At 43.5% G+C, this 72,089-nt stretch overlaps 2 protein-coding genes and 2 long non-coding RNA genes across 8 annotated transcripts in view; 3 read left to right on the top strand and 1 right to left on the bottom strand.

Annotated features, from left to right (window-relative positions):
• Positions 1-3,005, top strand: part of LOC111852128 (uncharacterized) — a 6,517-nt gene extending 3,512 nt beyond the window's left edge. The window contains exons 3-5 of the long non-coding RNA XR_002840164.2: positions 14-154; positions 2,357-2,400; positions 2,690-3,005. This is a non-coding gene — a long non-coding RNA (uncharacterized lncRNA). The remainder of the gene's footprint in view (positions 1-13; positions 155-2,356; positions 2,401-2,689) is intronic.
• Positions 3,006-25,480: 22,475 nt separating this feature from the next.
• LOC111852164 (cholecystokinin-like) lies at positions 25,481-29,961 on the top strand. The gene is made up of 3 exons (XM_023827738.2): positions 25,481-25,624; positions 26,498-26,755; positions 29,693-29,961. The coding sequence occupies exons 2-3, from the start codon at positions 26,503-26,505 to the stop codon at positions 29,812-29,814; spliced, it is 375 nt and encodes a 124-aa protein (XP_023683506.2). The 5' UTR covers positions 25,481-25,624; positions 26,498-26,502; the 3' UTR covers positions 29,815-29,961.
• A 3,644-nt stretch (positions 29,962-33,605) lies between these two features.
• Positions 33,606-51,378, bottom strand: LOC111852422 (trafficking kinesin-binding protein 1-like). Of its 2 annotated transcripts, XM_072705460.1 has the most exons (16): positions 51,225-51,378; positions 49,758-49,952; positions 47,052-47,128; positions 46,515-46,631; positions 46,162-46,262; positions 45,605-45,713; positions 45,438-45,516; positions 43,788-43,918; positions 43,538-43,612; positions 43,128-43,265; positions 42,623-42,699; positions 42,052-42,231; positions 41,550-41,848; positions 40,436-40,699; positions 36,833-36,938; positions 33,612-36,089 (listed from the first exon to the last, which is right to left on the bottom strand). In XM_072705460.1, the coding sequence occupies exons 3-16, from the start codon at positions 47,100-47,102 to the stop codon at positions 35,396-35,398; spliced, it is 2,421 nt and encodes an 806-aa protein (XP_072561561.1). In that variant the 5' UTR covers positions 47,103-47,128; positions 49,758-49,952; positions 51,225-51,378; the 3' UTR covers positions 33,612-35,395. The 2 variants fall into 2 exon arrangements, with proteins under 2 accessions (XP_023684093.2, XP_072561561.1); XM_023828325.2 differs by lacking the exons at positions 46,515-46,631; positions 47,052-47,128; positions 49,758-49,952; positions 51,225-51,378 and having other exon boundaries at positions 33,606-36,089; positions 45,605-45,763; positions 46,162-46,264.
• A 2,155-nt stretch (positions 51,379-53,533) lies between these two features.
• Positions 53,534-61,164, top strand: LOC111849980 (uncharacterized). Of its 4 annotated transcripts, XR_011984896.1 has the most exons (10): positions 53,543-53,870; positions 54,176-54,270; positions 54,599-54,685; positions 54,955-55,089; positions 55,220-55,274; positions 57,823-57,990; positions 58,110-59,077; positions 59,165-59,332; positions 60,173-60,268; positions 60,373-61,164. It is a non-coding gene; the product is annotated as an uncharacterized lncRNA (long non-coding RNA). The 4 variants fall into 4 exon arrangements; XR_011984895.1 differs by having other exon boundaries at positions 53,534-53,943; positions 55,220-57,990; XR_011984894.1 differs by having other exon boundaries at positions 53,535-53,870; positions 55,220-57,990.
• The last annotated feature ends 10,925 nt before the right edge of the window (positions 61,165-72,089 follow it).

Genomic DNA, 72,089 nt, shown 5'->3' with positions numbered 1-72,089 from the left:
TATGTCTCCACAGCTGCACCTGAAGGTGCATTCAAGCCAAGTATCACGGCTTCTAATCACGCTACAGTTGTCTCTCCACAATTTTTTCACTCAACAGTCAAAGGCTCTGTGACCTGCACTGTTACCACAAAAGAAGACAAGAAGCCTGCTGATGGTAAAGTTCTAATTAATTTAATTAATTAGTTCCCAAAAAGCAAGAGCAGTGTGCATTATTTTCTGAATTATGGTTTTATACGAAGTGTGTAGTCATTTACTGAATTGCAGTTTCTCGATTGCTTTTTCACGTTCATGTTTCATGAACATATTTTATACATAACATGACTATTAGTGCATTTCTCCAAATCCATACAGGATCTTAAGATTTAAGGGTTTCTAGTAAAAATTCTTTTTCTACTTGTTCTGAATCGATAAGGTGCATTTGGGTGGATGGATATATTTGGATGGAACGTGTGACTCGTCTCTGAAATTCAGTGCACCCTCATGTATTTTTGTGTTGTGGTTTCCCCAGTTTTACGATTAAAACCAAAGAAGGGGAAACGTGTGCGTGCTGCTTTATTGTCGGCTATCTGTCAGAATTTAACCAAGGATGCGAGTGCGAGAGCGAAATACAGCAAAATAGTGTGGTTAAGCTGAAAAAGGCAATAGTCACTCAACACAATAGCCCCGTGTCTCCCAAGCAAATCGCTCGGTGATGATCAGTGAATTAGTCAGTGCCACCAAAATGAAAAGTACATTGATCATCATTTTGCAGAGAGTCAAAATGTTCAGCTATATTGTTAAAATGTTCTATAATTCTGAATGATTGTTGTTTCCCATTCACTCACTGTTACTGACAAAACCCAGAGGACCAACTCTCTTTTTTCTGGAAATCAGACATGGAACGTTATAAAAGAACCTCATTACCATGTGCCTGTATTATGGTGCAACACACCCCAGCAATCTGCCAGAGGTGCATACCTGTCTATCCAAGAAATGGCTGTGGCCCTTAATACATATACATTAATACATTTGTCACATCTCATGGAGATGTGACAAAGGCTGACAGGAGGACTGTTCCTGTGTAGCAGTGACTGTTTAGTTCAGTAAATTTACTAAAGATAGCTGCTAAGACTCTACCACGGATCCCAAAATCTGTTGGAACACTGGACATTCATATTCAGTGTAGGTTACGTGTTTTGAATGCCAGTCCAGTTTTCTAGTTCTTGCAGATTGGAGGATTATTTTGAATTCAACTTCTGTGAATTCTGCGTCATATCTGGTGACGAGAAATGTCAATCTGTAGTTAATAACCAAGAAGATCAGCGTTATTAAAGTGAAATAAGGGTTTTGTTTCTTTAATTACCAAAATAGGCTATTTTTCGTAAAAAACAGACAATGATTTGCACAGTACTAATTTGGAAGGATCAACTTAACATTTCGACTCCCAAATAGGTTTAACTCAGGTTTGATCTATCATACACATCATCAATTAAAGCATGGTGTGGAAAGTAAATATTTTGCTGGGGTGCCGGTTTTCATTTTTTATATCCTGTAAAACTTGTGGACTGTGAAGAGAAAAGAGAACATGCGCGGCAGACAGCCGCATTTTTACCATTGAATATAACTTTTCACAATCAAATGTCTGATTTCTTTTTTAATTCAATTACATAATCAAATTTAGAATCTTCGTTTACAGCAGTATATCTTTGCACTATTGTTTTTGCACAGCTGCAGTGTCCCATGGGAGGATGAACTGTTCTCTGTATCTCCAGCGTGGAGTCCCATCCCTTTTACCCATAACACACTGTATCTAGTGTTTTGCTAAAGGTCTATTGCATTGGAGACTGCTGTATATCCCATGAGAATATTGTTAATTGTTGTGCAGAAATATTTGTGGTTTTGCTTATATGGTGTTTAGAATCACCTACATACACTGTTGGCTTGATCAGCACATTTAAGCATCTGAGAAAAACTGTACATCGAGCAACTGATACTTGTGCGAAATGAGGACAATTTGCATTGATGTACTAAAACATTTTCAATTTGTGGGCAAATTATGAGAAATTATGTGTCAAAGCAATCGAGAAAAACTGTAAAACAGTCATGATGTAAACATTTAAATTTTGAATACATTTTCACACACGGTACTCCTTTCCACTGGTCACATCACTGATGTATAAAAAATATCCAGTAATTGTAAATATCTGAATATCAACCACTCACTTCCTCTCATTCTCTATTAAGATAAAGGCCGATTCCCATATGCTTCATTGTTCACGTTTCACTGACCAGTGACTTGGGAATTAATGTTTTCTTGATCTTTCACATCAAATTCTTGCTCTTTCATTTCTAACACAATCTTTGCTTCTATCAACAGCCAACCCAGGACAAGCTCAGTCTGCTGAGCAGGACGATAAAATGGTGAGCGGCCAACAAAAACCTGTCAGTGAATCAGAGAAATGCATTCTAAACATCCTAATATTATGAGAAATTTCTCTGAATTCCTATTTTATATCTCAAATTAATAAGGTTTGGTACAGTTTTGGAAAAAATGCAGATTCACCCACTAAAATTTGAGTTTGAGTCAGAATCTAATGCATATCACAGATTTTATATATATGCTTTTTAACATGTTATGCAAATAGATTATGTATCTAACATCATTTATACAAAACATATTTTTAATTTATATTTTGTCTTTTTTTCACAGGAACATTAAAAAAATGATGCCTTCAGAACAACAACAATGTATTTCCCCAGATGGTCTGCCCCCCCCCCCCCCCCCCCCATATAATCCATACTCCTCCCACTCCCCACCTTTCCAAAAAAGTTTTATCAAAAGCATAACTTTGTGTGACGTGTCTCTATATCATCATATTCACCAGCTTCGGGTCTGCGGCTGTCCTTTGTTTTGTCACCACTGAGTCACACTGCTTCACTTTTTTCAAATGCCGGATAAAAGCACCACAAAGGAAAATTCCTTGTATGGAAACATACTTGGCTAATAAAGAGGATTCTGATTCTGATTCGGATTCTGATTCGGATTCTTTTGGTGTGATTTATTTCAAATTGATCATCACCTGTACCAATGGTTCTTATCGATATGATTAAACTTCTCCATGATAATATTTGCAGATAAATTTTGCTGACCATGTACAGGACTGCGTCTGATAAAATCTCCCAAACAAGGGGGGGTGGCTACAAAAATATATATAAATACAGCTCTGGGAAAATATTGAGAGCACAGCAACATTTTTAGTTTCACTCATTTCTCAATTTATGGGTGTGTGTCTGTGAATAATATATATTTTTTGCAAACCCCAGTCTAGCTCTTCCCTGCTTCTCACTGATGAAGGGCTTCTTCCTTGCTTTATGGAACTTCAGTCCTGCTTCTAGGAGCCTGATACACACTGTCTTAGCAGTGCACTTCACACCTGCACGTCACACCTACACGATTCTTGAGAAAATTCCAGATGAGTTAACAGTCATCTCTGGCATTAGAACATCGCTTCCACCCTCTACCTGGCTGGTTTTTGGTCATTGCCAGTGTCTCCTGCTTCACCTTATTCTTGTGTACTGCTGTCTTAGAAACTGAATAAGGAAGCAACCTGCTGCTCAGTGTAGCCTTCTGCCAGCAGAACCAGGATTAAACCAGGATTTGAAAATGCAGATTTTTTAAAAATAGAGTGATCTCTTAATATTTTCCAGAGCTGTGTGTGTTTATGTAAACATACACACACACATACACAGTTTGTTGCAACTTTCAAATATTTCTTATGCAGAATTTGGTTGTTGATCTACAGTGAGTTTTTGTCCATGGGAAAAAGTGGGTAATTCGAGTGAGTATGTTGCGGAATTTGTGTATTTATCTCATCTGCAAAACAAATAAATGTACGTAGATAAGTAGGTCAGTAAATTATCAATCCCTTAAGGGGAAATGCGATGTTACAGCAGGCAATACAGTAAGTAAAAATGAGGCACTGGAGTAGTCAATAAATGCAGTGTGCATACAAACACAGATATAAGGAGCATGTGCTCATGTGTTGCCGCACCCACCACACGACAAACCACCTCAGGGATGAGAACCTGAGTGCAGCCGTGTGGCAGGCGACACCTCAGCACCACACTAGTCCAAATGGACCAGTATGAGGTTTTCTTCCAGTGATTGGAGTGTCAATCCTGCCACCAGGCCCCAAGTTTTTCCCTATAAGTCGGAGGACCTCCTTATAAGGCTGGATGTAGATTAACGTCATACCCAAGCCAAAGCAATTGCAGGTTAAGGGCCTTACTCAAGGGTCCAGTGGAGGAGGATCACTTCTTTCATTTCAACCCGTGATCTTCTGATTAATAGTGTAGAACCTTTGCCTCCGAGCTACCAGTCCACCCTTGGCCTACAAATGTAAAGATGTAAAATATATGCTCCGGGGTGTAGCTGGCTGACGTGCTGATGAACCCTAGAGCATTGATAGTTACTCACCTGGCTCTTTCCTGGCCAGTGGTCTCACTGGAATGTTTTAAATACCATTCGGGGAGGACTGTGGGGGTGGGGGTGATGGTTATGGGCTGTGGATTGTGTAGCAGCTGCGGCTTACCTCGCTTCTGCGGCTTACCTCGCTTCTGCACGTTTTTCATGGCGACGGTCTGTGGGGCCGGAGACGCTGAAGGTGACGTCAGACTACGGGAGACCTTCCAACCTGCGAAAGCTAAAATTAACCGTTTGAGAGAATCAGAACCTGAAGAGTTTCTGATGACAACACGCACAGAAACACAGCTGTTTCACAGTCCAGATATTTTCTATGAACAGGTCTATGCTGCTCAGCCCAAATGGCAGTGGTCACCAAAGACCTCCTTTTGACCGCGATGTCACCCCGCGGCCAGACCACGCCGCTGCTGAAAATGCTGTCCATGCAGAATTTGTAATGTACACAGGTCACTGCCCCTAAAGGTGAAGTTCATTATACTTATGTGGCTGGACAGGGAACTTGATGTGTAAATAGTTGACTTGCTTTTACGACACAGAACTATGGTGGCTTATGTGTCTGACTGGCTAAAGAGAAATTTCTGGAAGCAAAGCAGGAAGTTTACAAAACAGTTTAGTTGTAGAATCCATGTGAACAATACCCCTATGAACAATACCCAAGTATCTCTTCAGCCCTTCCTTCCTTCTTTCCTTTCTCTTTCTCTTGCAGTGTGCTTCCTACGAAACAGACTGAATATAACACAGAAAATCTGACGCTGCACTGGTCCACGCCTGCAGGGGGCACCATTAAGCTGATTTGGTATTTTTCATCCCCAGTAGATTTACTTGTCAATGTGAAGATATGGAAAGTTGAAATCTCTGCCTGTTTAGGTTTTAGTCAGGTTGAAGTCTCTTTTTTTTTTAATCTCGACCATCATTACTGGTTTTTAAAAAGAGTTTTTGAAGCTTTCTTAATAGCATTTTGCCCACTGGGTCACGCGTGGACCGGAATTCTTTTGGGCTGCTGGACGAGATGAAAAGAGGATAAAACGAAGCAAACATATGCTGGCCAGAGTTTTCCCATTAGAAATAAATTGCATTTCGCTGAATGACGCCTCTTGAGTTTCCAGGGGGGCGGGCTCTCATTATGTCTGTCCGAGAGGTTCAGCATCACGGAGGATTACTGACCCCGCATCTCTGCTGCTCATCCATATTTAAGATGCGGAGAAGTAATTCCCAAAAGCTGACCAGCACTGATGAGCTTTGGTCCACCGGGGCTGTTTAAATCTCAGATTTTATGGATCAACTTCCAGTGGTTATACAGCTGATATACTGATATACTGATATACTGCTGCTTACAAAACAATACTACTATACAAAAATGATGATGATAAATTTTATTCTATTTGTACATATTTTAATTTCTATTTCTATTTTTTCATTCTTAACTCTCTTTATATTCTGTATTTTATTTTTATTATATATATATATATATATATATATATATATATATATATATCTTTACATTTTATTTTACTACATTTCATTCTTATCTTTTATTTTTTTATTATTATTATTATTACTACTATTATTATTAAGGGGTGACATGGTGGTTAGTACTGTTGCCTCACACCTCTGGGACCTGGGTTCAAGTCTCTGCCTGCATTACATGTGTGTGGAGTTTGCATGTTCTCCCCATGTCGTCGTGGGGTTTCCTCTGGGTACTCCAGTTTCCCCCCCCCACAGTCCAAAAACATTCTGCGGCTAATTGGAGTTACTAAATTGCCCATAGGTGTGAATGGTGTGTGAGTGTGCCCTGCAATGGGTTGGCCCCCTGTCCAGGGTTGTTCCCTGCCTTGTGCCCATTGCTTCCACAATAGGTTCTGGACCCCCCCCCCCATGATCCAGTTGGATGATGGATGGATTATTATTTGTATTCTATTTAATTCTTAGTAGGTCAGGCACTGCAAATACACTGCATGTCGTACTATGTATGATTGTGTATGTGACCAATAAAAATTGAATTTGAAATGTATTGTTGCAGTTGCTAATATTTTACTCTGCTTGTATCCTGTTTTATTTTGCTCTGCTTGTATTTAAGTTTTTTCCTAGTATGAGCCTCTGTGTTTGGTCAAGTTTCCTGTGTTTGTTAACTGTAATGTATTCCACCTATTTCTTGCTGTCATGTGCCTGTACTGGGGTGGCTTTCCCGAAAGCAATTGATCTTAACGACTAACGAACAAGCTAAAGAATGACGTATAGGTAAAGAACGAGTTAGCTCTACATGCGTTTCCGAAACGCTTCATTATTTCAGAATTAACGATGGAACTCTAAGTAGTAGTGCGTGAGAAAAGCGCAGACTGTCCATGACAGGAACATCGATTCCATGTACAGTGGTACCTCAGAACTCGAATTTAATCCGTTCAGAACTCCGGATCGAATCCTAAAAAGTTCGAGTTGCATACACACCTGCATACACACCGGCCCTTTGTGCATAAGATTGGCCACCGCTGCCTTAAAACAACTTATTGAGGTGTTCAAAATCATGTATCATATAAAAATCATATATTTTAATAAAATAATTTTTACATTTGAACTAAAAGTTAAAATAAAGAACAATGTAGAAAATAATGAGTGGGTCGGAGCACTTGTACATCTACGAACAAGATAACAAGCTACTTCAGTTACAAAGCTTTCAGGAAAGCCACTCCTGATTGGTTAATTGAGTCATGGCCTGTTAGTCTTTTGTATTTAAGCACCTGCCTTTGTTCATTTGGACGTTCTGTCCCCTTGCCTGTTCTTAGTTTTTGGTTAGTGTGTTCTGTTCCCTTAATCAACCCCTTTGTCTAAGAGCTGTAATCGTATCGTCGCCTTCTTCATGCACCATGCCATGCCGTAACAAACCAGCTGATTTAACTTTGCTCACCAGAGTTGATCAGTTTTTCAGTGTCAGCCTGGCTCTGCATTTCTTGCTCATCATTACAGTGAAATGTGGGAATTACAAATGGGTTAAAGGAACCTAATACAAATAGGCTATTTATATCGCTTTTTGTGATTTTATACTACTTTTTTACTTTTTCACTTGTATTTTTTGGATATATTATTGTATGCTTTCTGGTGAAGTATGTTTGTAGATAACTGTGGACCCCCCCCACCAAAGAATACGAATGAGAAATCTAACAGACAGTTTTCTTCCTCCTCTGTGATTTTAGGAATGACCGCTCGGGCCCCTAGCTCTACCCTTTCGCAGTGGGAGTGCACCCTCAGCTCCAGATTCATCAGCACCCTGTACGTCATGTCACTGACATTACTTCCAGATGGCCCCCCGCAAAAAAGCAGGATGGCTGTAAGTTCAACGCCCACTGTCAGAAAAAAAGAATCAGAATTTGTACCTTTGAGGGTACAATTACTTGGCACTGGGGCTGCCAGTGGTACCCCAGCTATAGGTAAATGTGCATTTTGGTCTAATTTAAGATACAGAAATGGACTCTGAGAAACTGAGAGGGAGGAGATAAGAAGACAGGCCGGGGTGACTAAACGCGGACTGGACAGAAATCTCTTCATTTGGAGAGAGGAGTACACGTTAGGCAGATGCAGTGCACTCTGGCCAATCCAGTGCCTGGGAGAAACAAAAAAGATGCAGTATTGCATGTGCAATAAATTAATATATGTCAACTTTATAACGGTGCTGTTGTCTTTCTGTGATATGGTTCTCAAACTGGCTGATGTTCAGTACAGATCACAGCCAAACTGCTGACAGGCGAGACTGCAATCAGCTGCCAATCATTGACCTTCCCTGAGATCGATAAAGGATCCCATTGCCGTAAACATGGCAGTGAAGGAGAACACATTGTAAGCTTCTTAGCCTCATTTGTTTCATCTGTAGACCTACCTCTCAGCACAGTGCCATCTGCCTGATTATTTGCCAAAACATATCTACATCAATTCACAAAACAAACATTCTTAAGGTGCCGACTGCTGTTCAACACAACACAGAACACCAGTCATTGTCCATGCACATCTTCCATGCATAATTTTGATGTTTCCTTTCTCTTTCTCTTGCAGTGTGCTTCCTACGAAACAGACTGAATATAACACAGTGCATCATTCATATCTGCTGTCGTTTAAGAGGTTCCTGTATGACAGGTTCATGTTTGCAGACTATCATTATTTTTGAGCCAGGTCAACCATGGTGCGTATGGTCATTAACACCTCGCTTGTGTGCAGGTGTACCAGCCATTACTGCGTGGACTATTCTGTGTGTTTACGTCTGACCAGCAGGTTTCCCTGTGGTTGGTGCAACTAGCACCGCAGAGAATTTAATCTCAAACATTTGGGCAGGTTACTCAGTGCCAGTTAACCTATTAAACCACATTGGTGGCCACCTAAGACAATATTTCCCAACCCAGTTCCTGGGGACCACCAGACAGTCCACATTTTTGCTCCCTCCCAGCTCCTGGTAGGGAGCAAAAATACATATACCATCTAGCAGGGAGCTGAGAGGGAGCAAAAACATGGAGCGTTTGGGGGTAACGCTGATCTATGGTACCATCTGAGGGAATATCGACACAGTAAACCCATTTCACTTTTTTTTCGGTTGGGAGCTGGGGTGGGGGGGGGGGGCAGTGAAGCTAGCCAAAGGGACCACTTGGGCCTTGACCTGCCTTGGCTACCAGTAAATCAGAAACAGCAGAATGACATAAAAGCTTCAAAATGTCCTTAGGAAGCACACAAACCCTCTGCTACACCAGAAAATGGCAAAATAAATGGAAAAATAACGTGTGCAAATTAAATATTAATAAAACACTGGCTGCCCTGTAATAAACAATAACTTATTAAACGGCAAGTTCCCATTGAGGAAAACATTATTCCACTCCTGTTCCTCGTGTTAGTGAGATTGTCCTAATGGGTATAAATGAGCCAAATATTAGATCTTGGTACCCGATAATAAAGTCGTACTGTATCTTTTTCTCCACTTTTAAAGTGTACTTGTAAAACAGAACTGCACATCCTGGTCTCGGGCCACCTAAACTTCATGAATTTATTGAACAGTTTGGTTTAAGAAAGACATCTTGAAACTGAACGCAATGCTCACTTCATCCCAGTATGTTCTTGCTGGGATTGTGCTGCGATGGTCATAGCCGACGCCCCTGAATCCAGCCAACCGGAGATTAGGGAGTCACAGGTGAGGGCGGAGCCTGGCTGAGCTGCCCTCGTGCAGAAGCACTTCGGATAAATGACACAATAAAACAGCGGCGTTATCCTTGTAATTACTGTGGCTGTCATTGCTGTGGCTAAATGAATATCCCTTGTAGTGCTATAGCCATCCGTTGACCTTTCAAGGATAACAAACCCTGTTTATAATTAGTCATACGTGGTTATTTATTCAGACAATAAGCCTATTAGTCCATCAGTCGGCCTGTACCACTGAAGAAGGCTATTTTAATAACAAACTGCAGTACGGTCAAGCTCTTCAAGACTCTAAGCAGCTGTGTTCAGGTGTGTGATCAGGGCAGATGCTCAGAGACAGTTTATTGGTTTATTGGGAGGGGGTCCCATAGAGTATAGCCAGAGGGTTCTTCTTGATTAGAGGATTCCCCAATGAAGGACAGAAGTTTGGGCTCTTCTACAGACCTGTACATCTCCACCATTTTGTGCAATGGCTTTATTTCCCCTGTGTTTCAGCCTGAACATAAATCTAAAAAGCAGCTTGCAACTTCCTAGAGATGTGAGAGCATCCAGTTGGACATTATGAAGGAGATGGTGAAGCGCTGCATGCAGGGGGACAGTGCAGTGGAGGGCTCACGTCTCACTGCAATCTTTAATGTCTCCGACACCAGTAATCCGCTGTAATGAAAATATGTGAAATCAGCAACTAAGTCAGCTGGACCTTCTTAAATCCCTAGGAGGCCGAGTCCTGAATCCACCGCTGCCTGGGTGACGTCTGTTTTCTTCACTTGACTTCCAGCAGCCGGGACATTTGGAGAAACAGATACAGCAGCGATGAAGCAGCTTAACCAGTGACCTGTGATGACAAGGTCATGTTTAATAATACATGTCAAATACAAATAGCATTTAGCTTAAGCCTAATAATTACTCAGAAATATGACTTACCAGTATTTTTTCTTTCGGCTTTATTAAATCATTCCAACAGATATTTAAATATTCTATTTACTCATGTTTAGCACATTAAATATAATGAGATACTGGCCTCTGAATTATTCATCCGTAATTTCTCACTTTTCAAAGTGATGTGTCAGATTGAGGTAGGGATGCTTTGAAAGACCAAACAGCGCAGCAGCTTAATGCCCCAAAGCGATGCCAATGACCTTGGGCGAAAAGTGCTCTGCCTCCTACCGGATAAACATGTCGTGAGAAATCAGAAGCGAGGGGAAGGCGCTGTTCTCATTTCCTCATTGCGATCCAGTTTCTGGAATGATTTATCATTTTGCTTCCATCACAAACAGACCCACTCAGCCTTTCCCAATACCCAGAACAAAGGCAATCCAGTTCTAGCACTGAGGTTTAACTGTAACAGTGGCCAAGGTATGGTGAAACCCTGGTTCTCTTCCGATCCAAATCAGGAAATGGAACTGGAGTTGGGATTAGAAAAAAAATCTATGGGAAACGGAATTGGAATTGAATTTGAATTTCAGGGAGATTTAAATTCCAACTCCAGTTTCATTTCCTGATTTGGATTGGAACTGATGAATGCATTCCGGAATGGCCCCAACCCTGAAATGTGATTCCTCCTGCCTTTTACCCAGTATCCCCATTCCCCATGTCTCTCAGGAATCTGGAGTGAATAAGTCACATGTTCATTTAGGCGCTGAAATCTTCAGCCCTAGCGGCCTGCGCTGATTTTAGTGTGACCACAAGTACCGTCACTCAGATGAGCTTCGATCTTTCTACTGAATACCCAGACCAAGAATATACTGGGATGCTAACAGATTTATGTTGGGTTAGTCTACACGCAATAACAATGGAAAACTTATAAGATCCAGACTTTTGAAATGGAATGACAGTTTAATGTTAAAAGAGCACAGGGTTTATTCTCCCGTTTACAAAGATAGATCTTAAATCACAAGTGAAACGATAGCTGACTAGAACCAAGCATTCTCACAGGCTGGAGCAGCTGATGCTGTTGAAGATAAACCCCAGAAAACTAGCATAAAAACAACGAGACCAAAGGAACGGGATGGAGGCCCTGTCACGAGGAAAGTCTGCCCCCGGCCCTGTGACAAGAAAGCAAGGACCATTCATAATGTCAGATGACGTCAAGGCCCCAAGAGCTTTTCCAGTTAAAATGCTTCCGAGGGCTGAGTTGCTCAGTTCTTCAGGGGAGAAGGGGTGATGATTGGAAATAAAATAATACAAAAAAACATTTAGTTTCCTCTTAAAATATTGGGACACTTGAAACGTAGGAATTCAATTTGCAGTTACGTTCCATCCTAAATAAGCTGCAGCTGTTATTGTAACTGATAAACATGACCAAAAAAATGATACCCCCCCCCCTCCATACTGAATATTACCTCCATTACTATCCACAGCCTACAACCCCCCATCAATGACCTCGGCCTATACACCTACAGCCTCGCAACACTGCCAGCTGTAGCATTTCCTCATGTTCCTAGATGGGCTCCACATTACCCAGAGTGGGAGGTGCGATTGCGGGACGACTGGGCAGAGATCCGTGTGGATGTGCGGGTAGGAGGCCTCAGAGGACGGAGGCGGCAGCTTGATCTATGCTTGACGGGAGCTAGAGGATGACAAGAAGGGTCACAAGGCAGCAGATTTACCCCCCACTCTCTGTCCCACCCACACCCATACAGCACCGTGTGGCACTCCGTGATCCCCCTTTTACATCTGACCCTTTCATCAGAGTTTTCACAAACAACTCTTAACATGCCAGGCCCCTATGATGTTTCAGATCCTAAACAGAAATCAGGCCTAACGTGCCGATTACACAAGTCAGCACAAAAGGGCGTAGGTCCGGAACGGCTTTCATATTACAGCTTTCTGCATTTCTGAATGAACCACTATTGTGTTTCCTTCTTTAAATGAAGCAGCGTGTGTTTGCTTTCCATAATCTGTACAATATAGTAACCAGTGCAATAGTACTGTGTAATATAATATAATTACCTTGTGCAATTTCAGTCACTAAGGCTCCTCACTCAAAAATACTGGAGTGTTGTGTACTGTTCTGTCCTTTTATTGTTCCGTATATTCATTGTGAATTGTGCACTGTAATGTGATCGCACCCTTTGCACTTCATTGTGTTGCCTGTTTGCACCTTTTTGCCCTGTTGTATGTGATGTTCAGTGTTACTAGATGTTGCACCGGGGCCATGGGGAAACGTCGTCTCATCACACTTTGTACATGTATAAAGCCGTTGATGACAATAAAGTGACCTTAAGCTTATAATAGCAGGGAGGTCAAGTCGTGCCCAGCCTGGCTGCCCAGAGCAGCATCATTACAGCAGGCAGAAGGAAGCATTTAAAGGACCATCAGGGTTTTTCAAAATGTGTCTTATCTTATTTCAAACAAAACTTTCACTGCATTTTCAAGTATCACCACCATTACGCATTATGTGGCTTTAACAAGAATAGCACCTTAGACTGTGATATGACTGGCACCCCTTCCAGGGTGTCTCCTGTACCCCTGACCAAGATAAGCAGCTAGAAGATTAATGGACATTCCCGATTATTAAGGGTAATCGCCTATTGTGGAGTTCAGGACACACGCATTGCAAAAGTGCGTGAATAACTAACTCAAGTTATTAAATTAAAACGCAAATTGCTGCGCCTTTTTGGCATTTCAAAGTTCAGAGGTCACCCAACAAACACAAACCCAGGACCTGACCATCAGCTGGCATTACGAAAGACCCTTTATGGTTGCAGCCGCGTGAAATCTGCACGCTTGAACTTACAGAACAGCTGACAATAGAATTCAAACTCATGCCGGACAGACGGTTAACAGCGGCGAAAGGTTCTGACAAGTCACAAACCTGTTGGCTAATTATTTAGTTTACGCACATTTCTTGACGGGGGGAAGGTATTCTGAAAAGCAGGGCGTGTTTAAAATGTTAAAGCAGATCTGCCTTCACAGAGAACTGGGACACTTTCATCCGAAACAGAAATCACTAATTATGACCTGGGGGAGTCCAGCTAACAGCTAAGAGAGGCCCCAAAGCTGGCAAAACAAATATATATATATATATTGTTTCACTAAGAAGTAAGAATATTAATGCAATTAATATACATAATCTCAAACAATATCAAACAGGACATAAGTCTGCATTTTAATGGATGGAGGTGAATAGGAACCATTTTTCCCATTAAAAATGAAAATAAATTCACTCGTGGGGGAGTCACCATGGTAACGTAATCAAAGGGGATTATTTTGAAGTTGGAATGTGGCTCAGAGGAGATACAAGCTTCAGTGTTCCATCTTCGCACATACTTTTCTGCGGGGGGGGGTAGGGGGGGGCGTTGTCTGTAACGCTAAGAAAGGCTTGTTTCGGACTAAAAACACTGACAAAGATTGATTGTGCGTAAATAGACGTTTACGCACTGCATCCTGTTACACGCTAGACCATTAAAAGTTATTATGCTGTATTTACATGCAAATTTCCTGAGGAATTATTTGCATTATTTGACATTTTCACAACCAGCTGAACAATCTGCCAGTATAACGGACTCGTGAATGTTAAAATTGTTGCCCACCCCCCCACACGAGAGGAAACTCACCTGCCCCCGCCAACCCCAGTACCCTTTACCTTCCTAAATGACATGCACCATTCGCCTTGCGGTCAAAATCAAATTCCACGCTTGGCTTTTAACAGGCCCTGAAGATGACCTATACCGTAAAGACGTTTTTTAGAAAGGACACCCCATTTAATTGTCCATTAAACGGCCCCCTGTCAAAACATTTCACAAGATCATATGTTATTAAATAAATGTCCATTTCAGGCAGCCCAAAAAGACCGAGAGGCATCTGGCGCTGAGATTATGCTGGACAAAAGAGCCACAACCAGCTGAACCACAGCGCTGAAAAATACAGAAGAGAAATATGTATGTGTGTTCAAAGGCTCTGTTGAAGGATGCATGGCCAAGCTCCAGTGAAGCATCTGGCTTTAGAAATGGGCAAGGCTGTGTGATTTGCAGTGGGATTTCCAGTGTGATTTATGTTGTAACAGGAGACAAACATCTGGGGGGTTAAAGGTGAGGAGACAGTTTGATGTTTTTGTTCTCCATTTTAAATGTAACCCCCCCCCCCCAAAAAAAAAAATAAAACGAAACCCAGATGAAAGTGTGAAAACTAGCATGGAGCCTCAGATTGTGCCTGATCCGTTTCCAGAGGCTCAGAACCTGCTCAAGGGACGTTAAAAGAGCCAAACCTGCATGTGTTTCATGAGCCACCTGCCGGGAGCAGACAGCACTCACCTTTACCTGCGGATTTACCTGCTGTCACTCGTTTAACGTTTCCTACTTCGTCAGGTTTACTTGTGCCCGGTTCCTCATCTGAGCAGCTGGAGCATGTGGTAGGTACAGGAAGGAAGGATGTGACTTAGTGAAGTACAGCTCACAGGTGACTGACAGGACACACAACCAGACGGGGGGGATCATGTACCACAATATTAAATGTGTCTTCATTTGTGCCCCCCCCCCCCCCCCCAAAGAAAATAGACCTTTGCATTTTAATTATTAAGTTATCAAACTGTCTCCTGCAGTCTTGTCTGGGCTGTCTCAGTCGTGTCTTTTTCCGTTCGACTTTCCCCATTTCTCTGATTTGTTGTGTTCTTCCATCAGCCAGATGTTAACAGAATAAACATTACCAGTATCATTACAAACGTATATTTGTCTTGCAAACCTGATCCCAAAACAAGCTAACCAACAGTTAACTTGCAATTCTTCCCTCTTCATTATTACTGTTATATCTGAATTATACAGTTGAATTTCAGTTGTTAATTTCTTTGGGGGGTTCCATTTTATTTCCTGTTTTATCTGAGCAGTGGCTGGTTTTAAATGTGTTAAATAATTATATCAACCCACCCAGTCATGAATAATTGTCATAAGGTCCTATTTTGGTCTTAATTTGCATGATCTCCACCCATATTTTGTGGTCTGGTAATGCATATTCATTTTAATAAATTCCATATGCATGAGAGGAATTGGACAATAGATATATAGAATATCATGGATCTTGTTCATAGTCATCAAAATCCTTTATAGGAATTGCTGCTAAATCTGGGTTTTCCAGTAAAACCGGCATGACTAGCTGTCATGTGACTGGACAGATGGAGGAGTTAGTCCAGAACTCCTGCTAGTTCATCTCACGTATCGACTCTGCTTAGCTTCAAAACATGAAAACCCATAAATGAGCACTGCTGTTGTGTCCCTGTTTCTAATGTGCTGAGTCTCTGAAGACTTTGAGGAACAAGCTTATATGCTGAGGTTCTGGCTCTGCTCCATCTCTGAGGGATTGAGGCGTGAGTTGACCCCGTCCATCTCACGCAGCAAGCATGGCTAATGAAGCTAACATGGCTAATATGGCTAACACAGTTAACATGGTTAACACAGCTAACATGGCTAACACACCTAACTCGGCTAACACAGAACATCTCTTCACAGAATGACTTCCTATCCTGGACACGCCAAACCCTGTACACTGAGTTACTCGGGTCAAGGACTACTGTGACCAGGACTAGTTAGCTGACTATAATGACAAACGATTGCTAACTAATAATTACATAACTGCTTCAACCATATTACACGGTGATAGCAACATTTCCAATCAAAGGGCACATGTGTGGAAGATCTACTGTAATTCACTGAATGTAATAATGTTTACTAAACTTTAAAAGAAGTCTAATTATCCCTTATTCTGGTACAAGACACATGCAAATTCAATAAGTTCAGTGAATCACACCGAATGTCTGTCAGCGGTAATGCTGTGCTTTTCTCCTCTGAGGTTCATATTCTTAATGTTAATTAATGCATTTCCAAGCAGGCTGGGATAATATAACTTGTTTAAAAATTCACAAAGCAATTTCTCATGTTTTTTTTTTTTCTGGAACCCTAAAATCTACACTGAAATTAAGGTGGCTCAATAATGGGAAAGGAAAAAATGAGAAGAATCAGTGTTATGTGTTTAATGGCATGTGCTGTAGGGAAACGCGCGTGAAAGAGCTCAGCGGACCTCGGTGATCATGTGACTTCCTGCTGCCAGGTTTGCTGGCCTCAAACGGGAAGCTGTACCAGCACAGGGAGGAAGACAAAGCAGCACCAAGCCGGCGTGACTGCCGGACTGGGCCAAGAACATGCTTCTGATTTGTTCAGAACTGGTTTCAGGCGGATGAGGGGGCTAGTCCGCCCAGAGCACTGCCCTGGAACATACACCCCCCCCCCCCAGACTGAGCTTCCAACGGATGCCCAGGTGTAAGCAGCACAGGAGCTACACAAGAACTACTAACAAAGTAAGAACCTAATAAGGTGACTATTCAAACCAGCGAAAAGTGCAACATTAACAACATCCAGGGAGAATGTACTGTAGTGGCATCAGGCAAGTAGACAGAGATTTCTAGCGTTTTATAAATGACAGTAATCACAAAGCACAAAGTTAATACATGATGCAATATACTGTAAAGTATAAACTGTGCAGCTTCCTGTTGCCATATTAATAAAATATTACGGCTATTACGCAACTTTTTAATGTCTTCTTTTCAAATGAATTCTCAGTTTTTTTCACATTCCGGGCCATCATGGGGTTGGACCCAGTCATGTGGAGTCACGTGATCTCGCCCCAGGGATCAGTGCTCATTCTGGGCAACATTCAACAGAGAGGCATCCCATTTTCATGCATCATTATTCCAAGCATTTACATAGGTGGTGGGGGAGGGTATTGAATATGAGTAGGTCATGTGAAGTGGGGGTGGCAATGAATGCCTCCCTCGTTAACCCCCCGCACTTATTTCCACCTTCCCGGCAGGCACGCCCCCCCCCCTGTGACAATCTGCAGCCGTAGGAATTTCTAAATTCATGCCCCCCTCCAGTCTTCTGCTGTCAATCTGCCTAAGGGGGGCCAACTCATCCGCCCCAACCCAGACGGCGTTGCATCCATCAGCCACCGCTGGATCACTCAGGAATGAGTCACAGAAACTAGCTTTCCAATTATCCATGGATTGATTAATTAATCAACAGCTTACACGATTGCTTTGCTTGTTTGGATGAATTAATAAAAGTAACTTGGGCAGTTAAAAACAAGCCACCATGTCACCTCTGCATCCCAGTGTATTTTAACTAGAAATGTCTACATCGCGAAATTTCTTTCTTCTTCCGGCTTGATGGCGACCTCTTTTCGTGGCAGACAGCTCAGATCTCTCCTTTCATCTTCCCTTTGGTAGGAACGTCTTCATCCCAGGGCGTGGAGCTCATTAATAATTCACCGGCTATGTTATCCAACACCTCCCGTTGCATTATGGGTAGTGCACCGTAGAAGGAATGACTGACGCGAAGATCCTACAGGGACTCGTAGTAACCATGGGGCGGCTATACTGTCAACAACAACCAATAATAAGGTTGTTAAATGACCTCCCTACAGCCCGTGGTGTGCCAGAGAGTCGCGCCTGATTAAACATTGATGTTGTTATCTGCTGACTGATTGTTACATGGCGAACCGTCCTGTCACTGCATCCGCACTCTGGCTGTCCTTGGGCCAATCATCAACCACGGTCACAGGCAGAGCAGATACCTCATGCCATTCTACATACCTAAGGGGGGTTGTTCATCTGCAAGTGTGGGGGATTATGGGATACGTCGCTTCCCAGTGTCGTTTCCTCAAGTCCCCATGAGACGGAGGAGTATGAGCAGAAGCATGTCCATCACCTTTTTTTTTTTTTTTTTCCTCCCTCCTCCACCCCTCCTCTGCGGAGGACTACTTTATTTGTATTTATTTATTTATTTTATTATTTATTTATTTACTTTATACTTTTATTTAGTTCCTTAAAAGAAGGAGATGGAGGGGAGGGGAGGGGAGGGGAGGGGAGGGGGGGGGGGGGGACAAAGGAGAAGAAGGGGGGAAGAGAGAGAGAGGGAGAGAGAGGATGTCCATCACCTGCATCCTGATCACTAGTTTTGATGCTTTCTTTATATAATTAATGCTTAATGCAAGTCATAAGCTGCCCCATAAACTCGGCAGAGAAGCAGTCTGTCTCTTTGTCATTATTATGTTATCGCAAAGCGTCCCACAGCTCTCTGAGAAGCTTTGGTGGGAACTGCGTGGCTTCATCGATGGGCTTTTAACTGGAGTGTTTGGAAAAAGGCACCTGACACACACTCGCTCTGGAGTATGCCAGCAACCCCGCTCCTGGGCTGGGGTCTCTGGTGACTGTGCCCATTGTTTTCACAATGCCCGCTTTTCAGCGACATAATTGATTAAAATTGCGGAGGCTAAGCGAGGCCCAACCCCCCTGATTCGCTCGGCTGCCTATTGTGTCCGGGCCTCCGGTGAGTGTGCATCGTGCGCTCCGGCCACCCCCCTCCAGACCCCATCCCCGCTCATCACAATAACCTGGCCGGTCTCTCTTCGCCGTGGCGAGTGGAGGAACGGCGATTTGCGCGGTGGCGTTTCATCGCTCTCCCCAAATGGAGCACACTCGTACCCTGCCAGGATGAGTGCCTCTGTATGAGCCCCTCGCAGGACGTACTACAAAGAAAGCGAGAACATGTGTTGGCGTTCCGCTTCAGAGACACACTAGCGTCATGCAGCCGGAGGAGTGCGGAGAGGATGGCAGGCTTGTGCAGGATGGCTGTCTCTAACGAGCCCCAGCCTCCACACCAGTCCAGTCCTGAGGTTATCCTGACGCTTACCCCAGGAACCAGAAGGCACAAGGCAGAGTGGATGATGCCCAGATGAGATGCCAGTCCATATTGCGCAGGGCATTTTATTTTAAAAGCAAAAAGTGTTACTGAAAGTTCTACTTTAATCTCAGACATCACATATATACTGTAAAACCACTCAGAAGTGCAGAACGGCTCTCATACACAATAATAATTTAAAAACAACAGAGTCTCTTAGGCTTAAAGTGTCTTGGGCTACATCTGCATTAGCATAAATCATGAGGCTTGAGAGATTTGTGGATAAGTTTGTTGATTTTCAGCCAACCTATATATACTGCTGTTCGTTATATAGAGCGATTTTGCTGGATTTGATCATTTATAATCTGAAACTACATGTGTAATTGTAATTTTGAATTTGAAAACATGGGGGGGCTTGCAAATTTAGAGCCGAATTGATGACTATGAATGAGTTAAAATAACAACAGAGATAAGTGGAAGCTAAATTATGTGTAATTAAGCACTTTTATTATGCTTTTAATTTGCATCCATGTGCTGAGGGAAAGAGGGTTCTTCAGGTTCAGGTTCCAGGGTGAACATTCAGAATGGATCATGTTAAGAATCTTTGTTTAAAGCAAAAGCTTTCAGCAAAGTAATTTTTTTGTTTTTTTGCTGCTGGACGTGAGATACACAATAGCACTGAATCAGCGCTAATTTGAGTGTGCTTGCAGTGCCCAGTCTAAAATTGTTGTTCCATTATTAGCATTTTGAAACATTAAAGCCAAAAATTCACATGTCTTGTACTGACATAGCTTAACAAAGTTACCTTTGCTTTATAAAGTAACTAAATGATCTTCTGACATAAATCCCACTATGCATGGCTTAGAAATTAGATGCAGTAATAACCTTTTTGTCTAGTCTGAATAAAATGTTTTCTAGTATGAGAAAATCTGATCAAATTTAGATACGCTGAAAATAATTTGTTGTCAGCTAACTTGTTAATAAAATACTTACGAAACTAAAGTTCATTACTCCAGGTTTAAATTAACTATACAGGCTTCACAAAGGTTTGCTTTATGTCATGACAATGCTTTGGTCAATGACTGACCACCTATACGACAGTCGTCCCATAAGATTATAATGGAGCTGAAAATTTCCTATCACCTAGTGATGTCATAGCCATTGTAACGTCAAAGCAATTACTCATGTGTTTGTGTTGATGCTAGTGTAAACAAACCTACTGCCATGCCAGTCATATAAAAGTATAGAACATACAATTATATACAGTATATAATACTTGATAATGATAAAACAACTATGTCACAGGTTTATCTATTCACTGTACTATACTTTGCATTGTTACTTAGGCTATACCACATAGTCTAGGTTGTAGTAGGCTATACCATCTAGGTTTGTACCACAATGATGCAATCGCCTAACGACGCATTTCTCAGAACGTATACATGTCGCTAAGCAATGCATGACTGCATTAATTCCGGTAAATGAAACTACACTGTACATACATTTTTTTTTTTACTTTATATAGGTTGTGTATTCATCATGTCATTCCTGCTTTTACTAAATGTTAGTGATATTTTGAGTTTTTAAGTGGTATGAGTTGATAGGTTATTTTTTTTGTGTCAGAGAACACCAAAACATCGTCCCATAGAAATTAATAGTAATTGCTTCTTTGCTTTAAGCCATTTCAACTTAGAAAAAGGTTAATGGAAACACTCTAATTTTGGATAGCGGGGAAAATCGGCATCTACACATATAATCCATGGAAGTGAATAAGTTGAATGTGCATAATTAGTATGAACTAAAATTTGACAGGCCCAGAATGGTACCATGGGGTACACCATAGTTAATTACATCACAGTGTCTTCCCGGTGCCTACCTGTACTGCTCCATTATGGCACTACACTTTTAAACTCATTTCACCATTACCTAGCCTTGGAGGAAGGAAATCATTTTTAGACTATGGAGCAGAGTTACATGGATTATTCTACAAAAACCTAAATTGGTCAAATCTGTGCCACAGTATTTGCTTTTGTTCCTGTTTGATAAAATTGCTTGAATTCAGCTGACACATCTCAGTGGAAAAAACTTGAATGAACTGGAAGGCAATTCATGTTATCAGTAAGCACTTCTATAATCAGGTTGTGGTAATCTGGAGAATCTCTCAGGAAGCAACGCCAGACACACCCTGGATGGGATGCCAGCCCTTTCCAAAGCAGACAGACAGACAGACAGACAGACAGACCCATGCCCATGCAAGCTGGGAAGTGCCATTCAAAATCACTATGAATCTGAAGGTTAATTTGAAGGTTAATTTCGTTCCTTGACTAATGTCTCCAGCATGGAAACCCATTGTTACAGGGCAAAAGAACATAACTACTTTTCATACAACTGAATATGGATGAGGCAGCAAACTTTATTGTGTCAGTACAGATATAGGACGAGCCTTTAGGTAGGGCTAATCATAACCATACCCCTATAGGTAGGGCTACTCATAACCATAACCCTATAGGTAGGGCTACTCATAACCATAACCTTATAGGTAGGGCTACTCATAACCATAACCTTATAGGTAGGGCTACTCATAACCATAACCCTATAGGTAGGGCTACTCATAACCATAACCTTATAGGTAGGGCTACTCATAACCATAACCCTATAGGTAGGGCTACTCATAACCATAACCTTATAGGTAGGGCTACTCATAACCATAACCCTATAGGTAGGGCTACTCATAACCATAACCTTATAGGTAGGGCTACTCATAACCATAACCTTATAGGTAGGGCTACTCATAACCATAACCCTATAGGTAGGGCTACTCATAACCATAACCTTATAGGTAGGGCTACTCATAACCATAACCTTATAGGTAGGGCTACTCATAACCATAACCCTATAGGTAGGGCTACTCATAACCATAACCTTATAGGTAGGGCTAATCCTAGACTTCTGGTATGGCTAGGCTTTAACATTTAGTAGGGCTAACTCTCCTAAAACTGGGCACTGTATGTCACTGTAATATTCCTGAATGTTAAGTACTTCTAACACCTTATTATGAAAGAACACATGAAATTCCAAATATACTTTCTTACTTCGTGATGTGACATAAAATGCATGGTTCCACTTGAATTTGAGCCTTTGCTCTTTAATAATGGGAATACATATTGTTAACCTAAGTCACTAAACATACAGTAGGTGATTCCAGACCCTATTTTAGTCTCAGCCCCCCTGAAAAATTATTGTTCCAAATGCATTTCGTGATCTTGTCCTGTATTTCTTAGGGGCTGAGCCCCCCTAAGGGCCAAACCCTACAAACAGCCTTGCCACAAAGGCTTAAAAATGTGGTATTGAGGTGTCAAAAACGTAACCAAGGTTATAGCTATCACTGCACCCAGAGAAATGCTGTTCTGGGGGCTGCCCTCACAAATATGTTTCATGCAAACTTTCCAGTAATGGAGACAAAGCAAGAGCGTGCCTGGTACTGGGGGGAAAGTGGTGCTTCTTCTGTAATTATTGCCCTTTTCATAAATTACCTAGATGGAAATTAGGGGACAGGTGTCCAATTAAAGTAGCCCATCGATTCAAAGAGAACAAATTTCTCCTCGAGTGTCATTTGAGAAAAATCACTTCAGAGTCCCTCTTGGAGAAAAATAGTCTCTGTAAGTGTGTGCTTTAAAGGCAAACACTATATTGCTACCCATTGATGGGAAGGAGCTTAGACAAATCAGCGCTTGGCAGCAGACAGTTTCCTCTCCTCCCCGCTTAACAGGCTCATGTCTCCCATCACTATTCATAAAGAACTCATGATTCCAGGCATGAAAAACTTTGATCGGCTAGAGCTGTACTACAAGAGGCTCTGCAATGATGATACCAGCATGAGCTTGTACCACTTAAGTCTGTCAATTGAACAATCTACACCCACCCATTCATATAAAATACTAGAAAAAATTAAGAGGCAGAAAATTTTTCAGGTTCACTCATTTCTCAATTTATTGGTATGTTCCAGTGTAAAATATACTTTTTTTTTTGTTGTTGCAAACTGCAGCCTGGTTCTTCTCTGAATTCTCATTAATAAAGAACTTCTTCCTTGCTTAATGGGACTTCAGTCCTGCTTCTAAGAACCTGATATGAACTGTCCTAGCAGTGCACTTCACACCTGCACTTAACACTTCCCATTCCTTTTGAGGGTCACTTGAGATCATTCTCCAATTTATGAGGCGCTGCTGGATAAGTTGACAATCATCTCTGGTATTGGAAAGTTGCTTCTGCCCTCTACCTGGCTGGTTTCTGGTCGTTCCCAGTGTCTCCTGCTTCACCTTGTTCTTATGTACTGCTGTCTTAGACACTGTGAGCCTGGAAGCAGCCTGCCTCGCAGTGAAGGCTTCTGCCAGCAGAACCAGGATTTTAAAATGTAGATTTGTTGGAAAATATAGAGTGGTCTTTTCATTTTTTCCTGAGCTGTGTGTCTACACACACACACACACACACACACACACACCTAAATCTAAATTCATTTCTATGGGAAAAACCCTAATCCCAATCACCCTTAACCTCTACCCATCCCTAACCTTAACCATAAGTAACCAACCCAAATACAAGACTTTTGGCATTTTTACTTTTTTGATTGCATTCACAGATTTTTTTATCAAAAGATGTCCCCAAAATTAGGGAAATTTCAGGTTTTACTACACTTTGGGGACAATTTGGTCCTCACATGTGATCCATGCACACACACACACACAAAACCAGGCCCTCAACCCAAAATGTGTGAGGCCACAATGTTGAAGCAACCCGAATGGAAACCGAAATTAATAATATCCAAATACATGAAAACAGAATGATAAAAGAAACTATGTATCAATGATTAAATGTATCGATTATTTTAAAACAGTAAAACATTATGCAACTGAGTCCTAAATAATTTCAAAATCGTATGTAAGAAAATATATATAGCCTATATGTTTGTATGAATATATATGTCTTGAGTATGAAAATCAAATACCCATATTAATCAATCAAATACCGTACCGACAGGTACGACAGGACCTTGGCCAACCGTATCCATCTCCCAGGGCAGCGAATCGATGCCGTCCAACACGAACTTTAAACCACATCCTCAATTAGAGATCCCCGTCTTTTCACATCGCGTTATTCCCAGATAACTGGACCGACAGCTGCACTAATCAAACAGGGCTGTAACTCAGAGAGTCCAGCATTTATGGCAGGCGCTTATCTAATTGCCACGAAAATCAATGTAGATCGCAGGGAAAGTAAAGAAAAATCCCATTCGCTGTAAAGATCGCTCATATTAAACAGTATAAAACACGATAAGAAGAGAGATTAACATTTTTATGAGAGCTTCATTCATAGTTCAATTGAGTGTTTTCCATTTCTATGTAAATATAATCTAAATGAGCAAGAATTATCGGTTAATTTGTTCTGATTAGCTGTACTTTTCCGGGTCCGGACATCCAGCCACCAGAGGGCGCTAAGGAGCCTCTGTCCATGACAGACTGCGGCCGATAGACCACCCACTTTCCAAAACGGCCGGTTTTCCCAGCACGTTTTGGATGCTTTTCTACACCAGGTTGTGCTGTATTATACGTTTTTATTGATCATGGCGCAGAAGGAGGAATCTTTGTCATCACCCTCCCCCCAAAGTCACCATTTTGAAAATTCTGAAAGATTCCCCTGTTGTACCTCACCAATTAATAATTGAATAAGGTAGTTATATAGCTGTATAAATCTGTAGGTGTGGAATGACCAGATAAAATGGCTCACGGCAACTCACCGCTTTACACACACACACACCCTCTTTTACCTCGGCATTTCATCGTTCTCACCGTTACTATTGGTGTGGAGGTTTTTCCTCCCGATGTGATATTATCTCAGGATTTCCCCCGAAGACTTTTTCAGAACAGAACCTCTAGAATCCCCATGCGGGTTTTTGGTCTCACTGGAGGTTAGGTGACACAGGTGAGAACCTTTCAGAGGGTGAAGGTGAGTGTTTGTGGGATAGACAGAGGCACACACTTAGGGGGAGTGCGGTGGGTGTGCGTGTGTGTGATGTATTCAGATCGTTAATGTGTGTAGGTGTGTGTGTGCATCAGTGGGCAGTGGGGGGGGGGGGGGGGGTTGGGCAGTGACAGCACCTCCCTGTACCCTACTGCGTCGGATTGCGACCGTCTCTCCCCTGTCTGCGTCAGAGCTAGGCAAACACAGCGGTGGACGAGCCGGCCGGCTCCACCTATTTAAGGGCCGGCTTCCCCTCAGTCTTCCAGGAGTTCGCCTGGCTCTCTGCACAGCACCTCAGACTCACAGCCTGAAGGTAAGAGCCTGTCTTACTGGGTCTCCCTGACTTTGTGTATGAGCTCCTGAGCCCCCTCTTTGCCAGAACTGTCCACAAGAGAAAGGTATTTAATCAGTGCTGGAGCTGCTAATTGCGGTTTGGGTCTTAGCATTTTTCCGTTTGTAGAGCGTGTAAGAAAGATACACACAGGGATGAGGGATTTTTTTTCTTTTCAGTATCGCTGAAAGTGTTCATGGAGTACAACAGAGATGAACGTTCCTTTGCAGCTCTGAACAGAAGAGAGAGAGAATGGAGATGGCATGAAAGTCACTGGTTAATTCCTGAGTGACACTCTCTGGCTTGAAATGCTTTTTTAATTCAGATATTCTACGGTGACTGTGACTTAACTGAACGCTTTGCTCACTCTGCCCAGTCTCCATAACAAAGACCAAAAAGTCAGCACCATCATTCCCAGCCAGGCAGGATGCTTCTGGTACAGGGCGGGCAAATCCAAGCCAGGTAGCATGACAGATTCCAGTGATTCTTAAGGGATCACATGCTGACAGATGCTGACAGATACAGCTGCCGGAACAGATCAGCAGTTATACGCCGAAGCATTCGGGAACTGGAACACACTGGAACATACTCATCTTAGATCTGACTTACTGCATGGTTACCATTTCAGAAATACTTTGTCTCGCTGCTTTGACTTGTGGATGCTGTATTTATAAATCAGTCTAATCTTGGGATATTGATTGACCACTGAATGATGTCACTGGTGTCCAGCAGTTATCACTGTTCCCGTTACCATTGATAATTTCAGTTTAAGTTCCGGTGAGTTTAGCTACAGTAGCGCACCATGACAGACCCTCCTCTTTCTCTCTCTCTCTCTCTCCCCCCATCCCTCACCAGAAACGATGAACAGTGGATTTTGCATGTGCGTGTTGCTGGCTGCCCTGTCCAGCAGCTGCTTGGGACGGCCACACTACACTCCCTCCCTGGACGAGAACAGGCCCGCCCCGGCCCAGCGGGACACTGGGCTGCCAGATCACCCCCGCCAGGCGCGCTCTGTGTCCCTCACCGGCCAGAAGCAGCTCGTCCAACAGGAGCTGGCCGTGGAACCTGGGACCAGCCTGAACGAGCTCCTGAGTAGATTGATCTCCAGGAAAGGTGAGACGCCCGTCCAGATTTAATCTGTGCAAACCCTAATGCCCCCCAACTGCTATCAGAACTGCCAGGGGCATGGACCTGAACCAGGAAGGCATTGGGTTTAAGTCCCAGTGTGATCATCTTGAGTAAGAGTACACTGTGATCGGGGTGAAACTGCGCTGTAAATCATGCAGCAACACACAGACCTGTGATGGATTTACCCATGGTCTTGCACTTGTTAAGATTTTTTCATTTAATTCATTCATGTGCAGATTTTTAGCAATGGTAGGAAACAGTTACAAGAATCTGTGATGTGCTCTCAAATGGCAAGAGTAATAGGAAGTGGAAATGGGCTCACCCCACCCGTTAACTGATTGGAAAGTGTGGGAGGGGCCTGGAGCATGTAAGCACAGCTGCGCAGCTTGACTTCACTCATTGCTTGGGGTGGGGGGGGCAAGGCTGAAAGACAGACTGAGGGGGGAACATGTGTATTATTTACTTGGAGCATCATTGCCTGGTGTTTTGGGGCAGATGGTGCTCCTGCATCCCTAAACGCCAGGCTGACGATCAGACCATGTGATGTGAGGGGCCGCGTTCCAGAGTGATAGCAGACAGGCTCCTGCTTCTGAGGAACTGTCAAGATGACGTTTAAAAACCATCGCTTTACCGTTTTAGGAGTTTAGGAAATTAAACGCTATGCCGGAGCTAATCGATTCCACAGCAGTGTCACCGCGGTACTCCGCGTTTCAGGCAACTCTCCAGCGGTCTGTCATTGTAATCCAGCCCTTTCGAATGAAGATAAGACAAACAGGAAACCTGTTACTTAATTAGCTCCCATGGAGCTTAAACAGCCAGTGATTGACAGTTCTGACAGTCCCACTCACTATGGACTAAGACATTTTCAAGTCGCCTGGAATTATTAGGCACGTTTTTATAACATGTTGCCTAACTACTGATTGCCATCCAATGCTGTTTCATTATGGACTGTCCCGGTGCAGAAGAGGCGTTTTTAAACTGCCGTCTACTTCTCATCCAAAAGAAACTCATTGGAACAGACATCCATTTACTCAATGTTGACACAGCTGACGGAAACAGGGGGCTTTTAATAGTGAAACATGGTACAAAGGCACAAAGACGATGTCATTTCATAAGGCAAAAAAAATCCCGATAAACAAAACACCAGTCCGGCCATGTCTCCCGGCAATCATGTTAGGTATATTTTCCCACCGTTTCCCCATGAATTTCACGGAAGGATGTTATTGTAAAACACAGGCAAATGAACGGCCCACTGTATGCATTTTTAATTAAGCTGAAATATTGGAATAAGAATAAGAAGGGAAAGAGGAATATATAAGCCACGTCTGTACAAGAAAGCACACGCTCACGGCGGCATCGACTCCGCTCCTTACAGAAGCTGGCTGGACGGGGATGAATCTTCTTCATTTAGTCAGGCTTACATTCAGCTCCCGCGACTTTCTAATTTTTCTACACAGCGATACTGTTTGTAACCGTTTTAAATCTGTTTATAAGTAGCCTATTTCTCTTTAGGTCAGAAAACAAGATGTTTAACCTTAGGGTGAGTATTGTTAAAATGGGACACGTGACAAAATGGGACAGAGAAACATTGTAGTTAATATATGTGTTTTGTAATACATAATTTTGTTTTTCATGTAGTGTTCAAGGGGCATTCGTGTGTTTTGAACAGTATCTAGTTGGGATCAAGGCACTGAGATCATTATGCAAATTTTTCCAGAAAAAATTTCAGAAAGTGTCCCATTTTAACAATAATCACGCGACAGGACAAGCCAAGATATGATATTGCTGAGGAATGAAGCATGTAATTGTAACAAAATCAAATTTCATTTGCGGTAACCAGTTTTACCAGTCCAACGTCGGAATTATAAAACTTTAACAGCCCGTCATTCACACACGTGTAAGTGCTCTGCTCCGTTAATCGTGAAAACAGTGGGCTGATTGCTGTACCTGTTTTAACTGCAATCTGCCCTCAGCCAAAGAATGGCGAGTGAATGAAAGCAAAGGTCGTTTCCATAATGATGCTCCAGCGCAAGAATCTACTGGGATCAGAACAGGAAACGCAGGCGGCAATAACGCGGTTCTGTGTCGCGAAGTCCTGCAGTGCCTCTTCACACCCTGCAGGCATCAGCAGGATCATTTGGAAAAAAAAGAACATTTGATACAAGAGATACAAGATACTTTATTTGTCACATACATGGTTATACAAGAATAACATGTAGTGAAATGTACCCTGAACCCGTTAGACTGCATGTGCTAATCAAATCAAAAATAGAATTAAGAATAAGTCAAAAGTTAAAAAATAATGATGCACATCATTAGAAGGTCGCTGCGTACATGCAGATGACTGTTTCCCCCCCATACAGCATGAATAACACAAATATTGTATTACAAATGGTTAGAAACTGGAATGTCCCCTAATTAGAAAGTAACATTTTTAAAACGCCACACACTAAACTGCCGGTAACGTCTGGACTGACCAGGATTAATCACCCGCATAAAATCCCAAGCGCCTTGCAGCAGTTGCCCGTTGTAGAAAATATTCGATAACTTCCCAGTGCCAGAAAACTACGTTTTTCGATGACACTAAAAGAGAGTAATTTCTGTAAAACTTTTTCAAAAGTGCTGCAAGCATGGGGCTAATAACGTTGTGCTTTTGGTAGAGGTCGATAATAAAACCAAAAGTTTCGAAAACTGGCGTTCATATAGGATTCGGTGGTCAGAAACGCAGTGTAGCCCAGCAACCTAGAGGGTTATCTCACAAAAAATGAGAACAGCATAAGACTGAAGAGGCTGTGAAGTGAGATCGACCGGTTATTAAGGCGGAGACTCCAACCTGAATTTAACGGCATATACAACAGCTCGCTTTGAAACAACGGTGGAAGCAAGAATCACTAACAAGATTTACTTTCTCCTTCACTGCAGGTACCATCCGACGGAACTCGACGATGAACAGTCGCGCCACGGGCAACCACAGGATAAAAGATTATCAGGGCTGGATGGACTTTGGTCGGCGCAGTGCCGAAGAATACGAGTACACCTCCTGAAGCAGGGAACGGGGGAAGACATTTAAATCACCGGCTTAAAATCTGTGTCGAAAACACCTATATTTATTATGTATTTGTTGTACACTGTTTGTAAAACTATATGATGCAATATATACATAAGCCAAATTTTGCAGAACTTGGACTGGAAAAAAAACTTTTTTTCTTGATATGTAATTTTTGACTATAATATATATGATCTAATCCAATGCATATAGAAACACTTTCACAGAAAATACTACATTCACTTCGCAACAAAAGCATAAACGTTTTTATGTGATGCTTTAGCCTATCACAAGCATCAAGATGATAGAACAGGCTATAACAGTATACAACACATCTATGCAGTACATGCAAATTACCAAATGACTGGGGAAAACAATGGACATTTAACTGCGTCAGGTATTTTTTAATTTGCGTATATAATTAATTTTACATTTACGATGTCTAGGCCCAAGGCCCTGAACCACCCACCACAGCGTAGCACTTCCTATTAATACCTTAAATCCGATTTTCTGAAATGGTAGGCAATTTGAAATGCAACGTTTCAAGGGAGCTCAACAAATATCACGAAACACAGTTCTCAATAAAATAAGCTTCTCATTAAAACATGTTGATATGGAACTAAAAATAAATTAATGTAACATGTCTGTGAAACAATTATCGAACTAAATATACCGTTATAATCGACAAAACATATCGCTAATAATACTCTAATAAAACATATCGGTCATACAATCAAGCTAAATGTAAAAGATTTCAAAAAAATAATTAACAAAGCATACATTTAAAAAAATACTGGTAAACATGTTATTGACGTAATCACTTTCTGGAAAGGTATGAATGATCTTAAAACTTATGGGGTAACTTGAAACTCAGGATTGCATAATCACGATTGCGTCTTCAGCCAAACACCTGATCCACACGTGACAGAAGGAAGGACTTCATATGAGTAGGAGACTTAGCCTTACGTTTCACAACTCCCCCACCTGCCAAATCTCGGCCTATCCATCCCGAAACAGTCAATTCACAAGTGTATCTGAAACACAATTAGCCATTGGCAAATATAACGACGGTTTAATATGATATAAAGATATTTAAAGAAAAAGTTGGAAAATAGTGGAGAGGAAATAAAACTCCTCATGACAGACTACAGGAAGAAAAACTCTCTTTTGGCGAGTAGAAACCATTTGAAAATCAGAAATGTGTGAAAATGTTGACATAGGCCTATCAAATAATAACAGAGTAATAATAATATGGGAGACATTTGATCAAGTTCAGCCAGGGATGGTCAACATCTCAGATGTTTTCTGAAGATAAACCTTCAGCTTGGCAAATGAACATTAAACAGGCCAGATGAGTGCAAGTGTGGGAAAAGACCAGAAAGATAAAAATCATTCTTAGTTATAGCAAAATTCATGATGTAGTCTTGAGATAAATCACTGCTCCTTAGCTTCAGCGACAGCGAATGATATAAAGGACCCCCCCCCCCCTCCCAAATGGGGCTTCTAGGGCGGCAGGATGCACATAACCACAGCAGTATGAAAACCGAGGCAGGGGTGCGATGGAGAACTTCCGAAAAATCAGAGCAGTGATTTTAAAATGGTCCTTTGGGTCCTCGACATAATACCTCACTGTGCAGCACAGCCAATCAGTGTTCCAAGCCCAATTTGCGTAGCCCTCTCATAAAAAAAGGAGTAATGTTTTGTTTTTGTTCTTTGCAAATTTGTATAACTGTTTGATTACATGTCCAGCAGGTGCAAGATTTAGGTAGGTTTCATATGCGTGTAACCACCAGGATGGACCTACACGATCTCGCAATATTCTCTGTTAAGCAATATTCACGATGTCATGCCTAATTTGGCCTAACTGGCAGAAATAAAGAATATTCCTGTGTCCAGTCTGAGCTTTGCTGGCAATAAAGAAATATTAGAGTGATGTAATTCAATGTATTCACATAATGGAACGTGCAAATTGATTTTTGCGTGATGTGCGCATCATTTCGTAATGATATTACTGTAATATCCTTCAGTCTTGTGGCAAATGAAAGTGGCACGGACCTGCATTCTTAATGAATCCACACAAAGGAGAATTCACAGGGAACTCAGCTCTAAATGAGGACAGACTTGGTAAATAACATGCAACATAGAGTGAAAATAAGTAATGGTTGGGTCCTGATCTTCACTTGGCAATAATAAAAAAAATCAACACTTCTTACACCAGAACTGACACATTTCAACTGGTTTAAAAAAATGCCCCCCAACTGTTCCCATGCACGATAAGCAGTTAGAAGATAAATGTATGGGAAAAGTGTCACTCTACACGCCAAGATACTTAAAGATTGAAGCTCACCACAAAACTGAAGTACACTTACAAGCATGTGCGACAAAGTTCAAAACTAAATATAACTAAACTTTAAACAAAGAATAACTTAAACATGTATCAAAATACATCCTCACCTTGGTCAGAGACATATATTTTTTTAACTAAAAAGCTAAATGTTATTTCTGCTGACATTTCTGCTGACATACTCTAGCAGTCTAGCTATGCACAGGTCATAGCTAGAAATTCGCTCCCCCCCCGACAAAATGTTACCTTGGGCCCCCCGCCTAATTTAATGTAAGGTTTTCTGTATTTAGGGGCCCTTGGCAAATTCCGGGCCCCCTGAATCTGTCAGAGTACCTGTGCCCCTTGGGATATGGTGACTGTATGTAAGGTCACTGATTTAAGGCAGAGAAATGTACATCGCTTTGAAGAAATATGTCTGCAAATAAAATGCAAATAAGTGGTTCTTCAAATGATTGCTTATTAAAAGGGCTTGGGTCCATTTAGGTGGTGCTGTGTGGCTTCATGGATTAGGATGCCTGTCATCAGAAGGTCGTCGGCTCAAATTCCCACGGTTGGCAGTGCTGGGTGTTTTGAGTAAGGCCCTCGAGCCCCAGTTACTCCAGGTATTGTCTTCCCTGCTCTCTGAAAAATGTATGTCTGCAACAATTAATAACTACAGTTTAGGATTTATTTAATAGATTATTTAAATTGCATCATCATAAGCATGGGAGGATTGCGACAGGAGGTGGATTGAGACGATTGTGCAATAAACTGCAACCCTCCTATAGAGAGTTGAGGCACAGATCTTTAAGGTTCTCTTCAGGACAGAGACGCAGAGAAACTGAAGTTGAGATGCTCCAGGCTTGATGAGATTACATCGTCAGCCCCAGCCTGATTTAATGCACAGAGATTAAATAAACCCCACTGCTCCCTGTGTCAGTTCCCAGGTACAGCGTCTGACATTGAATGTTATGGAAGATCAGAACAGATGGATATATTGAGTTACATTCTTAGTAGAGACTGGTGCAATACCTGTTAAGTATTAAGGATGAAGTTACGATCACCAGTGGAGTTTTTTGAGGATGGTGTGATGCTTACTTTAAGAATCTCTGATATTATTCCTGGAGGCACAAATATCTGTCTGTAATTCCCCAAATCACCCTTTCTGGAAGATCTGAACCCCCTATTCATCATTGTCAATTACCGGAAAAAAATAAATGGGTTAAAAACCATTCAAAGTGTTTAATCCAATCAGTCATATTTGTCTGCTTGACAAGAGAAAAGAGCAACACGCTGGGTATACTGATGAAAATGCCACACGTCAAATTCAACTAAATATTCAGTTCATCTGACAGATGGAGAAACACGTCCGTCATTTTTTTTTTAAAGCGAAATTTGGTCCTTGTCTGCCTTTATCGGCACACAAAACATGCATCACAATTTATTGTCTTCAGTGATATGACACAAACGATATATAATAAATACTACTATGAATAAAATTAATATTATTCATATTTTACCTTTCTGCTTTATATTAGTTTCCTCTTGTTTTGGCGCTGTGCCATTTTCATCCGAACAGATAAAGAGGTAATCTATGTTCTCCCAAATTTCTGACAGGAACACAAGGCACTTTTATATTATTGCTTTTTTTATTGTCATTTCACTCATTGTTCAGAAAACTTTTTTTTTCCACAATACAGCCCCGAGAATCCGATTACACCATAGACTGGACATGACATGAAGATCCTTCCATAACTAAGTTAAATGATGCGCTTATTTAACGAGTCAAACTTTTAGAGCAGAATAACTAAAACTGTTAAAAATCAGTAAAAGCGACTGTAACTCGCTTTTTTCTTGACGGCCTGGGCAGTTTGCGCCTTGGGGGGACGCCCATTGTACTCTGCAGACGCGCCGCCAGGCACAGAACAGAAGCGCCAGCCGTTTGATCGCTGATTTCAAAGACCGTTTCCACATTGCACAACGAGCTGCAATATTCCCAAGTATAGATGCTTCAGGGGCCACAATGGTCCGTATTACAACATTTCGAGTTTTACGATGGGTAAATGTTTGTCACTTTCAGTACAATATTCAATAAATTGCATGAGATATTCGACATTTTATTATGAAGTAGAATTTCTGTTAATGATTGTGCCCAACTGCAGGCTAATGTAGGCCTAAGTGTTCTAGCATGTTCAAAGTAAACTAGGTTAGGCTATGATGTTTGATAGGTTAGGTGTACTGTATTAAAATGCATTTTCACGTTACGATAACCCCGTCGTAACCCGGGGAGCGTCTGTACCGTCATTTGCCCTCATGCTTTAGCGTTCGCCCATATCCGCCTTAGTAGAGCCAAAGCGACCCGACGACAAACAGATCGCGTCATTCGCGGGTGTCAGGGAGACCCCCGGAACTTCCAGGAGAGATGTGATGTCAGGATTGTATTTTGAGGAACGTTAATAAATACAAGTGGAAACACGTACAAATAATCCGGGGAAAAAACGTTTTACGGGCAACCCTACAAACCACTCCACATCTATTTCTGATATGTCATATTTTATTTATAACTTAGTTATTTTTTGCAATGTTTACCCATTTCCATTACACGAGAAGGCAAAACTGAGGGAACATTATGGTTACATCAGTTACGTCCACTTCAAGACGCGTTCTTCTTTATCCCTTAACAGCACCATATTCGTTTATTAAAACGGCTGCATAAACGTTTCACGTTACTTGTTGAATATATATTTCAGTGTATTTATACAAAGGCAAGGCGTAGCATAATGGGCTCAAACCCAGTATGGCGATTGTAAAGCCAAGCGTGTCTTCAACGATCCACCTGGAAATTTCAAGTTTTTTTTATTGTTTTTATTATTATTTCGGTTTTCTGATTATGAACGGGGTTAAAACAAGACTGCCATTCTTATATGGTCACTATAAGTAACTGTATGAACTTCTCCAAACTATACATATCTGTAACGATCTAAACTTCACTGCTGATGGCACACGGACATACAGAAGGAGTCTGGGTAGAAATGGGAGGGATTTCCACTGGTTCTCAGGCTCTGAGTAACATCTACACAAGTTACCCTTCCCACCCCAGGGGCTGTAATGGTGAGCTCTGGGAACCAGAGCAAGGTCCTACAGTGCTGGGGGACATGGAGTTGGTTCAAATGGCCAGAATGGAGACACGGTAGCTGAGGATGTACTGGTTCAGGTGCAGAGAGTACCAGGACCCAGGGGTGGGGGTGTCCGTTGCTCACTGCAGGCTACTTTGCCTAGGGAGCTTGGCCCCCAGGACGTCCTCGGGGCTGGGGGGCCCTGGTCCCTTCATGGCCATGCTGGCCCCCACCACGGCGGGGTAGCTGCGGTTCCGGCGCAGGTCCGCACTCAGGGAGAAGGGTGGGCCTGGCCGGGTCAAGGTCCTCAGCGGGGCCCGGGGGCCAGCCACGCTGAAGCGCTTCAGCTTGTCGACCAGGTTCAGGTTGTAGATGCTGACGTCAGTCTGGCTCTCGCGGTCGGCCTGCTTCCTGCCCTCCGCCGTCACCTCCCGCAAGATGAAGTGGGCGGGCCGTGACGCCAGGAAGTTCTCGTACGACATGCCAGAGGTCTGGAAATCAAACGGGGCGTCTGTGTCGACCGCTGGTGATTGGTTCGTGGGGGAAGTGGGGGGTGTGTGTGTGGGGGGGTCAGGGGCAGGAAGGGTGGCCGCGGCACTGGATAGGGCCCCGTTACCAGCCCGAGCCCAGCTCGGGGGGTGGTAGACAGCAGCGGAGATACCCCTCTCCTGCAGGAGGCGCACCAATCCCAGGGAGGTGCTGGTGGTCTTGGTGGAGTCACGCAGGTTGGTGAAGGACTCAGCCAAGCTGAGGCGCCGTGGGGTGCAAGGCGTGGCGGCGGGGGTGGCTTTAAAGGTGCTGGTCATGATGCAGGAGCCCGAGGCGGCGTTCAGGCTGTGGAAGACGAGGAGTTTAGGCTGGGCGGCGGGACTGAACACCACAGCCGAGACACTTAATCCTTCAGATCATCAGGGACTGAAGACCACTGGGACTGAACACCACAGCCAAGACACTTAACCCTTCAGATCATCAGGGACTGAAGACCACTGGGACTGAACACCACAGCCGAGACACTTAGCCTTTCAGATCTGTACTCCGGCTCGTACATTGGATACAATAAAGTACATTACAAGCCTCCTAGTGTCGCAAGGTGATGCTCGATAAAGGACACAAAGCAGCCACTCACAGCTAAGGCTGCCTGAGGGCATCACACCTTGGTATGCATCAGCCAAAATCAGCCAATGCATTAGCCGAACATGGTCCCAAAGTGACTTACAGAGAAGGGTAGTAGATCATACTCCAACAAATAAATGCAGGGTATCTGCAGAATGTTTTACTTATTTAGAAACAATAAATGATAAATTATTAGATATGTAGGTTTACATATCGACTACAGAGGAATTCATAGTCACCATGTCCTCTGATCTGAATACAAATTCAGCACCTTTTGAAAAAGTCAGCAGTGAGGAATCGCAGGAGCTGTGTGGACAGCAGGGGGTGCTATTATCCTCAGCGTGTCTTTTTTCTTTTTTGGCAGAACAAATCACCCACCCGCCTTTCACTGCTTGTCATGCGAAGAGCGTAGCTTTGAATAAAAGGACAACTGGTAGATTGGGGGGGGGGGGGGGGGGGCTTACCTGGGAGTGACTTGGGTCAGCTCGTCCGAGGGGTGCAGGATGCGACAGGTGGTGAAGGTGTAGGTAGAGTTGGTGTGAGACATGCATTTACCGGGGTAATATGTCACTAAAGGTAAAAACACATGGGGAGTTAGTGTCCTGTACACATTGCAGCACAGCAGAGAGGCAATTTATCAGTGAAATATTCAGACACGTTTCAATATCTCTGTGCATGAAAGAAACATTCCTGCTAGTAGAGGAAAGTCTAGCTATTGTTGATTTTTTTTGCATAGCATATAAACAGTCCACCGCTGAATGGCTTCCCCCATATCTGCGGTTTCAGTTACTGTGGTTTCAGTTACAGCGGATTAAGTTACCACAGTTTCAGCTATCATGGTTTCAGTTACCACAGTTTCAGTTATCACGGTTTCAGTTACTGTGGTTTCCGTTATCACTGTTTCAGTTATCTGTGGTTTACAGTGATCCAAAAAAAATGTAAAATGTGTAACAGTATGTTTTTTTCATTGTTTCTTCACCCTTTGATTGGTATAAAAAGCATTATTTTCATTGCTCTATCATCCCTTGACACCTGAGCATGTGAGCGGAGTAGAGCGGAGCGGGCAGAATTTGGTCAGAGCGCGGAGCGGTTTTTTAATTAAGGCTGGAGCGGTCCCCTCTGTCTCGCTCCAGTTTCGCTCCGATACCGCTCACACTACGACTCTGAATTACCTTTCTCAGAAACATGAGATTGTGCTATGCGAACAGGCGCAAGCCAGAGCAAAACGTGAGCAAATTTTACTGTATATGGTTGTAGCATATCAAATCTATGAATTAAATAAAAGTATAAAAGTCTATAAATATTGGTAATCAAATAAATTAGTTTTGTCATTCAAAGTAGGTCTAATAGGATTTTTTAATTTCACGTAACGCTGTCAGTGAAATTTTATTTTATAGAGAGATGCAGCAGCGGCATCAACAGAAAAAAAATGCGGAATTTAAAACGTGGATGCGTTTAGCCTGTATACAGTATTATTTAGGCTATTAAGCCCACTGATTCCTTTATTTTTAAGCCTATTTTGTGTGGAATGCCATTGCCAAACCTCTCCATTGTTGCCTATATGTTGTTTAAAAATAAATATTTTCTGTTCTGAGTGGCAATGTTGCCGTTGCTCATATTTCTTTATTATATAAGGCTTCGGCGTAAGGTGACATTTGTTAGGCATGCAGATTACTGTATTTGTCCCTCTTAAATTGGAGCGAGCGTGGAGCGATTTGACTGGAGCGGGAGGAAATTTTAGTGGGGCGAGGAACGGTGTTGAGCGGAGCAGCGTAGGGCGAATTAGAGCGGAGGAGCGGGCGGAGCCAACAGCCTGCTCCACTCCGCTCACATGCTCTGCTTGATACATATTTCTTCATTGCTCTATCATCTCTTGAGAATTAGGCTGAAATGTCAGAATCCTTTCCAATCATTTGAGAGTATAGTACTGTATTATAATGTACTTTATTATTACTGTATTTAACGTTGTAATGTCTTACTGTGTGTAATTTATCAATTACCATATATAATATGAAAATCCCATTATATAGTGGTACCTCAGTTCTCGAACTCATTAGAACTCGAATTTCTTAAAAGTCGAACCAACCAGTTCGGAAAAAAAATACCTAGTACTCGATCTGAATCTCAGAAGTCAAACCTTGAACGCCAACCTAAGATAACTTGTACGCGCGGGAAAATGAGTCACGCGGCACGTCTCTCAGCGGAAACAAAGGGTAACGCTTCAGTCTCAGCCTAGCATTCGCTGTGATAGCATCGTGCATGTTTACACAAGCTGAATACATATATTTAGACAGTAAAAATACATTTAAAGAATGATCGACAGTAACAGTAATTATTACTATATAATAAAATACATTTAAAAATTAAGATTTCTTATTATTTTAATATTAATAATAAACCATTAATACATTTAATTATAATAATAATGTCAAGCTGGGACGGAACGGAGTTAAAGGCGCAGACGTCAGGTTAACGGGGAATACGGGGTTTAATTACAGGTAAGGCAGGCAAAACGCAGACGGACAATACAATGACCGGACTGGGGAAACAAACTGAAACGCGGACTAAATACAGAGAACTTATGACAACAACCAGAAACAGCTGATCACACGAGGATTCCACACAGGGTTAACGAGGGGGCGTGGCACACGGAAGGAGCGGATGATTGGGGCAGGACAAATTGTTCTTTTTTTAACTTTACACATTGTTTGGATACATTTATTTTCTTACTTTACAAATTACTGTTTTGATAAATGTCCTTAGATGTGTTTAGTACAGTATATGCTCTTCTTGTTTAATCCGGTTAATTTTGTGTTTAAATTCTAAAAAAAAACATATTTAGGTGTCATTTTTTGGGGCCGGGAACCAATTAATTGGTTTTCCATTTTATCTTATGGGGAAAATTCGATCAGAACCCGAACTTTTTAGGATTCGATCCGGAGTTCTGAACGGATTAAGTTCGCGTTCTGAGGTACCACTGTATATGGAGTCTGCAGATGGTTTTCTATTATCTGTGCTTTTGGCTATCCACTGTTTTGGCTATCTGTGCTTTCGGCTATCCGCGGTAGGTCTTGGAACGCATCACCCGTGGATACTGCAGGACTACTGCACTTTCCTGCGATATCTGGGAATTTAACTGGTTAGATTAAGTTTTCATGTTATGTAATAATGAGGGCATGAAACTTCATCAAACTTTGCTTTTGTCAAAGAGTCCTCCATTTGCAGCAATTACAGCCATGTAGACCTTGGTTGTTCTAGAAGTCAGATTGCTGAGGTAATCTGACGAGATTTCACCACGTGCTTCCTGAAGCATCTCCCACAGGTTGGATTGGCTTGATGGGCACTTCTTATGTACCATTCAGTCAAGCTGCTCCCAAAACAGCTCAATAGAGCTGAGATCCAGTGGCTGGCCACTGCATTACACTGCATTATACACAGAATACCAGCTGACTCATTTTTCCTTGAAAAGTTCATGCATAGTTTGGAGTTTCGGTCATTGTCCTGTTGCAGGACTAAAGCACAGCCTTTCTTCTTCCTCTGTCCAGTTTCTGTGTTCATTTGTTCATCTCCGTCTTTTCTTTTTATTGGCCATTTTTCTGCCTAGAGGGCCAGTTGCCTCTTCACTGTTGACACTGAGATTGGTCTTTTGCGGGTCCTATTTAATGAAGCTGCCAGTTGAAGACCTATGAGGTGCCTGTTTCTCAATCTACACACTCTATTGTATTTATCATCTCGCTCAGTTGTGCACTGGGGCCTAACTCTGCTCTTTCTGCTGTGGTTAGAGCCAGTCTGCGCTGCTCTGTACACCCAGGGGTGCCGTAAGGGGTGGGGGGGGGGGGGGGGGGATTAGGATGATTCCAAGAGCCCCTGAGTTACAGGGGCCCTAAAAAATTGTAGCCCAAAATATGTGATCGCCCCTGTGATCTTTCTGATCTATCTGATGTTATTTTAATGGACAAAAAAAATTGTTTTTTTTTCCGAGAGCAAGGAAATTTGTAAGTGACCCCAAACTTTTGAACAGCGGGGTAAATTCTTAAAGAGTTTTCATGGCAGCCCTCTAAGCTCACCTGGGGCCTCCAGCACGGTCTGATGGCTGCCAGGGGTGGTGCAGGATGATGCGTGACTTCCACCCGGGATGGGGGTGGGCCCCGGAAGGTTCTGGAAGAACACCTCGCCCGGCTCGTCCTCCTCGAAGTCAGCGAACTGGTAGACCTGCTCCAGTTCCAGGTCCAGTGGACGGAAGCCCTTGGAGATGACGCCGGGCCGGGAGTCCAGGATGCCCCCCAAGTTGGGCTGTGCCAGCTGCTGCCAGTGGTGAAGGGTGGCAGAGCCTGTCCCAAAGCGGGGGGACGGGGGCGTGGTGAGGACAACAAATGATGGAGCTACACCTCAGGCCTCCTGAAGCTCATCCACATCCAGAGAGCATTGATTTACAACCTAGAAGGGCAGATTCTTACAACTTTATATGCCACAAATGACTAATAATCATTTGAATGTCTGGAAATGGCTGGCACTGCACACACTCACGTCACCAAAAGTCATACTCAGGGTAAAAGTGTTTGTCAGAATATTTCTGTAATGTTATGAGACGGTTTGTGTTTCTGATTTGGATGTTATTGACAAAAACCAACCAGTTGAGTACTCTGTGAATGTGACTCTTTAAACTCAGCTGGTTGAAACAAAATCTTGGTCTGGATCTGTACTTTCTGAACATGAACTATCCACCTCTGCAGTCAGGACACAGAAACCATCCCAAAAGTGGAAAGTGAAACTGTCAGCAGCATCACCATCATCTCCAGCACCAGTGGAACATGATTTTAGTCTCTTTCTCTGTTAACACTTCTAATGACTGTACGATGAAACTTGTATGTCACTTGGGACAGAAATGTCCGCTAAAAACAAACACAAAAGTAATGTGAATGCAAAAATTTGATTAAAATAATGGGCACCTCAGACAGATCAGGTGAATGGAATGATAGATGGACGGACAGAAACGTTTGTAATGACCTTCCTGGTGCCGGGGTCCGCAGGCCACAGACCCAGCAAGGGTCATTTAAATTTGCCTCTGAGTTTGGACCGCTGTGAAGAGAGGGTACCAGACTTCCAGTGGTACATGAGGGACCTGGCGGAGGCGGGGTTTAAAAGTAGGCGGGACAGGGGGCGGGGCCCAAGGGCAGTCACCTTCTAGGGGCTTGACGATCTGCAGCTTGTCGGGCAGGTAGGAGCGGCTGCAGTAGGTGTAGCCGGACAGCCCCGAGAGCGAGGTGCCCAGGGACATAATGCTGTCACAGGGCGTCAGGTGCCCCCCCCGCGAGCTGCCCTCCGACGACCCACGCAGACTCCGCTCCCGCTCCTCCTTGGAGAAGCGCCGCTCGCTCAGGTAGTTCTCCCGCCGCAGGGACAGCCTCCGCAGTGCCAGCTCCAGGTCCTGGGAGTCGGTGGCCATGCGGGTCCCCGGGTGCTTGTTGGAGTCGTCCGCGCTGGTGCCCGAAAAAAAACAAAAAAGATACAGAACACAAAAAAACACACTAAACATTTTCATGCCCACAGAATTGGCAGTCCCTGCAAAAAACACTGTAAAAACACAGTACTTAGAAAACACTGGTAAAAAACAACATGGCGGTTTGTGCAAGGTCTTTCCACACAACTGTGGTCTATCGGCCGGAGTCGATGACAAACCCACCTGTCGTCTGGCATCCCCACAGCAATGGTGCTGCCAACACTGCCCCCGTGTGGTCTGGGCCGAGATGGGGATGACTTCAGCGGGGAGGACGAGCGGTTTGACCCGGGGATGTTAGCGACTGGGGTCCGAGGGGCCTGGTTGATGTGCTTCACGGTCTCAAACACACGCTTGTGCTGATCACTGCTCACACACATGCATAAACACACTGTGGCGATTTTACTCCTTTCAAATGAGTAAGTGCGAGGTGTACGGTTCTCAGAAATATACCATGTTTTTCCCTCCACACTGTAAATCTCCTTCTGGGGTACAATATATAATATTTTCATTGGGTAGCTCTCTAACCTGCCTGCGTGTGTGGTGTGTGTGTGTGTGTGTGTGTGTGTGTGTGTGTGCGCGTGTGTGGAGTTTGAATGCTCTCTCCGTTTTGTGTGGGGGCCCTCTGGCCTCTCCAGTTTCCAATTTCTTCCCCCAGTCTCCAAAGTCATGCAGTTAGACTAAGGCAAGTTAAGGTAATAAGCCTTAATATTTTGACAATTAGACGACATGCTTGAAAGTCACGCTACAGACTTACTTCAGCTCTGGCGTCTCTGCGTCGTCTTGCTCCATCTCCTTGCGCATGGAACCCTCAATCTCTGCAGCCAAGGAGTCCTGGAGGCCAGACACACACACACACACACACACACAGATCACTGTCAGCCCAACCACCAGAGATAATTTCATTACTTCATGGAGAATGGAATGCGTTGGCCGGTTTGTTGTGTCTGGGGCTCAACTTAGTCAGTCCAGGCCCATCCCTGCCCCCTCCCCCAGATGTTTCAAAAACTCAATAAATAGTTAGCAAGTAGAGTTTGAAGATCGTAGCTAACTAGCTGGTTGACAGGATGTGCTGCTAACACATCAGGAATGTGTTTAATAAATAATTTAGTGTACTGACTGTTTATGGCCAACAGGGGGCCGAGATCTAGGGAACCCATGGGCTGCCTTCACTGTCGCAGCTAGCCAGCTTCACAAGCGGTGTCTGACAGGCAGTAAGGCTGGCCTTGTGCAACGGCCCCAGGATCAGACAGGACGCCCACCATGGGGAAGAAGCCGAGGGGGTGGATGCGACGGGGGGTGCTGTAGGGCAGCGCCTTGTTCCTCAGGTTCTTAAGTTCCTCCTGAGCCTCGTGCAGCATCTCAATGCACTCGGCGTACTTGTCCTCCAGTTCCTGCAGCTGTTGGAAAACAGGAAGGAGAGAAGGAATATAACCATTTGTCAATTCTGAAGGACATCCTTAGATCTACAGAAGCTTTGCAGTCAGAATCCTAAAGCTAGACGCTCATGGAGTTTGATATTGGTGCTGGAGGTACTGCACTGACCCACAAGCTTACCTCCTGCAGATAATGGGGCTCTACCCTGATCCGGAGGCCTACCATCTCACGACATGGAGGCCTACCTTGCCCTGGTGGTACAGGCAGGAGTTCTCCACCCGATGCGGAGGCCTACCTCACCCGTTAGCTGGTGCTGTGCATCTTTGGCGGCCCTCAGGTGCTGAGTGAGCTCCTCATTTTCGATGGCATACTGCCAACAGAAAGATGAGTGAACAGCAACTGTGGTCAGGTTGGAGAAGGTGATCATTAAATCAGGAGAACTTTAAAATTGAAGCAGCAGCTCCCCCTAGAGGAGGAACTGGGAGTGGAACACTGGTCAAGTGACTAGGAATTGCAAAATGCCAGGATTACTACAGGTTACGCACAGATTTAGCTTTCTTCTGCAGGTCCACGATCTGGGATAGCAGGTGTGTGATCTCTTCCTGCTGACGAGAGGCATCCTCCGTTTTCCTGGCCAGCTCCTCCGCGATGGACGAGATCTGAAGGCTGGACTCTCCTTCATGTCAGTCACCGGAGTGACAAGAACAGGACGACGATGAGTTATTGCCAGATTTCTGTACATTATCACGTATAATCAAAGACCAAGAAAGGCGAGGCAGTGGTCAGTGTCTGTGCTCCTTGTCTGTAGAACGAGCTTCCTGAAGACCTGAGGTCTGCTAAAACTGTCTGCTCATTTAAAAACAGTATTGTTTACCGCAGCTTTTCAATAAATTAAATCAGTTTAGCCAAACACTGTACAGTAACTACAGTGTAACTTCTTTTCAGTGAAACATTTGTTTATTTGGCTTTAATGGTTTTCAAAATTTTATTTCATTCATCTGTTGCTTTGTCTATTTATTTATGTTTTGTCTGTTAAACGTGATTTTAATGTCTTTTATTTAAATACATTCTTCTACATTGCGTCTGAATTGTGCTGTATAAAAAAACTCGCCTTGCCTTAAGTGTCCCAATGTGTTTACCTAATGTCAGTCATAACTGTGCTCAAAAGCTCAGGGTGGTAAATTATGAATGATATCACACATTGTTTATATGACATACATATCGAACACACCTTCGGAACAGACACAATCGACAATAAGCTTAAACCAGGGTTTCTGGGAAGCCAGTGACATCTTCATGGAGGACCCTGTTCACACCTGATATTAACGTGCGTCCTGGGTGATCCGATCACAAGTGGACAGCACTAATGACGGGTGTGAACGCACCCGAAACGCACTGAGGACGCAATTGAGATCGGATCGTTCAGTCCACATTCGGAGGTGGTCGGGACACAAACAGCCACATTCTTATAGAAGTGAATGCAAATGTGTCCTGGGTGGCACTGAAGGACCGCCTACCCAGCTGACGTCCTCCTGTGCGCGTAAGTAGCCTACGCATATGTACGTACGCATTAAATGTGTGAGTGGTACTTGACGTGATTTATGTCACAACGTATGTCAGTGCAGAATAGGTCACTGTGTTGTAAACTGCATTGTGAATAACAACATTTTTTATCTACAACAGCAGAAAAAAAGTTTGAAGCTGCTGGGAAGCGGGTTTGATATCGGACTGTCGTGACCCATTGGCATGGAAACGCTGTCAAAAGTGCGCATTATTAATGTCATGCAAGTTTGGGAAACAGTGTAAGAAGTGATTTATTAAATATGTCTTGTAATTTGCACAGATCATATTTAATATGCCCTTTGATTAAGCTTCCATATTTATGTCAGAGCTGCTCCAGACGCAGGCGGGGTCACATGATTAAAAGTGGCCAATCGAGACGCATGTTAATGCCGGGTGTGAATGGACGTATTTATCGCTGTCCAATCGTGATCGGATCACCAGGACACGTGCTAATATCAGGTGTGAACAGGGCCTTAGAGACAAACCAGCCCTGCCCACCGTTCTTGGGCAGGGAAATCAATATCTGAATGGCAGGCCAGAGCTCACAGCTAGGGGGCGTATTTCCCCCTGTCAGCTGTTGCCAAGCGAGCACGCCCGGTCACACCCACCCCGGCCCGCGGTGCGAGACTCACTGAGCTCTCTCACGCAGTCGTCCACCAGCTGGTGCTCCTTCTCTTCGTACGAATACGTCTCTGTCTTCAGATGGGAGGCCTAGCGGGGGGGTAGCAGACTGAATGGCACCCAGACGCTGCAACATGAGCACCCCCCCCCCCACCCCAGCACATGCTCCCCTGCTTACCTCTGATCTCAGAATGATGTTCTCCAGCTCCAGATCTTTCAGCTTCTTCTGCATCGAGTCCACTGGGAAGTAGCTGGGCATGGAGGACGTGGACCGGTTCCGCCGCGACCTGCCAGAGCCCGAGGAGCCGTCCATGAACGAAAGGCAGAACCACAGGGACTGATGAAAGGAACAGGCCATGGAAGACAGTGGCGGTGGAGGGGTAGCGGGTGGCTAAAATGCCCATGACAGAAAATACACCCCCAAAATCAAGGAATGATGCTGGACGGTCAAAGTTCATCCAGGTCTCATTGAACCAATGAAAATTATTACTGGCAGGGACGCGTAAATGTCCACTGTGGGGGTGACAGGGACAGGCAGCCGACCCCGGTGGGAGTGACTGGGACAGGCAGCCGTCCACAATGGAGGTGACAGGTGACAAAGACAAGTAGGTAGTCACTATGAAGGTGGCAGGGGATGTTGGAATGAGATGAAAACAGGAATAAGGACAGCTGACCACAGTAAAGACAGGTGGGGCGGCAGCCAGAAGGTGTAGGGGACAGATAGGGGGCGCTCACGGTGTGGAGCCGGACGAGTCCCCCTCGCTGTCATCAGCGACGCTGGTGTAGAAGCGGAGCAGCTCGTCCTTCATGCTCAGTTCGTGGTGCAGTTGAAAGACCTCCAGGGTGAGAAAGCAGTGAGAGGCACGATGACTGCATGAAACCCCACCCACGATTTGGGCCCCACCCACAACCCCCACCCAAGCACCATGACTCTCCCACAAAACCCAACTCAAGCACCACGTCCCTCCCAGGAAGACCCACCCACGTATCAAGCCCCTCCCGTGAAACCCGACTCACCCCCCCAGCCCCCTCCCAAAAAACCCACCCAATACCCAGGCCCCTCCGAATAAGCTCCGCCCATCCCTCACCTCGTCCTGGATTCGCCCCACTTGCTCCTCCAGGTACTCGTTGTGCTGGATGAGATTCCTGTTCTTCTTCAGCAGCGACTGGCCGATGCGTGCGGCCAGCTCCAAATCCCGCTCCCTCTGGGGGGGTGGGGGGGTGGAGGTACAGGACAAGGCTTCGGTTTAAAGGGCCAATGGCAAGCCCAGGAACACGGCTTTGAAAACCTCAAGTAAGTCTGACGAGATGAATCAGTTCCCATCAGTTACATCATCAGTCACCGAGGGGTTAAAGTAGGCAGAGGGTGACAGCACTTGATAACCACACCCACTGGAAATCTAACATGCTCATTTCTCCCATCACAGGGCCATTGATTATGCTGGACACAAGCTAATTTAGAGCCCCCTTGTGGTCTATTTTATTATGAATTTAACCTGATCATACATACAGGCTACATGCAGATTAAAGAAAGATATGAGCATGCAGATCCCATTATGGCTGGGCTTCTCGGATAGACACAGTACAGTGACGATACAGTCTGCAAGCACAGCATGCCCCCCCACCTCTTCCAGCAGACGTGTGACTGCATCGATGTCACTGTAGGTCTTGGTCATCTGGCTCACTCTGTCAGCACATAGCACTGTAAGCAGAAACCACACAGGGACCACGATCACTTCAGCTTATGTCACTCCGCATGCCGGCCGCGGATGGCTGCACTCCTGATGCAGACAGTGACTGAACTGCACTATTAACGGGGGTCAGAGTTGAGCCAGTTGCCTTTGACATGTGAGGGAACAGCACCACCTAGTGGAAAAATATGCTACCACACTGACAGGAGAGTACAAACGCCACAAAAGTCTCAGTCCTTACTGTTATTAATCCCAACATGTAAGGGTGTAAAGTACCGTAAATCTACTGCAGGGGCATCCAACTGAGACCAAGTTACCTGCAAACATCTTATTTTGTGAATTTAAAAAATCTACTAATTTTCTTGCAACTCAGTTTTCCTTTTCTGTTACAGGCAGAGTGGTGGTTCTGAGCCTAGGGATCTGTGTGAGCAAGTGGAAGGTTGCTGGTTCAAATCCCATGAATGCCCAGAGTGATTCTACTCCACTGGGCCCTTGAGTAAGGCCCTTAACCTGCAGTTGCTTTGTCCTGGGTATGGCGTTAATCTACATCCAGCCCTGCATGCAAGTCCTCCGAAAATTTGGGGGTTGGTGGCAGGATTGGCACCCCAGCCACTGGAAAAAAACACACACTGGTCCATTTGGACTGCTGAGGTATTACCAGCCACATGGCTGCACTCGGGTTCTCATATGTCATATGGTGGGCGTGGCTCCTTACGCACTGTAATCAGTGCATGCTCCTTACGCACTGTAATCAGTGCATGCTCCTTACGCACTGTAATCAGTGCATGCTCCTTACGCACTGTAATCAGTGCATGCTCCGTATGCACTGTAATCAGTGCATGCTCCTTACGCACTGTAATCAGTGCATGCTCCTTACGCACTGTAATCAGTGCATGCTCCGTACGCACTGTAATCAGTGCATGCTCCTTACGCACTGTAATCAGTGCGAGCTCCTTACCTCTCTCTTAGTTTTCCGTATTGTGCTGCACTGTAACTTACAATGCTGAATTCAAACCTGTTGTTTTTTGTAAGATCAACAGATCTAAATGTTCTTTTACTTTTGATTTGTACTTGTAAAACCAGGTACATTTTACTTTCACTACAGTTGTATTTCACTGCAACTGCAGTTACTGACATCTGATTCCTTAGCATTTGATATAAATCGGGCATCTTTTTACAGTAACCTGTGAACTATATAGACCTGATTCTAAATTAATAAATTCCAGGCCATTTTCGAGGTACATTTTTTACTGGCTCTTAATATGGGTGACCTGGCAGCTGAGAGGCAACAGGGGGCAGCACTGAGACCTCACAGCTCCAGGTCTGGGCATCCAGCATGCTCTCCCTGAGTTGTGTGGTTTACCAAAGACATGAAATAGGCTAATTGACAGCTCTATATTGCCCCGATAATATCATAACAGTCCAGTTCATTAATTAAGCCAGGATAACAGTTCGTCCCTAGACCCGGTCTGAGAACTACTGGCATAAACAGAAATACTGGTTAACATCAAAGCACAATTAAAGCTTCATCTCATCACATTACAGGGCACTTTTCAGGATAAATTAGAAAGAACAGAACAAAGCGAACCATACTGTACTGTCGGTGTGAGAGAGATCAAATAAGCTTTCATGTGTGGAACCATTTTTAAACACATTAGACTCTTAATCCATACATTTTTTTTGGGAGAAATCAATTAAATGAATATTTTTATTTCCAAGGCATCAAAGGGAACACAGTTGAATGCATATGCCAAACCTCAAACCCCATCAGAGGCAAGCGTGGGCATAAACCCCCTGTGACAGCCTCTGGGATTGGACGACATGGGATGGCCATCACTGGGGAACCAATCATGGGGAGGCTTCATGACCACGCCCCTAACCCACATGACTCTCTCTGGAGATCACAGACAGTGCCACTTTCTATAATGTTGGTTGTCATGGAGACTGCCTCTGTCTTCAGCTCAGATCAAAGCTATGAGGTTTTCGGCTTTGAGACCCAGCACAGAATAAAACGGCTCATGCCTGCTGGGTTTGACCATTCGCAGTGCAGCTAACCAGCTCTAACCTGCCACGACTTATTTTAAGGTTCTGTGATCCACACTAAACTAGATCAACCTGGAATCTGCCTGGGAACTTGACTGGAATAATGAGGATATATCCTCCTGAGACTCCACCCATTCATTTATGTCCATTGTAGTGGATATTTTATTTTAGCATCTACTGTATCTTTTCACTGATGTAAGGAAACATATTTATTCTTGTTGTATACTAAAGAGGACATGCTGTCAAATTAAAAATCTAAATTGTAAGATGTCTTATTTCCTCCAAAGACAAATATCCTAAAATTGAAGGACACTTTTTTCCTTGGGTCTCAGGAGGATATATACTGAGGACACATTTCTGGTTGGTTTCTTATTCATTATCCATTTAATTCCTCTATTTTTACTTTAACATGTGGAGGTGTTGGTTTTGTACATAACAAATTTATTTACTGTAAAAAGGTTATAACTTTAGAGTAATAGTGAATATCTTGAGAATCTGAAGGATCTGATATACGATATGACATTTCCGAATAAACATTCATGTCCCTCAGTGTCACCGAGCAGCTTCACAGCGTCGGGAGTTGGGGGGGGCACTCACGGAAGTACTTGAGCGTCTCCTCTATCTGCTCGGTGGTGAGGTCGAAGCTGACGTCGGCCGAGATGAGCGGCGTGTGCAGCCAATCATCGTGCTCATAGCCGTAGATGGTGTCGGCCCTCAGCCGGTAGTGGGGCAGCTGCTCTTCCAGAAGGCTGATGATCTCCACTTCTGGAAGGTCGGTGCTGTTACACACGTCTGAAAGACACGGGGCATCCACGCTGTTACAATGAGAGAGGGACGGAGGCGGGAGCTCGACTGGGCAGACTGTACTATTAGCTAATAATGGATGGATGGGATTATCATAAGTTGTCAGTCATCAACCATACTGCCGAATATTAATCACTCCTTAATGACAAAAAAAAAAATTGTCAACACAAGCACTGGCATCTCTCTACCTGAAGGGGGCGCTGTGGCACGTTTACTTGCAGATCCCGGATTTCAGTACACCTTACACCGAATGCAGCTACATAAGACTTTAATGTAATGAGATGCAGAAGATGATTGCTTCTGTTCTTTTAATGAACATTCTTTCTGGGTTGGGGTAAAAAGCAGGTGGTCTGAGTTGGCTGAAAATTAACGTTTTTATAGAAGAACAATTCAAGCCTGTCACTTTAAATCACCCAGATACCTGAAGCAGCATCTATCTCTAACAGACTGCATGGACTTAGCATTCTGCACTTACAGGGTGTTCCAGCGATGCCAGATTGTCATCTATCAGCTGCTAATGGACCAGAAGCATCAGCTGCTACCCCCGAGTACATGCCAATCTCCTACCCCCCCTCCCCCCGCCCCAGTACACAGGAAGCACTTCACATTTACCCCAGCAGCTACATCCACTGGGTAAATATTAAAAAGTTTCAGCTGAATTGATTGCTGGTGCCTCCAGAGAAGCTGACCCACGTTTCTGGGCTTTGAGCAGATGGGCATCGCGCTCAGAAGGACCTGACTATAGTCAGAGGCAGGAGAACCAAGGATCAAGCCCAACACGAGACAAGCTTAGAGAAATAAGGGAGCCTGTGTTATCCCACTCCTCTGTATCTGATCACTGTATCACTGAATTAATCACTGTATTAATCACTGTATTATTTTGTACAAATTTATCGACCTTATAATCTTTTTGGCTCACGCCCCAAACCGTTGGCACCCTACATATGCCACTGTCACCTTTTTTTACACACTTATTTTTACAATTTTTATTTTTATTTGTATTTTTTCATTTTTTTTGGACTTTTTTCCTGGAGGCCTGCTTAATTGTATATTTCGTGCCACCATTTGCACTAAAACAAAATCCTTGTACTTCTTGTACCTGGTAAATAAAAGGATTCTGATTCTGACTGAGGGTCATTTCCCCTTTAAATCATAACTGCACCCATGCTGTGGTCCAGCAGAGGGTGCTAAAGCTCCACCACCAGCTACGCCTGTTCCAGTGACGTACCAGTGATGGTCCCCGTTCCACTGGGCACGTACCAGTGATGGTTCCGGCATCTCTGTAGACGACACGCTCAGGCAGGACCCCGGACGCCGTGGGCTCGCTCACATACTGCTCCTCGTCGGCGGGAGCGAGCTCGAGGGGGCGGGGCTCCGAGGAGGGGGGCGGATCCGTGACGTCCAGCTTGGCAGCCGTTTACTGGGGGGCGGAGGCAGGTGCCATGAGCAGGGCTGGATGGGGGGGGGGGGGCAGGGAGAGGTCAAAAGACTGGAAGAAGGGTGCAGAGAAGCAGAGTGACCCCACACCGCCGCAACGTCAACGCAGTGTCGAGGCTGACAGACCGCCAGCAGACCTTAACTTTAAAAGTAAGACAAAAGGCAAAAAAAGAAGCTACTTATGCTGGGGGGGTCTGGATGGGGGGGGGGTCTGGCCTACTCAGTGAGCTCTTCCTCTCTGCGTGAGCGTCTGAGCCTCATAGGGAGGATGCAGCATGTGACCTGGCAGTCAATCCCACTCGAGGGGGGAGTGGATCTGAACCAGAGGGGTTCTGTGTCCCAGTGGGGCACTGCGCTGCTATGCATCACTCACTGCAGCCCTGCGGTCATAAGTGCTCCAGCACTGCACCCCAGAGCCGTCGTCAGGTGGGATTCAAGCTGACAGCTTCCATTCTCCGGGCTGCCACGACGAATAAGTGCTGGCCCGACTCTGGCCGAAAGTGAAAAACAGTGAATTAGAGGCCGTCCAGCTCCTTGTTCTTACAGCTCACCTGCTGGCCACTAGGGACTGTCCATTTGGCTGCTACCAGAAAAAAAAAGTACTCCAGCAAAAGCCAGGTAATGATTCATGTCCCCTGGGACGTCCTAACTGTTCTCAATGAGTCTGACGTGAAATTCTGACAGAAAAAATATTTTCGGGTCCCAACCTACAAAGAAAAGGCGGCTGACATACTGCCTGAACTAAAAGGAAAAGTCACTTTACTGTCTATTAAACCATCTGCACGAGTCCATTAATAATGCCTGATCTTCATCTGGAGGTACAGCAGGCCAAACCAATCAATCGGGTTACATTAAGACGATTGGCCCTTATGAACCACACTGGTGCGACCTTGTGATACTGTGGCACAGCATATTAATCTTGTGAGGGGGTGGAGGGGCAGCTTGAAGAAGTAGTTTGGTCAGATAGTCATCGTCCAGTTTGGGGGGGGGGGGGGCATCCTCTCACACAGAGATGAGAGCAGAGCAGGCATTAGTCAGGACAGACAAGTGCATACACACACTGCAGGGGCGGCTCAGGACCAAGGGCACAGTGTGGGCATGGAAATCCTGCCAGATTCAGTGGGGGTGGGGCAGTACTTTACAGTACAGAATATGTAAAATTATACATAAAATTGGGTGGGGGCAAGGTGAAATTTGTGGAATTCCTAGCTATGCCACTGACTTAGAACCAAGCCCCTGCGTTATCTCAGCGTTACGTGATCCACAGTCTCGGCTCTGCAGAGGTTCATCTGAATGCTCTTCACCTGAGAACGGAGCCCCCTTGGCTGTCCCCCCTCCTCCAAAACAAACCATCATGGACGTGCACATGCCCGCGTTTCCCCGCTTTCTGTGCGTGAACACAGCAGGTTCCCATCATGCATCTGTGAATCGGCCTCTGCGTGAAACAGCCTATCGCATCTGAGCGAGGACTCAGGCGCATGTTTGTGTGGCACATGTGAGCAAAGGGTATCTATACCCCCTGATGGGGGGGGGGGGCAAGTCACATGACCGTTCCAGACCAAAGGAACACCAGAGGTTAGGGGCCAGATGTATCCAGGCCACACAGCAGTGCAGAGGGTTGCGGACAAAGACGTGAGATTCTTAATTGAACACATTAGGCTCAAATCCCAGGTGGGTCTGCTGATGCACTCAGGATAACCTGCACTAAATTTCCAGTAACATAAACAGGTAAAGACTAAGTGGATTTTTATTGGAGAGTGTCCACTAACTGACTGAATAAATAAATAAATCGAGGTGTCTGATTCTGAGAATTTAGCAGGGTGTGTGGGGGCGGGTAGAGTTGGGGTCCCCCAAGATAAATTTTGCTGGGGGGAAGGGGGGGCATAATGACTGTTGTCAGCCCACATAACCCATCGGCTGACTGGGCACAATGTCAGATGGCCAGTTCCGACAAGCCCTTAAGATCCGGCTGAACTCGTGATGTGAGATCTGTGATTAGCTACTGCAAAATAAAACTGTAGTGCAATTCTGAGCGCAAGCGCCGCCTACAGCCTCCACGTGTCCGCCAAACGACGTAAATATGCAGAGAATTTCAGATATGGGAAACGTCTACACTGTAAACCCAAACATTATAACTAACTTATAATGGGAAGTACCTGGTACTCAAAATGTGCCAAAAAGTTTAGCTAACTATTATTTTTCAGTTTATTCAACATCTATCAGAGATTTAAATTAACAGTACTTTTTTTTTTTAGTTTTTACAACTACACTAAAGTTAAGAGTTTAGGGAACTTGAAAAATAGTTTCAACCATAATCAAATATTTTAATGTCAAACATACGCCCTCCTAGTGGCGGTTTTTTTTACGAAAAAGTGATGTCATCGCTGAACGTGCACTCAGACGTGTTTCAAACGGATGCACCGAAGTTCGCGCTTTCAGGGCGAACTATTTGGATGGCTACAAACATATGCAAGTATTCAGCTGTTTCAAATAATGTTGCCGTCTGTTTATAGTTGGTATCGGCTACACTCACACCATCCACGTACGTTAGGTTTTCCAGTTAATGTGTACAGTTTTTTAGAATATTTAGAATAGAGCTACCAGTTAAAAGTGTACAAACATCTAAATTTTTCTAACGTTAGGATATTAAATGATGCAGCGCACATAAACATTTTTTATCATATTAAGTCATGTATTTTTTCTATACGTGTAGTCATCTGCAGGTTATCTGGTGAAAGTGCTTGTTCTATCTTTTTTCTTTGTGTTATGGATAGTTTTCTTCGACGTTTTGATGCATAAAAGTAGTCTGAAATTAACAGGCCTGTCCGGTCCATCTGTCCACGCTGTTCCCGCAATTTCAGGTCCCAAGGTGAGACACGAACATTTTTGTAACATAATCCTTACACGAACATAGATTAATTTGTTTGATGAAAATTGCCCCGTTGACGCTAAATGTTTACGTAAATCTGAAGGTCACTGCCAGTTGAGTTTTTTTTTTTTAAGTGATAAGGTTGTCTTTTGTTAGGATGCAGAATTTTTGAGAATATTAAATGATGCAGCGCACATGCAGTCTGTATGTTAGGCCTTTCTGTTGTTGTTTAAGTTGTGTATTATATACGTATTTACATAAAGTGTATACGCTGCAGGTTATTTGATGAAAATACGTGTTCAATCTGTTTTCTTTGTGTTATGGGTAGTTTTCTTCGACGATTCGGTGCATAAAACTCGTCTGAACCTAATAGGCCTGTCGAGTCCACGTTGTTACCGCAAATCCAGGTCCTAAGGTGAGGCAAGAACGTTCTTGTAAATGTAATCTTATTAGACTAACATTAAAAAAGTTGCCTCACTGATGTAAATTTTGTAAATTTGAAGTTAAATGTTATTTCATTTGAATTAGCTGTATATGTTTTAGGATTGTTTAACATTTAACTTAAAGTGCCAAATAAGGTTGTCTTTTGTTTTGAAAGATTGCTACAAAAAAAAGATATTAAATGATGCAGTGCATATGCAGTCTTCGTTTGGCCTTTCTGAAAATGTGTGTATTTTTGTATAGGTGGAGTCAGCTGCAGATCATTTGATGAAAATTTGTTTTCTTTGTGTTATCATTTCTTCGACCTTTTGATGCATAAAAGTAGTTTGAACTTCATAGGCCTATTGAGTCCACATTGTTCCTATTGCAGTTCCTAAGGTGAGACACACATTCTTGCAAATATAATTCTATTACAAAAGATCAAAATTTGTAACAAAAAAAATGTGCTACTGAATTAAATGTTTATTGCATCTGAAGTTTAGGTTTCATTTAAATAATTTTTTTTTAGGATCTCTGCTGAGCAAGTTGAAAGTTACAGTTACAAAAATTGGGACAACTTCCAGGTAAATCTGTCTAAGATTTTTGTTTGTGAATTAGAGGGATGGCTTGGGACTGTAAGCTGTGTACAGCCTCATTTCAATCCAGAACACACTTCCTCACACACATTCGATTGCAGCATAGTCATTATTCTAAAGTTAGTCCATTACCATGTTTACATAAAGACTGTGCATGTTCATTTTACTCATTTAATGCCCTGAAAACCCATTTATCTCGATATCACATAGGAGACAGTATTACACAAGAGGCTCAAAATCAGGAACCTTTAGTTTTTATCTGTCCAATTTGTTTATTTAAGCAGCCGTTCTCAGACACTACTCTCTTCAGGCACCTGAGAGTCCATTTAAAAAGCCATGAAGTGGTTGAATGTCCATACAAGAATTGCCAATTTAAAAGTAATGTGTACTCGTCATTCAATTCACACAAGAGCAAGAACCACCAATTTCACTCCACCTCAGATTATAAAGATGGTCTAATAGTCAGTCAGGAGTCAGATATACCACAGTGCTCTCATGCTACGGCATCTGACACTACAGAAAATGATCCTGGCCCAAGTAATGACAGCCTTGATGTAGCAGAGATGCAGTGTGATATTGACAAGTTGAGATGTCAATTAAAATGTAATTTGTCCTCATTATTTTTGAAGATGCAAAGCATCCTCCATGTCTCGGACACAGCTTCACAGGAAATCATTCAACACTTGAATGAGATATTTTCCTTATCAAAGCCAATAGTAAAAGAGACCTTAAGAGAGAGACTTCAGAAACATAACTTGGCTGTTTCTAGTTCTGTTCTGGATGAACTAACTGAGGCTGTTATGGACTGCAATGTTGTAGTTAAAGCCACGTCAAAAGGCTCAGATTTGTCTACTGCAAAGCGCAGAAAGGTCTTTGTCGAAAAAAATTACTCTCTGGTAAAGCCTGTTCAGTATGACTTGGAGATATCAGGGAAAAAAATGGTTTATGTGCCTATTCTTAAAATGATTCAGGAGCTGTTCAAAAACACGGATATTCTTCACAAACTCCAGGAGTCTGTTAGTTTACCTGGTCACTATACATCCTGCTGTGATGGTTCATATTTTAAAACTAACACATTACTTTCATCCGGAGAGTTCAGTGTGCCGCTCCAACTATACATTGATGAATTAGAAATTGCAAACCCACTTGGAACATCAAAAAAAATCCACAAACTATGTGCTGTTTATTGGGTCTTTGCCAGCCTTCCCAGTAAGTATCGCTCAGCCCTGCATACAATTCAGCTGGCACTTCTATGTAAAGTAGCTGACCTTAAAAAGAGTGGGTATAAAGCTGTGTTCTCTCCACTGTTGAAAGACATTAGCATTCTTGAGGAAGAAGGTGTTTTTATTGAGTCATTAGGGCAGAATGTTAAAGGAACTGTCTTTTGTGTGTCTGCAGACAATCTTGCAGCACATGGATTGGGAGGCTTCACAGAATCATTTAGATCTGAGTATACCTGTAGGTTTTGTTTAGCCACTAGAGATCAGATGAAATCTATGAGTGTAATTCAGGGGGATTTCCCCATGAGAACAGAGACCAGTCATGACATTCATGTTCGTGATGTTTTGCAAAGTAATACCCAAAGCAGTAAGTTTGGTGTAAAAGCAGACTGTGTGCTGCGTGAAGCATTGAAACATTTCCACCCTGTCACCGGATTTGCTCCAGACATCCTTCATGACCTCCTGGAAGGTATTGTACCAGTTGAGTTGTGTTTATGCCTTCAAAAGCTGGTTAACAAGAAGTACTTCACTTTAGACTACCTAAACAATAAGATTGAGTTGTTTCCATATGAACACACTGACAAAACAGACAAACCACACCCAATACAAAAAACCTGTTTCACAAAAGGTAGTGTTGGTGGAAATGGTCATGAAAACACCACCTTACTTAGACTGTTTCCGCTAATGGTAGGTAGCAAAGTTCCAGAGGGAGATAAGACATGGGCTGTCTTAATGGATTTAAAAGACATTGTTGAGCTGTCATTATCACCAGCATTTACGGAAGAAACTATCCAGTATTTGCAATGTAAGATCAGTGACCACAGGCAGATATTTTCTGAGGTTTTCCCTGAATCGTGTTTCCGCCCTAAACATCACTTTGTGGAGCACTACCCGAATCTTATAAGGTGTTTCGGGCCACTAGTGCATCTCTGGACAATGAGGTTTGAGGGGAAGCACAGATTCTTTAAAAGAGTTGTACATGACACCCAAAACTTTAAGAATGTCACTTCTACTCTTGCAACTAGACACCAGAACATGATGGCATATCATCTGAGCTCACCATCATATTTTAAGCCACATACACATACTTCAAGTGTCTCTTCAGTGCTAGTCTCGACACTGCCTGATTGTGCTAAGGTGTTCATTCAGGGACAGACAACTACTAGCATAGTCTACACCACATCTAGGGTCACCATAGATGGCACTAACTATGCCCCAGGAATGTATGTGTCTGCAGAAGCCTGTGGTGGATTGCCTCAGTTCTGGAGGATTGATGAAATCTTTCTTGTCAATAACAATGTGTCGTTGCTCTGCAGTTCATTTGAGTCATGGTATGTTGAACATGTGCGCTGTTATGAGCTGTCACCAATGCCAGGAAGACACTCTGTTTTTCGGATTTCGGATCTGAATGACACGATCACACTTGCTGCGTACTTCATTGATGGTCAGTTAATGCTGTCTCCCAGGAGATACATCTTGCAAAGGTATTGCTGAAGTTCAACATGGGTAGTTTAATGGGAAATGTTTCTGATCTGTGTTATAAAACACATTTTCAGATGTTGTGCATGTGATTGTTCATTTAATTTTTTTTACTACTCTTCAGTCCATAGAAAAATGGCAGCTTCTTCCTGTTTGATGCTTCGTGTCATTGTTGATGCCAGAACTACTCGGAAGATCACACTCGCCTCCTATCCTGAATCCACCGATGAACTGAAAAATGTTTTAAGAGAAAAACTGAACTTGGATAAAAACTTCAGCATACAATACGAAGACCCAGATTTCGATGGACAACTTGTATCTTTGGTGGACATCAACGAGTTGCCACCAAAAGCTACTGTTAAGCTTTTTTTTGATGGAGGAAGTAGTTCTACATCAACAACAGACAGTGAATTATTAACTGCTGTTTCCACACCTGAACGTGTTTCAGGGTGGCCTCAAGGCAATTTTCCAGTGCCAGCATTTTCTTATGAGGTCGAACACATACTTAGAGAAGGAAATTCTGCCTTTGAAAAAACAGGAAAAGTGCTGCAGCTAACCAGAGACCAGAAGCATGATGTCCTTGACAAATTAGCAGCTGCAATCTATAATTTTAAAGCCTACCCAAGTGACAAAGAGCTGTCAAAAGCAGCAGAATCTCTGGTCACCAAACACCCATGTCTGAAAGAGCTGGGTTCAGACACCGGATGGTTTGGATGGAAAACTAGCATCAAATTTAAAATGGGAAATTACCGAAACAAGCTGAGGAGAGCAGGATGTATGGAGGTTGCAGTGAACGCTGGAAAACGAAGCAAAAGCAGTCCAGACAATGAACCATCACACTTGAATATAAAAAGGGCAAGACGTGCCGAAGTAAACTACTTACCAGACTTCCCCCAAGGTCATGATGCTTCAACTCTAGAGCAGCAGAGGGTTGAAATTACAGAAGAAGTTCAGAAGGCTGAAAAAAATCTTCTTGTTGTTGATAAGAAGATGCAGATGACATTTGCATTACGCAGGAATGAGATCATTACCAGTCCATCACCAGTGAAAGAGATCCTTGGACGCTGGCCAGCTCTACGTTTGGAATCACAGGTATAATTAACTTTAATTGTGTGTTTAAAAAATGTATTTAATATTTTCAGTCGGTTTGTGACATGCTTTTCTTGTCTTCTGTTTCAGGTATGTGCTGAATTTCAGCGCATTACCAACCAGAATTTGACAAACACATTTTACGCAGAGCTAGACCGCCACAGTTTTCGCCTGATGACTTTATATCGACAGAGAGCAGCGAAGACTGGAAAAACTGCTGATGCACTTGGTGAATTTCTTCGGGTTCATGACTTACAGGTATTATCGTGGTATTATTGTTTAATGCTTCAACAGACATTGTTTTGACTGTATATACTGAATATTATCACTTGATTTAAATATATGTCTAACTATGACTTGGATTTATCATGTACTAAGTGATGAGTAAACCTTTTTCAGAATTTTTTGTATTTAATTTAGAGCAGTGGATCTCAAACCTGTCCTGGAGGACCCCCTGCCCTGCACATTTTGTATATCTCCCTAATTAGACGCACCTAATTTAGTTCTTGCAGTCTGTACAACGAGCTGATGAATGGAATTATGTGTGTAGATGGAGACATACAAAATTTGGAGGGCAGGGGGTCCTCCAGGACAGGTTTGAGAAACGTTGATTTAGAATACATAAAAAAAAAACTTCTGATGTATCTTTGTGTCCTTTTAAAGGGATAGTTTATAGGGATAAAAACAAAAATAGCAAAATGAAAATTCTGTCATGAATTACTTGCTCATTGTTCCAAATCTGTATAACTTACTTTGTTTGGATGAACACAGAGGAAGACATTTGGAAGAATGCTGGTAGTCAATGGGGTCCAGTAATTGTTTGGTTATAATCATTCTTCCAAATATCTTTCTCTGTGTTCATCAGAACAAAGACATTTATACAGATTTGGAACAACTTAGAGTAAATGATGAGACAGTTTTTATTTTTGGGTGAAGTATCCCTTTAAGAATCAGGGCTCTTGCTGTGATTACTTATTTTATCTATGCCTTAATCAACTTTTTGGCATTCATTCCGTGTCAAGTTAGCATTGTTTGGTTTTGTGCTGGCTAAAAAGTGTGTGTTCCACTTTTAACATTGTTTTCAATGTGAACTTTAAGGATCAACATGATGTACACACAAGGCGAACAACAGTGCTCTGTGCACTTCCTGTGTATCTGAGAGAAGACACCTCAAAATTCTTTAAAACATGCACGGTAAGTCACTTATTCTGCATATTTCTTAGGATTATATTTCAGCATATTTTTCACACTGGTAAGATAGCATTTGGTAATTGTATTTCAATAATTTTTACATCCAGATTGAAGATGATTCAGAAGAGCCAGATGTTGATTCATCAGTTGCCCTTTTGACAGTCGTCCGAGAACTCCCAGACGTTGCTTTTCAGTACAATCCAGAGAAGATTTTGATCATCCTTGAGAAAGAAGTTGTCATAACAAACCTTCAGAGTCTATCTGATGCTTTCCTTTTGATGTTTGGCTTAATCTATGCATTGGATCTCTCATATCCAAAAGAGATGGCCAACACATTTGAATTTATTCAGAAGGTTCTTTTGGGTCTTGATGATGGCAAACTTAAGCCAAGGGTGCTGGCTCTAAAGAATGACTTGCTGTTTCATGCACTGTAATTTTACACTGTGTGCCTGTGTTGTGTTGTTTTTTTTAATATCAGGCATATGTGCAAGATTTCAACAAGAGTTCTTATAAAATTGGTGCTCTGCCTAAAATAAAAACAAAAATAGCAATTTCTTCTGTGGCAAAGTTCAAAAAAGACAGCAGATCAAGAAAGCTTAATCCTGTTTTGTATTAATTAAGGTAATATTTTAATTTATTTTCTTTGACCTGGTGTGCCTTTTTGTTGCACAGTACTGTTGTCACTAATTTTGTTTGCATAATGCATATTCATTTAGGTAATATGACAATTGATTTTCTTTGACCAGGTATGCCTTTTTTTGTTACACAGAACGGTTGTCACTGTTTTTGTTGGCATAATGGCTGTTTAGGTAATATTTCAGTGTATTTAACCTGGTGTGCCTTTTTATTGCACAGAGCTGTTTTAATGTCTCGTTTTACAATAAATTTTTGTACTTTAATGATTTCAGATTTGTAATTTGTACTGTTTAAGTTGTAAAATGTAGATATTTGAGTACAGGAAACTTAAAAAAAACAAGGCAATCATTTGCCACAAAATATTTAACATTACTACTACAATTTAAGTTACGTAAATTATATAATTTAATTTAGTAACACTTAAAGTTCCTTAAACTAAGTTTAGATAAATTAAAAATTTTGATATATATTTGAGGGATATTTTAATTAAGTGAAATAATTGAAGTTGTCAGTACTCAAAACTTTGAGTTGCACTAAAGTAAAGATGAACAAAACATTAAATATATATTTTGATTTAAATTAATGTTTGTTTATAATTTACAGGTACTCAAGTAAGTAGCTATATGCTTACTGATGATATTTAAGTTTGCAAACTTAAAAAAATAGCGGCAATCAGTTGCCTCAATTTTTTTGAGTTAGTAGAACTTATCCGGGTTTACAGTGTACCTACCTACTTAGAGAAGCCAGTCACAATAAACAATGTGTGTCAAAATGAACAGTTAAACATTCAAAAAATGAATACATTGAAAGGGTACATGAAGACACATCGGTAGTGATATTTTTTCAAACAAGTTCTAGTATTACGACAAAGATGAATATTTAAATAAAGCCAGAACATACCAAAACAAAAAAAAAATCGATATATTTAGATAGTTGTAAACAGCAGGCACGGTGCCTATGCCAAGAGCACAGACGATGATGTGCTTTTAGTTTATTTGGGATTTTTACTGCTGAAGGGGTGTAACCGGGACAGACGGTGTCGTTTTATTACGGATGTGGATCACCTTAAATAAACAAGACCATAAGCTTCATATGTGACCAGAAAGAAATAAAAAAAAAATGTTAAATACGAGAGGTTGAGAAATAAACCTCTTACGTTGAAAACGTCATTGTTTATGTGAGTATGTGGAACAACGGGCTTCGCTGCGCCAGTTACCCCACATGCATCCGCGTGTCATTCGGCAAGGTGACTCCGGGAAAATACGGCAAACATCCAGCTTACTGAGCGACTCCGGCGGGTACAGCTGCGGTGCGGCAATCGCATCGGAGGCAGGACAGTTCAGAGGCTGGCGTGCACGGAGATGTCCCCTCCGGAGATGATCCTCCTCAGAGATGATCCTCCTCGGTGCTCCTTTGGATGCCGGGATCCGCTCGGTTTTGCGACGCCGGAGATGTGTCAGTGCAGGCGCTGCGGTAGATGCGGACTGCAGATGCAGGTTGAGGGGCTCAGAAGTCGCTCTGGGAAGCCGCTCCGTGCCCCCTGGCCACCGGCCTCTGCCCGCTCCTTCCCCGTCTCCGTCTCCGCGCTGACTGCGCCGTCCGTGACGTCAGGCGCGTCTCCAAAACATCTGCATTTCGTTTGCAAGTGACATATGTTATGACATCGTAAACCATGCGCCGTAAATATTTTTTTTTCCCCAGCAGCCTTTGCCTCTTGTATTTTTACGAAGGAATAGACATTTGCTTATACATTGTGACCCATAAGTAAATTATGCAGGCCTACAAATTAATATATATATATTTCGTTATCCCAAATGTCTTAGGTGTTAGTGATTGACAATTTTTATATAAATGATTAATCTAGTCCTCATACCTTGCTGCATAATGCAGCTGTTTACATTGCAGCTCAGAGAGTAGCGCTAAAGAATACACTTGATATTTTCACTTATTTTAATTTGACCCATATATTCAGCCAGATATTTCATCGGAGCAACTGTCCTTGTTGATGACCATCAAGCTACCTACTACTAGTCTCAGTAATGCATGACGATCCCATGAACGTGTTTCTACATATTCACATTACCATGTGCTGTCAGTCACAGTGCGGTTCAACCTAAGAATAAAGTAATCCAGTAGGTAAGGGCAACCCACTGTGTGCTTTCTCCTATCACTGGGCTGTGATGCATTATCTGTTTCAGTTCAACAGTTTTCACTCTGGTTATATTTATACACCATCGGCATTTATATACATAAAAAAAATAATAATCTGTGAAACTTCCAACAGAACTGTCAGCGGCGGTTAAGCAGGTGACGATTATTTGGCAAACTGCAGACTGGGTGGGACCACGCCACTGACAGAGAATGGACTACGCACCACAACGGGAAACACGTGGGTTTAGGTTAAAGGAAGTACCATAGAAGAACTGTGAGCTCAGGCAACACTAACAGCGCGATCTAGAAATATGTTTCGGCGCTCTGATTTATCTCCCTCTGCTGGTGACATTGGGAATTGAAATCTTACAGTCTTTATTACAAGAAAATCGTCCTCCCGACCTTTTAAACTTACATTACGGTACTAACATGCAATCTGACAGCCGCGTGGATCAATTTTCATTCAGAGTAGTTTTTCCGTTTATTTTGATTTGACATTTTTGTTGGACCCAAAGAATGTAGAGCTTTAAAAACTCTACAGGAACTAAACAATGGTAGTATATTTTCACTCTGCAGGTTGTATTTAAATCATTACATTTTGAAGGTAAGAAATGTGAAAACATAAATGTGAGAGATCTTTCGGCCAGACCTGAACGCCTAAATCAAGAATAATCAACTATTTTGGACAACCGTGGCCCAAGCAGATTCCTTTTTGTGCTTTTTCCATTTAAAGTAAGGTGTGAATTGTTGTTCTGCGTTTAGTTGAGCTTTCCTTTGTCCGCTGTGAGATATCAAAATTAGGGACTGGAACTGAAATTGTCCTATAGTACAAATATTATACTGACTTTAATTGAATCAGACACCAACACGAAAACATCAATTGACATTTCAATTTCACCTTATAGACCTAGCTGAAGGCAGACCTGATCCCAGAGGTACCATGTAGTGAGATCTTAATTAAACCTGATCTCCAAATAAGCTAAACAAGGTGCATCTTTCGATAATACACACTATATTAATAAAATACACAGTAATTTAATTATTGCTACATAATAAGTAGGCCTTGCATCTCTTTATTTATACAAATCTAAATAAGTTATTGAAACTGTTGTAAATGATAGCGAGTCTTCCACTAATGCACTGTGTTCAGCCAACATATCAATTAAGATATCAGGTTACATTTGGCGATCGACTGAATTAAAAACTAAAATACGCTATATCTGCCCCCCACCCCTTTGAGATTCTCATCGGCCTTATATCTAAGCATGCAGTACCACTTACAAACACGAGGTGTTGCTGCATAGCAACAGATAAGAACCGCTTATTGTTCCAGGTGGAAAACGACAAAAAGTCATTTTCGATTAGGGATATTAAATCTACAAGTGATCCGCTTTCCACCACGATAACGGCATCTTAGCTGTGGTATCATCGAGAAAGAAATGAACAGTAACCTGTTCATTCATACCTTAAATTGCTTTATGAATGTATACAAACAGTTGGTACATACGCTCTCGCTCCCAAATTACATAGTACATCCATTTCATGTCGTGTGCACAGATATTTATCAACGGTTGCATAAGAGAACAACTTGGTACCTATAGTGAAATCCATGGAAACTGACACGGAATGGTATAAAAAAAACGGGTGGTGTCCGTTTTGAGGGGTTCAGGACAGTTCCGGGCTGCGAAATCCTTTCCTAAGTCATTCCGTGTGAAATGAAATCAAGCTGTGTCCTTCGATCAACACTGACACCTGCAACTATGGGAAATTAAACATCTTAATTAAGTGACAGGTAGGAGTGACTGTGAGTTCATTCTGATAGTGAGACAAATATTCTTTCATCTAACAGAAAGCTGTAAAGCAGAATAAATGCGGTCGATAGAAAACAGGATGGTCTCGTTTACCTGCCCCCCCGTCGCGTGCATCCCGCCCTGTCCTCCGCGTGCCCCGCCCCCTTCTGACTTTACATGTGTATCACCATCTGGGGAGCCCATGAGCACTTGAACTCCCCTACAAGCTATACGTTTCTCCTTCAACCAAGACTCCCAGCACCTGGCCCACTGGTAGCATGAGCGCTGCAGATTTACCCCGGTCGATCACAGAAGGCTCTCCCTCTGGACTTGCGGTCCACAGGGAAGCTTGGTGACTATCCACTGAACCTGGAGCACCTCCCATGAAGGGCTTTGCTGTAAAGCGCCTGTGATGATAATTGATACGCTAATTGATATGGTAATTGGTAGGGCTAATTGGCGGCTCCTCCCCTTTGTGGCACCGGAAAAATAGCTCAGAGGTCTGGTTGACAGACCAATTGGATTTTATTTAATCACATTTATGAGATTTTCTTTGTCAAGAGTAGGATGCTAATCTTCAGACTTTCAAAACATTTATCCTCTAATGGCAAATGAGTCCCGAGTTTCCTTATTATGGCAACGCAAATCACCATAAACTGCAATGAATAATTCGATTAATGTTTTGGCCACGATTCTTCACTCTCTTTTTTCTTCATTTACATGGCTTTGTTTCATATGCTGAGAGGAGAGAGAGAGATACAAAAAGGGTGGGGAAATGGGGCGCTGAAATCCTGAATGAAGAATTAGAAGTGCATCAGAGATGCTGGACTCATCATTCAGCAGTGAACGCAATATGTCAGGAAGGCGATCCTGAGGAGACATCCTGCCCTCAGAGGCTTCCGGAAGCTGCCCGTCACACGCAGGATTTCACCATTTCTCTGCTTCTAAACCAAGCGAGCTATATGCCTTTGGGTGTGTAGGAAAACCAGTCACGCTGCCCTCAAGACTATATCAAGTCATGTGAAGGCTTTTAAATATGAATGAATATAAATATTTACACAACGACTTTTTTGACGTGCTGCCAAGATGATAGCAATGTTAGTAGCGCGTTATACAGACGTGAGCAGCACCAGGAGGAGGTCTGGAGACAGGAGGGGTGTGTGGTGAGGACCGGTGTGTGTGTCTGTGTGCCTGCTAGACTCGGAAGTCTATAAACCCCTATATTTTATCTCGCATTATTAATTAGCCAACCCCCAAAGGCTATTAATTATCTTGTACTCTTCATATTTCATGGATGCACAACACTAACGGTCTATTTTCAGCAAACTTACTCGAAATAAGAACATAAGAATGTAAGAAATTTACAGACGAGAGGAGACCATTCGGTCCATCAAGCTCGTTTGGGGAGAACTTAACTAATAGCCCAGAGTTGTTAAAATCGTATCTAGCTCTTATTTAAAGGAACCCAGGGGTTTAGCTTCCGCTACACTAACAGGAAAGCGTACTCTGCTTGTTCAGTATAGGGTCACAGTGGACCTTGGGCCTATCCCAGACAGGTCTGGGCACAAGGGGGCGCTCTGGACGGGATGGTAGCACATACGAGTATAGATTCATAAAAATAATCACACACTGAGGTCATGCATTTTAAATTTTTTTCTGCGCTAATATGCAAATGTCGAAGAGCATGCCCTCTAAGGGCAAAATATCTCCCCTCTATAAACAAGACAATATCACTGACTAGTAATGATATTGCTTGGAAAGTTTACACAGATCAAGGCACAGCTAGTTAAATACCCTTTAGCGCCAGTGGCACTTCAGTACAGCCATGGCAGAACCAGTGTGCTCCAGACCTGAAGGAAAATTGGCTCCTCCCCCATTAAACATCTTTAATTCCTTAAAGGGGCGGCACGCTTTTACCATCTGGTTACACCTGCCCATCAGCGGTTGGTACATTAAAATGTCCACTGGAACTGCACATCATATATCAGGAGGAATCAGGCTCTGGCTTGATATATTGGATCATAAATGCTTCAGAGTCATGAGACGCAAACCCAACAGTGTATCATGACCTGTATTCTGAAGATAGCGAGGAGCTTTTACACCCGTCTGCGGCTCAAGGTGCCAAAGTGCAGGTCAGCTGAGAGCCTGCAGAGGGCGCCGGTCTGAAGGCTGTACCAGGGTCTCTTTGAGCAAGGTGTCCTCTGGTGGCTTATGCTAATTACTCAGGGTTGTCCTCCAGGTTTGGATCCGGCCGATTCGCGGTCAGCGGCATGAGGCGTGCCGTGGGGGCTGTCACACTGGCCTGTCTCACTAAGCGAGAGCACAGCTGCTCCCAGAACAGACACAAGGCCTTCTGGGTAACACAGCGGGGAAAACTTGGGTTATTTACTTAAAGTAATTATGACAGTTTCTGTTTGCCTAATTGCCCACCCCCCCCTCCGCCACCCCCCAGCCCAACCCCAACCCCAGAAGCTCTGGAGAGTCGTGCCATGTTCCCTCTGTCGTCTCCGCGCTGCTAATGAGGTGCCTCTGGGACCGGGGGACGTGGGGGGGGGTGTTGGGGGGGGTGGCCGTAATGATCCTCACCGGCTGCAGCAAAAGTTCGGCGTGAGGCTGTGCGAGTCTGAGCGACAAAGTGCAGTTAAGGACGGGCCGTGGGGACAGCTGGCGGTCACACTGCATGTGCAGTCCGGCCATTTCCAGCTGTGACAAGACAGGGGTGGGGGGGGTCCTTAGCTGATGGAGAAATCAGCATGGGGGGGTGATCCCTTTAAAAAAAAGCCCCCACCCTGGACCAGTGTCGCGGCCCTCTGTCACCAGGACACCTTTTCACACTTCGTTAAACATTTATGGCTCCTTTGGACCCCCCCGCTGAAGAATCCTCCCCCCCCCCCGCCCCACATGTACCGTGACTGTAATAACAACGTGAGCGCATCCTTTGGAGAGGCAGCCCAGTCTGTTGAGTTCCAGCACGGCCGTTCATGCCCCGCCCCCGAAGCATCCTGTCAGAGCTGGGATCGGTTTCTCCTGGATTAACCCCCGTTTCTGCAAGAATCTGTGGGCACCTGGTGTTGGGGGGGGGGGGGGGGCACACGTCTGTGGAGCAGCTGCTGTGTTTTTTCCGGTTCTGGGGACACATCAAACTGGAATGCCAGCACCCATTCCGGAATTACAGGCTTCCAGATCAGACCGCAGCTGATGCCACTCATGGGGAAAACTGTAAGCTGACTGGACCGGATCACTGGTTTCATCTGATAGCAGATATCCATCCATCCATCCATCCATACCCTGGTAGGAGTAGCATGGAAGGAGAGGCCTATCCTGGGCAGTACAGGCCGTAAGGCTGGGGTACATCCTGCACAACTTACAAACACCAATTTAACTTCACATCCGACCCCCCCTCCCCACCCCCGCCCCCTTGTATGGCTGGCAGGCATCAGAACGCGACCTGAGTGTAAGAGCCTTACTGGGATTCTGGGTGATATCTCCCTTGAATCTGCACACATCCTTTTTGTTTTGCTCTGTGTCCCACGGTACTCTGTCATGTCCCCCCCCCCGGTACGACTCACTAACAGTTACTGTCCTGGCTACACTCGTTAAAATCCAGTCACATTTCCATTTTCTTTTTTCAGTGATTGCCTCATATTTACCCGCTCGTACTTATCAGCTCCTGGAGGAGAACAGAAAAGCCAGCAGTGATTTCCTGGCCTTGCGTTTGTCACTTTTTTTTTCTGGAGTTTTAACATAATCCTTGCCTGGGGGACTCACGTCTCCCTCCGCTGGCGGTTACAGCATCGGGGAGACTCTGCCAGCTCCGAGGACAGGCCTTAATCGCCAGGCTCTGCCTTGGTTAGTTGCCCCGGCGGTGCTCCCTGCGATTGTGCCCTGGTGGCTGGCAGGACAGGGCGGCCTCATCCCACACTGCAAGTCTAACAGACCATGATGTGTGCTGCTCTGCAGCTTAGGAGTCTGTACTTGTGTCCAGAAGGTTGTTAGTTTGCATCCCATCGGGCAGCAGAGTGACCAAATCACTGCTTTGTCTTTGAGTGGGGCCTTTAACCCCCAACATTGCTCTAGGGATGACTGCGCTCAGACCCCAAGTTTTCCTCTCACAGGTATGTGAAAGGATTCCTATGTATTGGTGCAAATACATGTTCATTATTATGTGGATCCCGGAATCGTTGAAACTGAAGGAATTTGTTTTCAAAATGATAAAAACGTCTTAAATGTGCTTAATATATGTCTAAAATATAGCTGCACAGCAGCTAACACATTCATCACAAGTGACTTTTAGCTTCCGTTTGTATGGATCAGGACAGCTGCGTATTCATCGAATCAAGAGAAATGCATTAGGAAGCCGCTTGCATGTTATGATTTGCAGATGGCCCTGCGTGCAAATCTCGGGGACGACAGGAACGTAAACAGTACCAGTCAAGTTTGGACACGCCAGTCCTACAAAGCAGTGTCACATCACATGACATGGCCACCTGCCTTAGTTAAACACAGTAGAGATGGTTTTGGAAGAGTTTGACCGGAAAGTGAAGGGAGTGCGCAGCATATGTGGGACCTCCTTCAGCTGGAAAAGCATCCCAGGAGGCCACCTCATGGAACTGGAGTAGAGGAGACAGTGGGGTCACCCAGTCCCAGGAGCAATTGGGGTTAAGGGCCTCGCTCAAGGGCCCAATGGTGGGATCACTCTGCTGACCCAGGGATATGATGTTTTTTGTCAGTGCATAATTCTATATATGTTATAGTTTTGATGTCTTTATAATTATTGTAAAATGTAGAGAATAGTACAAATAAACCTTTCTATGGGTAGGTGTGTCCAACCCTTTCACTGGTACTGTATATAATATAAAAACATTCACAGCAGCAGTGGGTGGGCGGTTCTCTCAGTCACTGTCTTCTATATCCCACTCCCTATTGGTTACTGGTTACTCAGTTGATTGATGCCCATTGGTTAAAACTTTCGGTGATTGACAGCACAGTCAACCCAAATACAAGACTTTTGGCATTTTTACTTTTTTTTAATTGCATTCACACATTTTTAAAAACTGAGGTTATCCAAATGGGGACCTCAAAAGATGTCCCGAAAAGTAGGGAAATTTCAGGTTTTGCTACACTTTGGGGACAATTTGGTCCTCAAATTTGATCTGTGCAAACCGACCCACACACACACACACACACATACACACACAGCATGACATTGAATGGGGTGTGTGTGTGTCTGCTGTGGGTCATACCCATACGTCCAACCTGCGGAGTGAGCGGGAAGGACGACAGCCTCCCCAGTGAAGATAAGGTGGAGGGGGCACATTCACCTGTGTGCTAATTAGCGCCGCGTGGGGGGACTTCTCCAGCGAGTTCTTCTCCAGCAAGTTCCTCTCCGGTGAGTTCGCGGCGTTCCCGTCCTCCTCCTCCTCAGCACAGCTGGCAGTGCGGAATCCCGGTGCGCGCTCTTCACCGGCCGCCATATGATCACTCGCCTCTCCGCTGGCTGGAAATAGCAGCCGTGCTGCTGCCACATGCCGGTTATTCAGGTTACCCGACTCCCTCCGCTGCCAGACACTGCGGCGCTTGCTGAGCTTCAGCCTACGATTCGGCTTCCAGCTCAGTCTAGGCCATGTGGAACTGTGTGCTCATCTCCCCGGTGACGCCAGCAGGACGTTGGGTCTCGCCAAACCAGCCCACCTGAGCTCTACCTAGTCACCATAGCCAGTCACCAGGGCTAGTCATCGCATCCGCTGAGCTAATTAATCATTCGGCGACGACTTATTTGCTTAATGATGCTTCATTATTTGCTAATGAATGCCGCAACAATCAGCAAGTGCTGCTCACACTTATAGAAATGTTTTGAGATATACCGAAAAGACGACATCATCTTTGAAGCGTATGAAGATCTTACCTTTTCTCTTTTGAATCCTCCTGGACTTCCAACATACCCCTGTACATCATCCGGGCCATTTGCAAACCACTCCACCCGTCCTTCTTTTCATGCATGCATCCATCCATCCATCTTCTACCCACCGAGCCTCCAAGCCACCCCAAGCTCTTCTACAGAAAGATTTGTGTCACAGGACACACAGAGATATCGACTGGCTCAGAAAAACACCTCAACCAGGATTTAGGAACTGAATGACTTGCATGCATCCAGCTGTCCCTCACAGGAAAGAGCTCTGCTAGTCCCTGAGGGATTGCGATTCTGTAGAACAGATAACAAGGCGACTGACTGATGGTTCCATCCGTCCATCTATTTTCCAACTGCCCACCATTCAGAGTCACGATGGGCCTGCAGTGTGGCGCAGGAACACGGTGTGCTGGATGGCCGAGGATTCCTCACACAATAAGCAGCAGATGACTTAATAACCATTTAATAACCAAGCGTCCTGGACCAATCGACACCTGTGGACACCCACAGGAATAGACGGAGGCATGAGGTTACATCCAATGGAGAATTTAAATCTGTAAATGAAGAGCACATTTCCAAAGCTCACTGAGTACATGGGATATGACGTGGAGAAAATTTCTGAGTTTTGGAAATTTAACGAAAGTCGCTTATTATATGAGGACTGAGTATTGAGGAAGCCGGATTTTAGGGCATTGGTAGTCTTATCTCAGAAACAACAAAAAACAGACTGAGTTTTGGAAATTTGATCTTGAGGACTAAAAATAACATGCAGCTAGTGCTACTTAACCCGTATGATGAACTTCAGGCCTACCTAATCCTAACCCTAAACCTAACCCTAACATTAACCATAAGCTGGTTAGATGACTGATTTCTTCTGTCTCACTCGCTTACCTGATGTATTCTCTTTGTATTTTTTCCCTGCCAGTGCATATATATGATTTTCTGGACTGATTCATTCATGTCTGTTCAAACCATGGTCATCTTTACTTCAGGACTTTTTTTTTGCTGTTTAATTTTCCTTCAAGAAGTGAGAATCTCCTCCCGAGGAAAGGACACAATCACCCATCTGTCAGGAAGCACAGTGTTATTTCACGCTGTTGTATGTCGCACTTGGTCATGAGTCAAAATCATGTTGAACCTGTGTGTGCAGAATTAAAGAGTCATGTAAGGCCAGACAGGCTGGACTCTCAAAGAGTTCATTGGCCAGCTAGAGCTGGATTCATTTCCATTCACATTCCGTGTTTACATACGAAAACCAGTCAGCACCAAAGAACATACTTCCGCATCACTGTGGCCCCAATTACGCCATGCTATAGGGCAGTGAAATTCGGGATGTATT

The sequence above is a fragment of the Paramormyrops kingsleyae genome, chromosome 23 (assembly GCF_048594095.1).
Source record: "Paramormyrops kingsleyae isolate MSU_618 chromosome 23, PKINGS_0.4, whole genome shotgun sequence".
Lineage (NCBI taxonomy): Eukaryota > Metazoa > Chordata > Actinopteri > Osteoglossiformes > Mormyridae > Paramormyrops > Paramormyrops kingsleyae.
This window is presented reverse-complemented; position numbering and strand designations above follow the sequence as displayed.

Bases quoted from the DNA above. Each gene is read 5' to 3' on its own strand.
- LOC111852422 (XM_072705460.1), bottom strand. From the start codon at position 47,102: ATGACCAAGACCTACAGTGACATCGATGCAGTCACACGTCTGCTGGAA. The intron at 40,700-41,549 runs GTGACTGCCCTT...GCTTTGGGACAG, and splicing joins GATCGTCAAGCCCCTAGAAG to GCTCTGCCACCCTTCACCAC. The intron at 36,090-36,832 runs GTAAGCCCCCCC...CGTCTTCCACAG, and splicing joins CTGACCCAAGTCACTCCCAG to CCTGAACGCCGCCTCGGGCT.
- LOC111852164 (XM_023827738.2), top strand. From the start codon at position 26,503: ATGAACAGTGGATTTTGCATGTGCGTGTTGCTGGCTGCCCTGTCCAGC. The intron at 26,756-29,692 runs GTGAGACGCCCG...CCTTCACTGCAG, and splicing joins TAGATTGATCTCCAGGAAAG to GTACCATCCGACGGAACTCG.